The sequence below is a fragment of the Phascolarctos cinereus genome, unplaced genomic scaffold (assembly GCF_003287225.1).
Source record: "Phascolarctos cinereus isolate Bilbo 61053 unplaced genomic scaffold, phaCin_HiC Scaffold_3;HRSCAF=262, whole genome shotgun sequence".
In the NCBI taxonomy this organism is placed as follows: Eukaryota; Metazoa; Chordata; class Mammalia; order Diprotodontia; family Phascolarctidae; genus Phascolarctos; species Phascolarctos cinereus.
In genome coordinates this window covers 41,515,223-41,587,311 of record NW_027555736.1, presented here as the reverse complement: position 1 = coordinate 41,587,311, position 72,089 = coordinate 41,515,223, and positions in this window count along the sequence as shown.

Genomic DNA, 72,089 nt, shown 5'->3' with positions numbered 1-72,089 from the left:
GAAAGCAAACAAATCTAGTAGTCTCGCATACCACAAATCCAAAGACCCCAGTTCATGGTATAAGGACACACCATTCAATAAAAACTGCTAGGAAAACTGGAGAGCAGCATGGAATCAATTAGGCATAGACTAGCATCTCACTTCATTTACCAAGATAATCAACAAATAAATATTTGACTCAGATATAAAGGGTCACATTACCAGCAAATGAGAGGAATAAAGAAGGAATTATCTTTGGGATCAATGGAATAGGCAGAGAGCTCATGACCAGACAAGGGATAGAGAGGATCACAAAATAGAAAATAGAAAAATAAAATTTTATACTGTCCACATCCAAAGAAAGACCTATGGAGTTTAAATGCAGATTGAAGCATACTATTTGCTATTTTTTTCTTCTGTTTGGTTTTGTTTCCTCTTTCTGATGGTTCCTCCTATTGGTTCTAATTCTCCCTTACAACATCACTAATGTGAAAATATGTTTAGTAGGAATGTTTATGTAGAGCCTATATCAGATTTCGAGCTGTCTTGGGGAAGGAGGGAGGGAGGGGGAGAAAAATTTAAAACTCAAAAGCTTATGGAAGTGATTGCTGATAAATCAAAATAAATTAATAAAAATAAAAGAAAAAGAAAAAAAGAAAATGTTCATGATATAAAATTTTAAATATAGATTAATGGTGAAAAGATATTAACAGGCAGTTTCCAAAGAATAGCCTCTGAATAGGAAGCAATTCAGGTGAGAGCTGACAATGACTTAAAGTAGGGAGGTGTGAGTGGACAGAAGGGAGCAAATGTAAGAGTTGATGTGGAAGTATCTGCTACAAGGTTTGGTACTTGGTTGAATTGGGAGCACGGGGAAAGGCAATCGTGGGTGTCTGGGAGAATGGTAATGTCATCAACAGAAATAGGAAAGGTAGGAGGAGCAACCCCCCAAAGAACAAACCTTTTGTTTTTCTTCCTCTCCTTTCTCATCCTTGCTGTTATCATGTTTGTCCTTCATTCTCAAAGAGAACCACGACATCAGAGAGTTGATATGACTTGCAATTGACTTTGATTTGAGTGAGGGAGGGCTGTGCAAGGTTACCAGCCTCACTTTCTCCTCTGGAGTCATCTGGGACCAGTGGCCAAATATAGATCAGGATGACTGGAGTTGGCCCTCTTTATCATCCTTAACATGTTCTGAACTTAAACATTCCTGACGTGGTTCTTCCAGATCCACTCCATTCTTTTGTATTGACTCCAATTACCTTCGCCTCCATCCATCCATCCAACGTGCATTTCCTTTAAAATCTAAGTGGATCAGTGAGCTCTCTGCATACTCATGTGGGTATATTTTGACAGACCCACTTTCCTTTTTTTAAAATTTGTTTAGTATTTTATTTTTCTCCAGTTATGTGTAAAAACAATTTTTAACATTTGTTTTTGAAATTTTGAGTTCCAAATTCTCTCCCTCCCTCCCTTTCCATTCCTTGCCCCCCATTGAAAAGGCTAGCGATTAGATATAGGTTATACATGTATAGTCATGCAAAACATTTCCACAACAGTCATATTGTTTTTTTCTTTTTTTAAAATTTATTTATTTTTAGTTTTCAACATTCACTTCCACAAGATTTTGAGTTCCAAATTTTCACCCCATCTTGCCCCTCCCCAAGATGGCATGCATTCTGAATATCCCTTCCCCTAGTCTGCCCTCCCTTCTATCTCTGCCCCCTTCTCTTATTCCCTTCCCCCTCTACTTTCCTGTAGGGCAGAATAGATTTCTGTACCCCATTTCCTGTATTTCTTGTTTCCCAGTTGCATGTGAAAACATTTTTTTAATGTGTTTTTGAAACTTTGGGTTCCAAATTTTCTCCCTTCCTCCCTCCTCACCCACCCTCATTGAAAAGGCAAGCAACTCAATATAGGTTATACATGTGCAGTTATTCAAAACACTTCCATAGTACTCATGTTGTGAAAAACTAACTCTATTTCCCTTAATCCTATTCTGCCTCCCATTTATTCTATTCTTTCTTTTGACCCTGTCCCTCCTCAGAAGTATTTACTTCTGATTACCCCCTTTCCCAATCTGCCCTCCTCTCTATCATTCCCCTGATCTCTTGTCCCCTTCTCCCCCTATTTTCCCATAACAGTCATATTGTTTAAGAAAACATAGATCAAATAGAAAAACTCAAGAAAAATAAAGAAAGCAGATAAAGTATGTCTCAATCTGTATTCAGACACTGTCAATTCTTTCTCTGGAGATGGATAGCATTTTTTATCATCCTTCAGAGTTGTCTTGGATCATTGTATTAGACAACTCCACTTTCATCTAAGTAACAAATCTGCATCCCCCTAGTCCACTGTGCAAAGAACTCTTGTTAGCCAAAGGGTCTATACAAGAAATCTCCAGATTTGTCAATAATGGGCCAAATGATCAGAAATCCACCTTGCTACATATGCATTTAATTATATCATTAATTATATTCAACTGCAAATACAATTACTAATTGGTCCTAGCCCACCAGACTGAGCCTTGAAGGTAGTTAGTTACCCAATATATTGTCAGACAAGTGATCGTATTCTGCTGGCTTACTTGTTCATAAGTACTGGCTCATTAGGTTTAAAAAAAAAACTTTTTAAAAATTCTCCTGACCTTGGAGGTCAGGCTCTATTTTGCCCATAGGCCCTGAGTTGGGCATCACAGCATCAATAAATAATGTCAGGCCATGCTTGGACCTTCCTCCCTTCTTCTTTCACCCTCTGTTTACTTAGAAGAATGGTATCATTCTGAGGGCGTAATATGGGTCACAGTTTGTAAGTGGCAGAGACTGGAGGGAGCTAGAGTTGGGGGAGAGAGGGAAGGGCCTCAGGAAAAGAAAAATCCCTAGTGGAAGAGCTCAGCCACATTGTTGAGGGAACTCTAGCCATCCAAGGAGAACTCACATTCCTGGCTCCCCACTTCTTGTCTAATGGAGAAAAGACAGAATGCTCAATATTTTCCCTCTCTCAATCTGAGGAATTGCATGGCACTCTGAGTAACTCTTGGGAGTAACGTTATTGTAGCCATTATAATGAATGCTCATTTAAGGGTGTGGGGGAAAAATATTGGGAGAGTAAGAACAATGAAAGTATGTAGTAGGCACTACTTTCCTGAAAGGGAAAGGCTTGGCTTCACTCCTCTCTATCTTCGCCTTTGCTCTTCCCTCCCCTATCAAACTCCCTAGCTGATACAGTTCAGGAGCAACCTTGAATAATTTGAATGGACCCTCCCAGATGATCCCAGAGAAGGGAAGCTGGGAGATACAATACAGTAAACAATTATGAATCACCTACTATGTGCTTTGCACTAGGATACAAATAAGAAAAAGGAAGGCAGTCTCTGCCTTTAGTAGCTTATAATCTAACGGAGATGGGGACGATGCATAAGAAAAAAGTGAGGCATGCCAGAGGGTACATGGAAGAGGCGTATGATGAAGCTGATGGTGGGGTCCGAACCAAGCAGTGCACCTGATGCTAAATGAAGAGCTGGCTGAGATTGTGAGCCCTCAATAAAAGGAGGCTAGGGGAGGCATTTTGTTTCATCTTCCAGCCCTCCACTCAGAAAGGCAAAGCTGAAGTAGCAAAGAAGCAAAACTGAAGCAATCTCCAAGTTTCCTGGTGCTGAGTTTGTCCTGCGTGGCACATCACGAAGACAATGGGAGTCTGGGGGTCTGCTGAGTCTTCAAACCCCTTGAGGAAGAGGGTTAATGTAAGTGGAAAATGAGTGAGCTGAGTGGTGGGGAACAGAAGATTTGGGCTGTGGAGTCCCTTCACCCATTTAGAGATCCAGCTGGGAAATTGTGAGGGGAAAGGGAGGGGAGAGTCCGGCCTCTAGGCACATTTACACATGAACAGAAATGAGCAGAATTGTTTGCAAGGCAAAGTTTAATTATGTATTAAGAGGTAGACACAGGGGGGCCAAGGGCCTCTGCCAAAATAAGGGGACTCCCGATTATTCCCCCAAGCTACTAAAATGGCTTTTGCCTGAGAAAGGGCCAGTTGAGGGCAGTAAAAGAGAATCAATGCCTCAATAAGACCTGTGGAGCAGAAGGAATTTAGAAGAACGGTAGAGCGATGATCTACATGACGTGGATGATCAAAGGAACCACAGGGGGAACAACAAATAAGAGTTATCATGTCCACGTGTGTATGCACATATGTATATGTACACGCATGTGTATATGTATGTATGTGTGTGTTGTATGTGTAGATGTTGCCTCGCCATATAGAAATACATTCTTTGAAGGCAGCTATTACTTCAGTTTTGTCTTAATATCCCCAGCTCCTAGAATGGTGCCTGACACATGATAGGTGCTTAATAAATGTTTGTTGATTGATTGATTTCCACTACACTGGGCTGTGGATCTGTCATTGGCACATATATGGTGCTTATTGACTGATTATTTTTGACTAGGAGGTGAGGGTTGGGACAGTAAAAGGAATATAACAAAAGGACAATGAGTTCTAGTAAAATGGCTTTGAATCAAAGTTAGATCTTAAGCATATTCTAGAGGGAAGCTCTGGCAACTTCAAGCACAATGACTTGCCAGTTGTGTGATTTTTCCCGGACTTTCTCCAGGCAAAAGCTATTGACACTGACATTCCCAGTGGAGCCCTAAACTGTCAGCTATTAAGTGTTTCATGTGAAAAAACAACAACAACAAACCTCAACAGCAGCAGTGGAGTCCTGTCCTGGGGTGCTACTCACATTGCCAAGGACCGTGGACCCATTAGGCAAAACAATGCCTATAATTTTCAAGTGTTTGATGGCCATTACTTTAACTAGAAATTAATCTGTTTCCAATGATTCCCAAAGAAGAGGTGCCTAATGGGGGTGCTGAGGAGTTCAGAATGTCCTTCTAATGTTCCATGATGGTACCTTCCTGGAAAGTCTGAATCTTTTCTTTGGTATAACATCAAGCTGTCCTCTCCTTTAGTTGTTTCCTCTTTTTGATTTAGCCTGGTCATGGGCTGGGACTGTTTCTTTAAAATCTGGTTTTGGATTCAGGCATTTTGTCTAATTCTCCTTCAGATTCATCCATTGGATTAGCCCACAAGAGTTGACCGTTGAGATGGTTCTTGGAGCACTGCACTGACTGGCCCCCTAGAAGATTTATTTAATCCTCCTAGCCCTCATCTTCCCTATCTATAAAAGAAGAGAAATGAACTAGATTAGTGGTATCAAACTTAAATAGAGATGAATCTTTGCAGGGCGCATATTGATTGAGAAAACCACAAATCAACATTATCTATGTTGTACTGAATGTTCATTTATTTTGTTAAATATTTCCCAATTACATTCTAATATGATTCAGGCCGTGCTGGGTGGATTGGGGCCTACAGGCCTTGCGTTTAATATCTCTGCACTAACTGACCTCTGATGCTCCTTGCCTGTCCAAATCCATGATCCCACATCCATCTAAACAATAAATAACTGATACAACATAGGCTATAGGTCAGGATCACTCCTATCACCCAACACCAGTTAACAAAAGGCTCATGGAATTAGAATTGAAAGAGAAACTTTAGAGGTCATCTAATCCAAATCCTTCACCTTACACATGAGAAAGCCAAAGTTCAAAGGAATTCAGCATCTTTCTCAAAGCCATAGATGTAATAAGTGATTAAACCTGAATCTGAATCCAGATCCTCTGACTCTAAAATCAGTGCTCATCCTACTGTACCATATGGTCTCATAAGCATTCTTCCAACTTAGCAGAACTAAGAAGCAACCTCCATCTTGGTACTGTTGGCCATCCAAGGAACCTTCAGAAGCCAGCTTGTTGGTTGATTGCTTGATGGGAACACTATAAACTTGCTAATCTTGACAGCTGTTGTAAGAGTCAGTGATTTATCTTTCTATAGAGCAGATGGGATATCAATGCCTACACTGAAAACATCTATTCAATTGAAAACCAAGGCACTTGGTAGAATGACTTTCAATCTCTTCCTTTTGAATGAATAAGTACATTTTTTTGTTGGAAAGAAATAAAAGTGCTACTTGATAACATTTGTTCAAATGAGTCTCAGGATGTTCCGGGGCTATTTTTAGTCTCTTCTATATTTTGGGGAGGGGCAAAAATAAGGAAAGAAAGAAGTCACATGGATCAAAGAAAAGATAAATATTTTTCTGCCACAACTCTAGTTGAGTTTCTCATTACCTCTTACTTCAACAAAGGCAACAGTCTCCCAGGCTCTAGTCTCTCTCCTTTCTAATCCACCCTCTCATAGCTATGAAATAACCTTTCGAAGGCACAGGTTTGATTATGTTGCCAAAAGCATTCAGAGGCTCCCTACAGCCTTTAGAATACGTGGATAAGAAAGGTCCAAAGAAAATGCTCCATGGCTTTTGAAGAAAGAAAGGTCATTACTGATTTGGTGGCACCAAGGAAGGCTTTGTGGAGGAGTAAGTACAAGAGAAGGAGGACAAAGAAGAAAAGGAGGAGGAAAAGTAGAATGAAGAGGAGGAAGAGGATGAAGAAGAGGAGGAAGAAGAAGAAGGAGAAGGAGAAGAAGAAGGAGGAGGAGGAGGAAGAGGAAGAGAAGGAGAAGAAGTAGAAGAAGAGGAAGAAGAGGAAGAGGAGGAAAAGGAGGAGAAGGAGGAGGAGGAGGAGCTACATTTACATATGGCTTTATGGCTTGCAAAGCAATTTAAAATATTTTTTCATTTTATCATCACAACAACCCTAGAAAGTAGGTGCTATAATTATCCCCATTTTACAGATGAGAATACTGAGGCAAACAAAGGTTAAGTGACTTGCCCAGGATCATATGCTAGTAAGTTTTTGAGGCCAGGTTTGAACTCAGGTCCTACTGACTCCAGGGCCAGTACTCTATTCACTACTATCCACTTTATCCACCTAGCTTCCCAAAGATTACTAACACATCATATGATAGAGTCAGGGTCCCAAAAGATCTTAGACTAGAATATTGGGCTGAATCTAATAAGAAGAAATTGAATAAGGATAAACATGAAGTATTACACTTAAAGAAAGCCAACATATGTATATATGTTTGCGTGTGTGTGTGTGTAATAAGTTACATGTAATTTGAGAGGTAGGTCTGCAACTCAAGAGAAAGACCAAGGCTGGAGAGAAGAATTTGAGAATCATCTATTTGGAGATAATAGTTGAAACTATGGAAAGAATTGAAATCACCAATGGAGAAAGAAAATAAATAAGGGAGATAAGGGATGAAGATCAAATTTTGGAGAATACCAACGTTAAGGACTCAATAGGAGGAAGAAGAATCAGTAAAAGAGACTGAGAAGGGGTTGTTAAAGAAGTTAAAAGGAGAACCAGGGCAGTAATGATCCTGATGAAGTAAAAGATCACTTCTTTGTGTTTTCTTGTAGAACTGTATTGTACTCAATTGTTTGTGATGAGCTAGAGCAGAGATTGAAGATAAACAGGAGACTCATTGATTAACGGAGCTAGGGCCTAGAGATGATAAGGAGGAGAGAATAGGATCATGAGCAAAGGTAAAGGAATTAGCCTGATAAGAAGGAAGAACACCTCCCTCTGAGGTATAATGTTGGGAGGAACAATGGGTGAAGATATTGAGTTTTCAAGAAGAGAGAATTAGGGTTAAGAAACTCACATAGTATGTCCTCCGTTTTCTAGGTAAATAAGAAGCTAGGTCACCTCCTGTGAGCATAGGGATTGGAGGTGAAGAGTGGGGAGAGTTTAAAGAGAGAGAAAAATCAAGTTAGTTGGAGTTACTACGTGTGATTGAAGACCATAAAACATTCAACACTTCTTGTGACAGACTCCTGCTGTGCAGATGATACTGTCTGTATCTTCAAGGATATGGTGGGGCTGAGTAGCTTCAGAGGATTATCCGAAAAAAATGGAGTGTCTAAAGTCATTCTAGTGTCACATTACAATGAAAATATTTGAAAAATGGGTCACCATGCTTTTATTGCAAAAATCTAGAGACACCAATAAGGAGAAAAGACATGGAACGATGAAGTTGATGACTGGGACAAGGAGGAGGGGGATACAGTAAAAGCTCCTGGAAGAAGATGGCAATATGGCATCTCCAGAGACCAGCCTACTGAAGCAGTAGATAATTTTGCCTGGCAAGCAGTCAGGTGGCACATATTGGTCGTGTAAGAATGGAGCTGGAGTGGATGACTGTCAGAAGACATGAGCTGAGGAAAGGTGAAAAGAGAAAATTACCCCTTCCCCACATACCATCTGAGATCAAATATGCTGCATATGAAAGCTTGAGGTGGGGGTGGGCTGTTTGTCTCAGTGATAACAGAGAGAGACTGGAAAATTCAGACTCCAGTGGTTGTGACTTTCTCAAGCTGTTACATATTCTAATTCTGTCTCTTTCACATTTTCATTTCACCTAATAAATGTACTTTAATCTAGGTATGATTCTTTTAAGTCTCACAAAGTTAGGAAAGAAAGAAAGTCATATCCTGTGGTAAAGAGGATACACATGAGACAAGCAAATTATGAGTTTTGATGGGGTTAAATTATACTCCTTGATTATCAGATTATGGTATGAATTAAAAAGAATGTTTGAATGACATGGGAACCAGGCAGATCCCACCCACTCAAAGTCAATTAACCTTTGTTATTTCCTTATCTGTAAAATAAGAAGGTTGCACTTGATGGCTTTTTAGGTCCCTTGCAGCTTTAAATTTATGATCCTATGGTCCTATGCAACAGGACTTTGGATTTAGCGTCAATATCTTGTTTGTGCCTGCATAGTTACCCAGTGTGATAGCTCAAAGCTTGGAGTGCCATCTGGTGTCCTAACTGATGATAGCACTTCAAGGAGCTAGTCTAGCCAACCTTTGTCTTAATGTAAAGCAAGTGGTACTGTAGGTGGGCCCCATACACTTTAGATATATTTTTTAAATATAGTTCAATCCTTCAAGGATCAGCAACTTCATCAATACAAATTATAACTTTCTATTACTTAGGAAAAAAGTAGGACGGGTCTTCTTCATTAGAAGCCTTCAGGTGAAGACTGGATAGCTGTTGGGTATAATGCAAATGTGATTCTTGCCTGGGTACTGATTGAATTAGATAGTCTATTGATGGGACCTTCTAACTATGAGATTATTCTGTAACTCGCAGTTGAGACCACTGAGGACCAATGAAGTCAGGATATTAAAAGCTTTAGTCTAAGTGTATGAATACTCCCGTCAAACACTCAGCTCATTGTCTCAATGAGCAACCTCCCAGCCCTGTAAACACCAAGGTCTCTACACCTGTATTCTTGGGCCTCAGTCAGTCAAACCACATTCTCTGTGTCCTGATGGTCTTTGGACACGTCCCCCCCATGCATTGTCTACTTAAAAATAATATCCATCATTTATGTTATATTTTAACATTTGCAAAGTGCCTTACATGTTTCCTCAGTATAATTTAAAGGGAAGAATAAGGCTAGCAACGATGCTCTTTCAGAGAACAGGTAGTCCTTCCATGGTTAGCTGATACTTTGTTACACATATTATTATTATTCATGTATAACAGGCTTTAGGACTAAGATATCACATGTACCAGGCTTCAGAGCAGACTATTCCCAATAAATAGCTTAGGCGGGATGTATGACATGCTGTCTATCACACCAGAGATCCACATTAGCTGCTACTGTCTCGTTTCCTTCTTAATTGTCTACCAAGATTCTAAGGTAATCACAGGAGTCTAATCTAACATTTTCTCTAAACTTAATAGCTAGGACATTCTGATTAGTTGTGAGGGGGAAGGAAAAAGTTTTCCAACAGTGACTAAAAACTGTCAAGGACCTAAAAAGAACTGAGTGAACTACTTTTATGATATTGAACTTTGCAAGTGGAAGATAATGCCAGAGAACTTAGATGTTACTGAGAGCAGAGGGCAATAGCAGAAAAGGAATTAATTCACCTAGGGGTCAGGGAAGAACTGTAAACAAAACTGAAAGCCAACTCTATGGGCCTGTGCTAACTTAAACGGCTACCAGTCTGGATTTCTGCCATCATCAACCCCTACCCATTTACAACCAAGCGTCACAAAGAAATCATCATTTATCTTCTGAAGTCTGGTATTTTAATTTAACTGGAATCATTTTCTCAAAGATGACAAAAATCAGAGGACTTTTCCAAAAACAATGTAATGATAACAATGATAGTAGGATTTGTCAGAGCTCATTCTCTGCCTTGGAGAGCCACGGGGCATCTCCATGTCCCAATGAGGCTTCAGAGTGGAACATTAGTAGAGCCTAAAACTCAGCCTATACACTAATTTATTAACTAATGGCCTTTTATTAATTCAGAATGTTTTCTACCAAGAGTTACAATTTGCTATATCCCCACAGACATTTGGTAGCTGTTAACCCAAACTCATCACTGGCTTTTTCAAATATCTCTGTATCATTGTCTGAGATGCTTTCCCCTGAGGATGTATATCTAAGGAATAGTAATGATGAGGACACAGTGACCTTGCTGTTTGGGTGTCATCATAAAGGACCAGTCCAATAGAGTATAGAATATGTCATTTATTGAGCAAACTTTATTTAAGCAGAGAGTGTGTGTGTGTGTGTGTGTGTGTGTGTGTGTGTGTGTGTGAGTGTGTGTGTGGGTGGGTGTGGGTGTGTGGGTGCGTGCACAAAGCACAGGGATTGCCTCTGGGAAGAGTTGAAATATGAAAGGTCACCTACCTTCTTGGAAGCAAAGCAGGTGGGGAGAACAATCCAGAGAGAGGCAGTCACCATCCTAAAAAGGACTAATTACAGTTATCCCTTCCACATGTGTGGGTTGGGGCACAGAACCCCTGCGATCTAGAAAACCCATGTGAAAATTTTTGGCCCTCCCTTTGTACCAGAGAAGTCTGATTGTTTTCTTTTTCTTCTGTGGGGTGTTTACAGTACCTTATTGTAAAATTTGGGTTAAGTATTTGGCTCTGTGTTGTCTGCCGCATGTCATTTGCATCTTCTGCAAAACTCTCCCCAAAATTCCCATTTAATTTCTTATGCTGGCCCAAGATATATCAAAACCACAATGGGGAAAGTTGTGTGGAATGGATAACTATAAATGTTTTATTGTATGGAGGGGGCGAGGGAAGAGGACAGAAAGAAACGTAATGCTGTCTCAAAGGCATCATGATAAGCTAGAAGGACAGACCAGTCTCAAGTCAGCAGACTTGATCCGGGACTGAATCCCAGATCCATCACCTGCCAGCTCTGACACTTTCCAAAGTGACAAGCCATTTTCTCTTTCTAGGTCTTCTCATTGTCCTCACCTGTAACAGGATGGAGTGGTAATCAATGATTTCAAAGATTTCTTTCAGCTCTGATGTTCAATATTCTATGAGATAATTTCTAAGGCTCCCTTCTAAGTTCTATTGTTCTATTCTATACTAATAATGTCTGAAAATGTGGTATAGTGGTTAGAGTACTGGAATTGGAGTCAGGAATACCTGGATTTAAATCCTGCCTCAGATCCTGAGCAAGTCACATTTTGGCCTTCGGTCCAAAATGGTGGAGGGGGTTGAACTGGATGACCCCTAAGATGTCTTTCAGCTCTAAATCTCTGATCTTCTGATAAGGTTGAACAGAGACCTCTTGGATTTTGGACCCATGGTCTTTGACCACCTCCGGTCAATGTCTCATAGGGACAAGACAGTGCATTTATACAGAGTAGGCACTTAATAAATGTCTTTAGATTTGATTTAATTCACCTCATGGAACCATTTAAGTAAATGGATCCATTGGGTTTGTGGCATGAATGAATTGTGAAAATGCATTAATTAAAACATATTATGTGCCAGCCACTGTGTGAACAGTAACTAGATGGTTGCAAGCTTGAGGGACTGGAAGTGGATAGAGTGCCAGTCCTGGAGTCAAGAAGGCTCATCTTCCTGAGTTTCAATCCAGCCTCAGACACTTCCTAGCTCTGTGGTCCTGGGCAAATTATTTAATCCCAGTTGCCTCAGTTTCCTCATCTGTAAAATGGCAAACCACTCCAGTATCTTTGCCAAGAAAACCTCAAATGGGGTCATGAAGAGTTAGACATGGCTGAAATGAATGAACAACAAGCTGCTAAGTGCTTGGAATATAAATACAAACAAAACAAAACAGTCTCTGCCCTCAAATTGCTTATATTCTAGTAGAGGGAAATGACACATAGGGAAATGATGGCAAGGGAGAAATACCTCAGTTTGAAAAGTTACAGGAAAGGTGAATGAAGTCATAGAGGAGGAGACTGACCAGCCCCTGCTAGCTCCTCTTTTCTGGGATTTATTTTTAAGACATGACATTTTCTCTGCTTTGTAGATAAGCTAGAAATTCCATTCCATCTTGCTTTTGCCATATTCATTCATTCAATAAACATTTGTTAAGTGCTGACTATGTGCCAGGCACTGTGCTAAGCGCTAGGGATACAAAACAAGGCAAAAGACAGTTCCTGCCCTCAAGGAGCTTCCAATCTAATGGAGGAGACAACATGCAAACAAATATATATAAAGCAAGCTATGTACAGGATAAATGGAAATAATTAATAGAAAGAAGGCACTGCAATTAAGATGGGTTAGGGAAGACTTCCTGTAGAAGGTGGGATTTAGTTGGGACTTAAAGGAAGCCAGGGAGGTCAGTAGTCTGAGTAGAACAGGGAGAGCACTCAAGGTGTAAGAAGACTGGAAAGGTAGGAGGGGAAGAGGTTTTAAAGAGCTTTGAAGGCCAAACAGAGTGCTTTGTATCTGTTCCTGGGGGCAATAACAAGCCACTGAAGGTTATTGAGTAGGGGGAAGGGAAGAGGGACATAATATGGACTGTCTCTTGGGAAAATAACGTCAGTGGCTGAATGGAGAATGGATTTTAGTGGGGAAAGACTTGAGGCAGACTGACCCACCAGCAGGCTATTGAAATAGTCCAGACATGAGGTGATGAGGCCTGCTCCAGAGTGGTGACAGTATCAGAGGGGAGAAGGGAGAGGATCTGAGAGATACTGAAAAGGTAAAATCAACAGGCCTTGCCAACAGTTTGGATATGGGGAGGGGAAGGGTTAATGAGGAATCCAGGATGACTCCTAGGTTACAAGCCTGAGGAACTGGAAGGGTCATGTTGCCCTCTACACTAATAGGTATGGGGCGGTGGGGTGACAGGGTTGGGGGGAGGAGGTAGAGAAGATTTAGGGGAAAAGATAATGAATTCTGTTTTACACATATTGAGTTGAAGATGTCTACTGGACATCCAGTTCAAGATGTCTGAAAGGTAATTGTAGTTGTGAGATTGAAGGTCAGCAGAGAGATTAGGGTAGGAAAAGTAGATTTGAGAATCAGTAGCATAAAAATGGTCATTGAATCCATGGAAGCTGATGAGATCACCCAAATGAAGTATATAGAGGAAGAAGAGAAGAGAAGAGGGTCCAGGACAGAACCCTGAGGGCCACCTATGGTAAGAAGGCATGATCTGGAGGAAGATTCAGCAAAGGAGACAAAGAAGGAGTGGTCAAATACATGGGAGGAGAACCAGGAGCCAGTGGTGTTCTGAGAACCTAGAGAGAAGGAAGTAGCAAGGAGGAGAGGGCGATCAGTAGTGTCAGAGACTGCAGAGAGTTCAAGTAGAATGAGGAGAGAAGGGCCATTGGACTTGTCATCTAAAAGATCGTTACTAACCTTGAAGAGAGCAATGGAATGATGAGGTCAGAAAAGGCTTGTTTATTTTAGTGGAATGCGATCTTTTTGAGGGAAGAGATTGGATTAATTTTTGTCTTTGAAACCCTAGCACCTAAGGCAATGTTCTACAAATCTTTTCTCCTTTTTTTTTGGGGGGGGGTTGAGGGTGGCAGGAAGGGACTTATAATTTCATTAGTGTACAGAACTCCTGGTTAGAAAATTTATTTTTCCAATTCAAATCAGCAACTATTCTGCAATTTATACTCTTAGATGCCCTGGGGCAGCAAAAGACTAACCGGTTAGTTCAGGGTCACATGACCAGTATGCTGTCAGAGATAGGACTTGCTGATTCTGAGACCAGCTCTTTGTCTGCTAAGCCATGTAGTCTCCAGTTTGCATATGGTAGGTGCTTAATAAATGCTCATTGAATTGAATTTTCGACATTGAAAGATGGCTCCCTTAGAATGGTTCCCCTTGTTCCTTTTAATAGCTTTAATAGAACAGGGCACTTAGAAAATTGTAAGGCTAATCAATGACAACCTAGAGTATTACGTGAAACCTTGTCACCTATAATTTAACATTCAATTCTTACACTGTAGTCCCACTACTTAGTCATGAAATTTCAATGTAAATGTCTGTCTGCATGAAGATATTAAGCAGATAATCACCTGCTACTTAATTCTTGCCAATTAGCAAACTCTGCCACTTGTTACCTTGGCAGAAATTCACTTACTACCCTAAATGACAAACAGCTGATTTCTTTTGGCAGCTCCTGGTTTAGGCAAAAAACATGGGACTGCTGGAGCCGATCTCAGCCACCTCCTGGAGGCAGTTTTGGGTTCATAAGTCACCTGATGAGGTGGAAGAGTAGCCAGGAGCACACGCACACACCTCCACTCCCAGCAGTGTAGGTTTCCTCCTACTGAAACCCCCAGAACCAAATCTGACTCCCTTTCTAATATCAGAATGGGGAAGGGAACAAGCATGTATTAAATACCTACTATGTGCCAGGCACTGTGCTAAGCACTTTTTAAGTATTATCTCATTTGATCTAACAATAACCCTGAGAGATAGGTGCTGTTATCCCCATTTTATAACTTAACAAACTGCAGCATATAGAGGTTAAGCGACTTCCACAGATAGTGTCTGAGGCCAATTTGAACCCAGGTCTTCACGACTCCAGGCCTAGGGCTCTACTGTGCCACTTGTCTGTCTCATATCATAACATGTTACATTGGAATAGAGACACTGAGTATTACATCCAGACAATTTATTTAGCAATGCACGCAGTTGCAGAAACAGATCGGGTCCAAGGCTCTTGGTATGCACAAGGACCCGAACTATTGTTTTCTATGTTTATTATATAATTGAGGGGAGTAGGATGGAGATACCTGGTTTCTTATCGGTGAAGACACTGAGGTGAGGGAGGAGGTATTCTTGTGACTTTCCTGCGATCAGGCGACTTACAAGAAATTGGAACTTGACTTCACAAAATGATGAATAAAGGCAAAATGGAGTTACTCATGCTATTTTAATGTAACAAATAGCAGTAATGCTTCCCAACCTTCAAGTATGTGAAATGCTTCGACAAATATGAGTCAGTGACTTCCTGCTGCCTAAAATATTCTCCAGGCCTTTGCTTAATATTCAATTCCTATAAAGCAATCCTTCTGCTTAATAATGAAATTCTCACTTAAAAGTCCAACTGCAGGAAAACATTGAGTTGGCAAATTACCAGCTATTTAATTCTTGACAAATGGCAAGCAAATGGACCCACAGTGGATAGTGCCATAGGAAGTACTGGACCTCTGGTCTGGGGCATGAGGTTAGTCATATCCAATGGACCATGGGTGCAGGGCCAGCTAATTTACCAATGGGACAGCATGGCACCAGGGCAGTGATTACAAAGATGAGTGGATTTAAGACCACAGGGCATGAACCAAGGATACTGAGTGGTGCTCTAAATGAGCACCTAAAATTCTATTCCAACGATTACATAATTCAACATTTAACAACCATTAGGCACCCACTATTACCAGGCACTGTGCAAGGCACTGTGTGAACAAAGGCAAAAACAGTCACTGCCCCACAAGAGCTTATGCTGTATTGAATCACAGAATCTTAGAGCTGGAAGGAGCCTTAGATGCCATCCATTTCAACCCAAGCCTGGATCCCCTTCACAAAAATCCTGCACAATGATCATTCAAAATTTCCTTGAAGGTCTCTAATGGGGCCCTACCCCCTCCTGACTTAACATGTTTCCTTTCTGGAAGGAAGAAAAAAAGTAAGGAAGACAGGAAAGAATGGGGAGAGAGAGAGAGAGAGAGAAAGGAAGAAAAAAGGAAGGAAGAAAGGAAGGAAGGAAGGAAGGAAGGAAGGAAGGAAGGAAGGAAGGAAGGAAGGAAGGAAGGAAGGAAGGAAGGAAGGAAGGAAGGAAAGAAGGAAAAGGAAGGAGGGAAGTAAGGAAGGAAGGGAAGGGAGGGAGGGAGGAAAGGAAGGGAGGAAAGAAAGAAGGAAGGGAGGGAGGGAAAGAGAAAAGGAAGGAAGGAAGGGGGGAAGGAAAGTAGGAAAGGAGGGAGGGAAAGAGAAAAGGAAGGAAGGAAGGAAAGGAGGAAGGGAGGGAGGAAGGAAGGAAGGAAGGAAGGAAGGAAGGAAGGAAGGAAGGAAGGAGGGAAGAAAGGAGGGAGGGAAGAAAGGAAGGAAGGAAATGAGGGAGGAAAGACAGAAGAGGGAGAGAATACTAGGTCCCAATCCCTGTACTAAGTAAGCATTAGTGAGAAAATATAAAAGCAAGTCAGTCCCTGACTTCAAGGAGTTTGCATTCTAACGGGAGGTGGGAAGACAGCAATTAGGAGGTAGCTTGGGAAGGGAAGGGATGTCACAGGGTTTGAGAGTAGAGCCAGGAAGGTCAATCAACACACGCTTCTAAGAAGTTAAGATAGTAGTTGATTACTATTCCCAGAGCAAGAGAATGGAAAGGGGCAGAGGAACGTATGAGTGGCAGCAGGATGGATGTCCAGAAGTATAGACAATCAGATGAGATATGAAGCATGACTAGATATCATGAGCCATGTACATTTGTGCTGACTGACTCATCAGAAAGAACTACTAGGTAGCCCTGTGAATAATGCACAGGACCCAGAATCAGGAAGCCCTGAGTTCAAATCCAGCCTCAGAAACTTACTGTGTGATCCTGAGCGAATAAATCACTTAGCCACCATTGCATCAGTTTCTTCATCTGTAAAGTGGGCATAATCATAGCAACTACCTCCCAGGACTGTTGTGGGAATCAAAGGAGATGGTGTTTGTAAAGTGCCTAGCACAGGGCCTGGCACATAGGAGATCCTTCATAAATGTTTCCTTCCTGAGGTTGGCTCTAGGGGAGTGGTTTCAAAGCTAAGTAGATTAAGTCACCTAGATCATGGTCTCAGGAAGTTTTATTGTCCAAAGGGAACCGATGGTGACAAAGTGAATAGCAAGGAGCCATTATGGTCAGATGGGAATAGAATTGTTCTGCTTGGTCCCGGAGGGCTAAACTAGAAACCAACAGGTAGAAAGTTGCAAAGAGACAGATTTTAGTTTGATAATAAGAAAAACTTCCTGGTGGTTAGAGTTTTCCACAGGTGGAATAGGCTGGAGTCTTGAAACCAAGCCTCGATTGCCAGGAATGTTGGAGGGGGATTAATGATTTGACCAGGAATGAGACTAGATCATTTCTGGATTCCTGTCCAACTCTGAGATTCTCCAGTTCTGGGCCCCTTTCTCTTTCAATGGACTGTCACTAAATATTAGGTGTGATCAGAAAAAAAGATTGATGACTGACAGTTGGAATCTTGCCAAGATTTAGCCTGACCTGTAAATGTCACTCATCAGTGTGCACTCCCATCGTAGCTGTCCAGGGTGGGGCTGGCCATTGGAAGCCTTTGTAACATATGCTGGACAGATAAGCTCGGTTCCGTGATTCAGCATTGGCCTTCTCCCACCCCACCCCATCCCATCCTTTGCCATTACGTGTCATTTTCTTCTGACCCAGATGTAAAGTAAAGTGCCTACTTGCAGAGACATTTGTTTTACCCTAGTACTAACACAGGAGTTGGAGATCTGGAATCCACAGGTCTGTGAATAGGTTTCAGAGGTTCTGTGAACTCGAATAAGGGGAAAATACACCTTTATTTCAATATAACTGTTTTTCCTTGTAATCCTATGGATGTTATTTTGTGAGTTTAAAGCAATTATTCTGAGAAGGGGATCCATAGACTTCACCAGATTGCCAAAGGGATCACACTGCTCTAAGAGTAGTTAGAATAGCTACTATGATCATTATATCTGAATAATCCACCAGATGGCGCCACAAGCCATGAGCTACCAGTTGAAGTCATTGTGCAGGTGTGAGCCAGACATAATCACTATAAGTCCCAAGTCCTCTTACAATGCATGGATGGGACCTACATGGATTTCATGGCTCCAGCCTTTCTTTTTAGCCCCTTAGCTTGGGTTTCTGTATGAGGATATCAACAATACAAACAACTCAGAAATCTCTCATAGCTCAGCCCCTGACCCACTGAGGCTCAAGTCCCTTTCCCAACTTTGAGTCACTCAATTCATTCAATATAGGCTAGATGAACCCTTCACAACATTGAAGATAAAACTAACAATGTCATCTTTATAACTCCCAGTGACAGGCAATCTGCATTACTGAGCTCTGAAATCTGAATTCCTTCACCTGTTCTTCTGTGCCTGATTTTCCACAGGCATGTAGATAAGCTATAAAGGATGAGTACTCTTCAAGCTAATCAAAAAAAGTAAAGGGCATCAGGGTAATCTTTGTCCTCAGCTCACTACCTTCATCTCCCAGTTCCTGGTTAGACCTATGGCAACTTCTGCTTGCTGCGTTTGTGAGTTCTTGGGTGTTCTCACTCGCAAATAGACATAGCTCCACTGGATAAGTGGTTGCTGGGTGAACGATACCGTGGACACTTCACAGATGGTCACTGGAGGGATCTTCGGTCAGGTGTCATCTTGGCATCTCCTCCCACAGTTTTTCTACAGGTTTCTCATTCATATTCTTCTGCGTCTTTGGGTATCTTCTGGTATTGACACCATACCCAGTGAGTAGGCATTCCTTAACCAACCTGAAGGAGTGATGACCCCATTAAGCTCATAACTCCTTGCATCTCTCACAGCTTTCCAGGAGCGCACAGAGATTCTCTTTTTAGTTCTTAGCCTCATAGAACAACCTTACACACTCAATATACACTAATTCCCTGAGGCCATTCAGCCCTCTCATGTCCATCTTTTTCCCTGGCACTTCAAAATACAAAACAGCACAGGGTATAAATAGTTTGCACCCATAGTTCATGAGGGGCTACTTCAATTAGTGCTAGACAAAACCCAAGGTAGATGGCACTTGACGTAACATCTACTTTGCCAGGCATGTGCTTTATGCCCTGACTGATTTATGTCTTTTTATTTATTTCTGATTTATATAATATTGCCAAATCACCAGAGTCATGCAATAAGACACCATCAGAAAATTCTATAACACTTGCCTTTACAGAAATGCTTTATTGAAATTCTCTGGGTAGAAATAGGATTGCAATGGGAAAGATTGGCAGATTAAGGATTGCAACTTTCGCCGCTGCTAGCGAATGTAAAAAACTAGTCCACTCTGCTAGCCCACCGTGCTAGTTCCCTTTGGACAGGAGGATCAAGGCCCATAAGGCCACCATATTGAGACCCTGAGCTGTGACTTTACCTGAGGTTTCAAGGTCCTGGCATCTGGAACGTGACCTACCTTAGAAGCCCTCTAATTTAATCTCTATCTGAACAGGTATCTCCTGCATGACAGCCTTGGCAAGGGGGCATTCAACCTCTGCTAGAAGGGCTCTAGTGGGAAGGAGCCCACTGCCTCCTGGGGCAGATCATTTCCTCTTATAGTTAACCCAAATGGTTAGGAAGTTGTTCCTACACAAGGTCTGCCTTGCTGCAGCTTCTATGCATGGTCCTGGGGCCCAATTAATTCTAGTTGACTGAATGAATGACTGAGCCAAATAGAACAAGTGGAATCACTCGTCCATATGACAGCCTTTCAAATAAGCAAATACAGATATAACAGCTCCCTGAAGCAACTCTTTTCCAGGCTAAACATCTCCAGGTCCTTCCCTGATCTTTCTATGGCATGGTTTCCATGACATTTACCATCCTGTTCACCTTTCTCTGGAGTGCTTCAACTTTTCAATGTTCTTCCTAAAATATGTTGCCCAGAACCAAAGAGTTCTTGGCCTCACAGAGAGTGGGACTGCTTATATCAGGAAGTAATTGGGCCTTTTCCTATAAGTCATTTACCAGAGACAATGGAACAGACTCCAGGTCAAGTTGTAACCCTCAGTGGTGGACACAATAAACAATGCTCCCACTATCTCACAATGAATAATTAAAAAACACAAAACAAAAACAAACAAGAGCCTTTGGTACAGAGAGCTCACCGAATGCCAATGGGAGTCTTCATTCTTCTCAGGAATCAAGGCCCTGGACAAAGGTCCTATCTGTAACTACTTCCATTGTAGTAGTAGAAAGCAGTAGAAATGTATCTGAGAAAAAGGGCATGATGATCAAAGGGGAATAGCACAACATGACAGCTGAAAGGATTTTTCTTTCAAATCCAGAAAGTTGTAAAGGTGAAAATAGGCTAAGTCATGTGATTGGCTCAGAACATAATTGCATTCCTACTGCTTTTAACTGGGTGTCTTTTAGCCTCTTGGGTCCATCTGCCTTTTCATATTCTGTCTTTTCCCTCCCAAGCATGATGCCATTTTAGGTTCCTGCTGAGCCCATGGCAGAATCCCCTCAAGTTCTTAGACCCCATGCTTTCTTGCCTCTCAGACCTGGCTTGTGTCTAAGCGCAGGAGATAATAGCCCATTTTGTGTCCTTCACTAGCTGTCCATCAATACTTCTTTGTGACCTTTGAAGGATGCCAGGAAGAGCAAGCACCAGACAGGTTCTACCAAGTTAGAACAGCCTTTAGTTTGAGGCCATAGATAGACTATATGTCTGTGAACTGAGCCCAAGTTCAGAGAGGCTCCTCAGAGATGGCTTTTTCAGAAATCTTCCAAAGACATCTGTTAAATCCCTGGAGGGTGGGAGTTCCCACCCTGATGAAAACACAGATTTCTGAAATACTGAAGTATGGTGTCACTCAAGAAGATACTGAAGATCACCCTCTCAACTATCCTCCCATTCAAGTGCCATAGTGCCTAAAATTCTACCATTAGAGATTCATTCCTTTGGGTATATATCCTCTCCAGAATTTCCTTCCTCTTTCCCTTCATTTCTTTTTCTTTTCCTCCAACCATTCCTTCTTCTTTTTCTTAAAAAGAACATATATTTTGCATCTCTGACAGAACCCAACACACTGACTGCTATAGAGATAAGGAATATAGTCTCTTTCTTCCTGGAATTTAAAGTCTAATGGGAACATAATGGTTTTTTTCCCCTTAATTCTTCAACAGATGCTTGATCTCAGTGGTATGAGTGCTCCTTTCCCAGCTATCCAGCTGGCATCCTTTGCTCTTACCCTACAGTCAACTTTCTCCCTTATCTCACCATCCATTTCTTGGATGCCATCTTTTATCCTACTTCTCACGCTCAAGTCATAGTTGGTAATATGAGGGATCCTTTTTATGCCCATCATATTTCACCCCATTGCCCTTTGGATCATGCAAAAGTTTGATGCTTCAGAGACTGGGGTTCATACAATCAGGATCAAAGATACAAAGCTGGAAGGGACTGTAGAGGTTGCCTAGCCTAACCATCTCAAGTTTCCAGATGAAGAAACTGAGGCCTGGAGAGGTTAAGCAACTTGATCAAGGGCACACGGGTAGAGGAAACTGTTCTCTAGCTCAGATTTTTCCCCTGTGCTCCACTGCCTCCCACTGTGTTCCACGTTTTGTAGCCTTATATACTGCTTTTAGGAAGCTCCCATTCTAATAGAGAAGACAAAATGAAAATCACTATGGACATACAGGACCTATAGAGTGTAAATGGAAGGGAATCTCCTAAGGAAAGCATTGAGGAAAGGGGAGGGGGGAGGGTGGTCAGGCCTCCTGCAGAAGGTAGGACTGGAGCTGAGACTTGAAGGACACCTGACAAACCAGGAGGTAGAAGTGAGTAGGGAGAGCATTCCAGGTATGGGGAATAGCCAGTCAAAAGTTATAGAGTTAACACGTGCTAGGACGGCAGGGAGATCAGTGCTGGATCATGGAGTACAGAGAGGGGAGTAAGGTATAAGAAGACTGGAAAGGGAGTGAAGGGGCAGGCAATGAAGGGCTTTAAAATTCAAACAGAGAATTTTATTTTTGAACTGCAGGTAATAGAGAACCACTGGATTAAGGGGGTGGGGTACGACATGGTCAGATCTGAGCTCTGGAAAACTCAATTTCACAGCTGAGTAGAAGGTGGATTTGAATTGGGGGACACAAGGCAGGGAGACCAACCAGCCAGCTATTGAAGATGGTCCAGGTATGAGGTGATGAGGGTCTGCAGTAGGGTGGTGGCTGTCAGAAGAAAGAAGCATATATGTATAAGAGACATTGTGAAGATAGACCTGACAACAAATTGGATACTAGGACAAGCTCAAGTGTCAAGATGGTGAGCCTGCTCGACTAGGAAGATTGTGGTACTCTAAATAGGACTTCATGGGGCAGCTGGCCCTTGAAAGAGCGATATTAATCAGAATCTAAGTAAAGACCCCAAAGTGCTGGTCTTATTTGGGGAACAGTGAGTAATCCCATTTGGTTGGAGAGTATAATGAAGAGGAAGAGGAAAGAAAGGTAAGCCTGACAAGGCCAGTTGGGGCCAAACTGTGGAGGGCCTAAAGCACCAGCTGTAAAGATGGGGAGAATGCTATTGTATCCTTTTCTTGCCTTGTTCTCACAGTAATTGCTCTTCACATCTTTGTCTCTAGGGTAGAAGGAGATTTGAGAACTTCTGCTAAATTCTCCACAGTAAACCATGCTTGCGCGAGGTCACCAGTGAGTGATTCTTAGGGACATCCTGCTGCCGTCATGCATGTGCGAGATCACTCAGTTCCAGGTTTGGTTTGACTTATCTTCTCCGCTGGAGTCAAGGACATCCCATTGGCTAGCTGTTGTCAAGTCTAGGACTGGCGGCCTTAACTGGAATGCGGCCAGCAAGGACAACTCTGACTTCCACGTTTAGAAGTTAAACTTTGCAGACTAAGACCTAAGAATTGTTTCTGAGTGAGAGAGAAAGAGATTCAGTCCCTTTCTTGTCAACAACTTTGATTCATCTTCAGCTCAGAACAAATGTTTCTCAAAAGAAGGGCCCTACATGAGAAACAGATGGAAGCATGTCCTTGAATGTTCTCAAAGGCAGAGGGAGCCAGTGAGAAGGGGAGGGAGAGGGGGGAGAATAAAAGAGAGGGAGGGGGAGAGACAGAGACAGAAAGAGAGGGGAGGGGAAGAGGAAGAGGAGAGAAAGAGAAATAGAGACAGAGAGAGTGCATGCTGGGTGAGAGGGCTGAGAAAAGGCCTTGAGTTCTAGTTTTAACTGGCCCTGGCCAAGCTGATTGCCATGTGGTGCCTGAGGCTCTCTCTGTAAATGGAAACAGACCAGAGTCAGTAAAGTAGTTGGTAAAGTGTTCAGAAGCCTGGGTGCTGAAACGCCCCAGAAACCCCTGGGAAAGACCATGATGGGGAAATTTCTCTTGACTTGTGGAACCCCTTTTGTCTCTACCCTCCACTTTCCCCAGAGGGGTTCCTGGTGGGCACTGCCTGAAGTAAGAGCAGCACCCATGTAAATGATCCACCATAAACAGAATAGCAAAGAGTAAGCTATTGCTGTGAATGATACTTACGTGCTGCTCATGCAGTTCAGAAAATGCTTTCACTTTTATCCATTATCACTTGGAATCTGGAGACATAAATTCAAATCCCAGTAGCTGAGACCTTTTGTAGTTGCAGGATCCCAGGCAAGGCAGGTAGCTTCCTTGCAAGTCAATTGACCTCTCTGAACCTCAGTTTCCCCAGCTATGATGTAGAAATGATCATCTTTACACAGCCCAGTTAGAAGCTTAGTTTTTTTGAGTTGGATGGAACCTCAAAAGCCACCTAATCCTGAATTTTTACAGATGGGGAAACTGAGATCTAAAGAAGAGAAGTGCAGCAATGAGTTACTGTGAGAAAATGTCCTGCTTCTACATTTTGAGGACCTGGATTTAGATCCAGCCTGTAACACTTAACCACGTGTGTTATCTTGGGCAAGTCACTTTAAATGCCCTAGATCTCAGTTTACTCATGTGACCTTGGGCAAGTCACTTTAAATGCCCTAGATCTCAGTTTATTCGTTTGTAAAATGAGATGGTGGGATTAGATAGCCTCAGGGGTCCCTCCCAGATCTAGATGTATGATCTTAAGTCACTTGCCCAAAGCCAATAAGTAATAAGTGTCAAAGGTAGGATGTGAACCTAGGTCCTTTGGGTCCAAATCCAGTGAGTTCTCCACCATACTATAGCTGCCTTTGCAGGACTACTGTAAGGAAAATATTTTGTAAGAGAACACTTAAGGGGAAATGTGAGCACTATCTCCAAGTCATCCTAGAGGTATCATTCGGAAGAGTTAAATGTGTTCTGATTGACTTCCAAGGGTGGCATCAGGAGTAATACATGGAAGTTGAAGAGAGAAAAATTTCGGTTCAATGTAAGGGAAAATTTACTAGCAACTATCCACGGGCTTGGGAAGTAGTGAGGTCCCCGTGAGTGGAGTACTTCAAGTAAAGACTGAGTAACCACTTGTTGGGTCTGCTGTAGAGTAGAGTCTTGCTCAGGTTAACCTTGAACCAGATCAGGGGTGAGGAGCCCGGCAACATGTGGCCCTCTAGGTCCTCAAGTGCAGCCCTTTGACACACTTGAATCCTTCTGTCCAAGAGCTGTGCTTGAAGACCTGCAGGGCCACATGTGGCCTTGAGGCGGCATACTCCCCACCCCTGAACTAGATAGTCTCTGAGGTACTTTCATACACTCTGACATCCAATGATCCTGTGTAGGGAGGCAGATTTCATCTCAGTAGAATAAAGAAGTACATAACAATTCAAGATATCAAAACCAAAATGGGTTACCTTATGAGGTACTGAGGTCTCCGTCACTGTAAGTATTCCAGAAGAGACTGGATAACCATCTATCAAGGGTAGCGTGGAGGAATGGTAGAGGAGGGAGCATTCACTGACCTTTAAAGTCTTTTCCAAATGTGAGATTTTATTGGTTTTTGAAAGCTATGCCAGTAATCTACAACATTCAACCAATCTTACCAAATTACAAAGTCTTCAGAGGATGGGCGCATAGTCCATTGCTGGGTCTGTAATTGAAGACCAACCTAGCCAGGTCTGAGGGTTCTCGCCACCATCTTGCTTTTGCCTGACATTGCAAGGATACCAGTGGAGCCATTCTTTAGCTAGCCATCACTTACAAGGGACCAACCCAGCTTCTTTTTCACTCACACATTTTTTAAATGGCATCCTTTACTGCCAGTTATCTTTGGAATTCCTCATGTGTACTGTACTGTAGCCTGCTTGCACCTACCGTTTATTTCTCCACTGCCCTCTGGCTGATACTCATTTTCAACTCCTGAGAGACATTAGCATTCCATGACTCATGGCCATGCAACAACAAATGAAATCCATGTATTGCAAGTAACACAAAGAAAATACCATCCCCCTAGTGACAAGATCAGAATTTTATATCCCTTCAGTAAACCCAGTGTTACCATCACTACTCTTAAAGCGACTTTTTATTCTTCTTCTTATAAATTTAATAAACTATTCAGTAAGTAAGAGGACCATGATAAAAATTGGATTAAGGCAAACTCTGGTAAATGAGTTTCTGCAGGATATGTCTCGAGGTGACTGGGCCAGCTCACAGTCACAGAAATAGGCCTCCAAAGTCAGCTGCTGTAACTAAAGTCAAATTTTTAAAACCTGGCAGCTAGCATGCCCCCAGCAAAGGCTGTAAGTAAGGCCAGTAGATTAGCTGAGAAATGAAGAGCTTTTGGCCTACTCTCATCAGAACCAGTTCTGCTCTGTTGAAAACACCCACCAGCTTTTTGGATTTGAAGACAGATTGTGGCTTTTGGGGGCATTTTTGCCACTGAGAGCAGCTAATGAGGCCAGTATGACCTTACCTACTTCCACTCTACCCCACCCCCAAATGTAAGGACAGCTCTTAGAGTATCATACACATTCTGCCCCCCAGCTTTCAGACAGAAATAGGCAAGCTATAATAATGTTACATGCAGCTGTCCCAGCCCAATGACAAGATTTTCATCATCCATCAACATGCCATGCTCCAAGATGCTGGTTGACTGACAATGTTGCAGAATAAGCCCATGTGATAGAGAAGTCAGGGCGTAGAGTATGGAATCAAAGAACCTGGGTTCAAATCTCAGTTCTGTCTCTTTGAATCTATGTGATCTTAGGAAAATCATTTCACACCTAAGAGCTAGAAGAGACCCAAGAGGAAACCTAATCCAACTCTTTTATTTACAAATGAAAAGAATGAGGCCCAAAGTCCTGTGCATCTGACAAGAGTAAGGAGTCTAAGAATAAGAAAATAGCCAATGGCTATAGTTAATTAGGCATGCCCATGGATTTTTTTAGCCAGAAATAACCCCACCTCTCTGGTCTCCCTGATGAAACCCTGCTTTGGGAGCCCCTGCTCACCTGATTGGGCATCAGGTTGTGGAAGGGCCAACAGAGGACGGCCAAAGTATAAAGGGCCTTTGAGAAAGACCGTTTCCTTATGGCTAGGGGCATTGGACAGGTATGGTCCCTCAGGGCAGGAGAAAGTTATTCAAAGTCTGCGGAGAAATAAAGATGGGAATATAGAAACCTTATTTCACTTCAAAGCTATATATACACATGTACATATTCACATATATACATGCATCCATGTATATGTGTACATATATGCACACATATATGTATGTACACATATGCATGTACACACACACACACATATATATATATATATGTCAGTTTTGCCTGCATAGAATTAGACAGCGAACTCTGTCATAATGCTCTAACCATGTGACTTCCCTGCCTCAGAAGCCTCAGTGGTTTTCCACATCTTCTAGAAGTAAATACAAACCCCTCTGTCTTCATGAAAGCTCTTTGCAAGCTGACCCTAACCTGTCTTCCCAGACTGATTTCTTGTTACTCCCCATTACACTCCCCATCACACACACACAAGTAGGCCTACTTGTCATCTACACACCTCCATGTCTTTGGACTGGCTATTTCCCTAAGCACGGAATGCTCTCTTCCTCATCTCTGCCTCTTGGAATGATGCTGCCCATCAAGGTTCATCCCAGATCCTGATCTTGCTAGCTATTAATCCCATGCCACCACTCCTTCTGCATTGCATTTACTTAACTGTATCCTCTACTAGAATGTAAAACCTTTGAGGGCAAGGACTGTTATCCATTTTGTCTTCATGTCCCCAACATTTAATACCACTAATAATAACAATAATAATGATAATAACAACTAATGTTTATATAGTGCCTACTACGTGCTAAGCACTTTACCAATACAATCTCATTTGATCCTCACAACAACCCTGGGAGGAAGGGGCTATAATTATACCCATTTCTGCAGATGACAAAACTGAGGCAGACAGCGGTTAAGAGACTTGTCACACAATTAGTGTCTGGGGTGGGATTTGAACTCAGATTTTCCTGACTCCAGGGCCAGCACTCTATCTACTGCACCACCTAGCTGCCTTGAACATGGACCAAACTTGTGATTTCATTGGGTTAGCAGGGAATTTCCAGCATAGAATATCATAAAAAGAAAACCCACTTCATGACAATTTGAGTTGCCGGTCAGAAAAAGGCTTTATTCTATACGTTGTTACGAGTCAAGACAGGGAGAAGCATCGACTGGCACATAAAGAAGAGAATCTCTATGACACAAGCGAGCTGCTGAATATGAGCCGTTTCCTATAGGTACTTATAGAATCAGAAAACACATCTTTATACTGGACTCAGTTACTGATCTTGGGGACAGTTTGTTGTTCTTCTGGGCCAGTGTAGGGACTTGCTAATCTGCCTATCTTTTAGGCATCTTCTGTCTTTTGATTGTCTTTGCTCCAGAACTGGGGTAGGAGCAGGAAAAAGGGAGGCAGAACAGGATTAGGGAGGTGGGAAAGCTCCTAGGAAGACAAAAACCAGAATCCAAGTGATTTGAAGAAGTAGACATATACTAAGAGAAAAGAGAGGAGTTTCATAGAGGTGGCTGCTCACTTACACTAGAAACAGAGATTTATTCTTAAATGTGATCACTCATGTCAAAAAAGCAGGAAATGTCTGCAACACATTATATCACTTTACCCATGCAGATGGGCAACTATTCAGAGACTTGCACTCCTAAAGAGTTGCCTTACACGTAATAAGTGAGTAATAAATGCTTGTTTGATTGGAATGTATTACAAAATCCGTGAAACAATTTTCAGGACAATCAAAGCAATATATAGATAAATAAAAAACAATACAGTCAAACAGTGAGGCACGGTCCAGGCTTCAGAATTTGTCACTAGCTGGAGCTTTAGCTTTACCTCTTTGTGACAATAGCCCACTCACCAAGGAGTGTCTAGAAAATATGAAGAGTGTTGTCTGTAAGAGCGCCAGTCATCATTAGAGGAATAGTTTTCCCAGCAGGCTCTCATTTGGAGGCACAGGCGTCCTATTTTGACTAAGAAATGATGAAAAGCTCCCTGCCTGGCTGGCAGGGAATAAAATCAGTGGAGAACTCTACAGCCAATAAGTGAAGAAAAAACCCTAGAAATAATTTGTTTTTTGTTTTTAAAGCTGCATGGTGGAAATTAATAAAAGCATTGTGGTGGGTTGAGATTGGGAACAGATGACTTACTCCAAAGGCATTCCCAGATTTTCCTTCTGCCCCATTGCTGGCTCCCTGGGAATTTCTTAGAAAAACTTTCAACACCAAAGGAATTGAGTAGCACCCAGAATTTGAGACATTCACAAAAGAATTTCTGGTTATGAAAAAAAAAATGGAATCAGAAACTCTATTACAGTGCAATCGTTTCCAGTAAAAATAAACATTTAGAAATGAATCAGACTCACCTCCCCACCTTCAGCTCATTGACTTCCTAGATTCCTTCAAAGTATAGGTCACATAGGTCATAGATGAAAACATTAAGACCTTGGGGCCCAGGATGAACTCTGACGGGAAGGCCACTTTGATGTGAGATCTGAACCCAAGTTCTCAGAATCCAAAAATTGGGATGTTTCTACCCACCACTTATGCACTTCCATTTCAGTCAAAATGGTATGAGACGTTCCGTCTCCTGCTTGAGCTTTTGCATATGTAGCCTGCCTTCCTCCTTACCTTGGCTGCATAGCCCTTCGCTTCCTTCAAAGTAAGTCTCAACTGCCTCCACCCCTACCAGTCTTAGTTGATTCTCAGTTCTTAGCACTCTCTCTCTGATGCAATTTCTTTACATTTACTTATTTGTGTTCTTGTCACATGCCTTACAGTAAAATGCAAGTGTCTTGAGGACTGGAAATGTTTTGGGTTTCTCTTTGTAACACAAGGCACCTAGCACAATGCCTTGAATTAGCACAAGGGCTATTTAGTAAACATTTAGAGGTAGAAGATGGACTGGACCCTTGATTTCATTGATACAGGGAACTTCTAGATAAGGAAAGTCGGTGCCAATAGAGATTGGCGTGTCTGCTAGAGCTTGTTGTCTTAGGAGCTGCTTAAATCACTAGGAAGAGGAATAACTTGTCTAAGGTCAGAAAACATGTCGTAGGTGGCACTTGAACCCGAGTCTTCCTGGTTTTGACATTGGTTCTCTGTCCTCTCTTGCCTCATAATAAATACTTGTTGGATTTAATGGAAATAAATAAGGCCATGGCTGCCAGGCACCTTGAGAAGTCAACATATCAATTCTCACACCTTTCAAAAGCACTATGCAAACTCGGGCTGCATGGTACGGTGGAAGGAAGGGAAGAAAGAACAGGAGAGAGAGAAAATAAATGCTTGTTAATTGAAAAAAAATAAGAATTTTAAATTTTAAAAAAAAGTCTTACCTTGATCCTTTTAATGTATATTACAACCCCTCTTTCTCTTTTGTGGGTTGCCATGGCCAAAAAAAATCATCTCCTGGTAGCAAACCTTGTGGGAACGAACCTGTCAACATTGAGCTAAGCTGCATCTCCAGTGTCCATCCCTAGGCCAATCCTGAAAGTCTTTCCACTTACTAGGAAACGCCCAACCACTTCCCGGCTACAGTGAAGGATCAGAGGAAGACTTTGCTGGAGGATGAGAGTAAAAAACACTGGGCTAAAAACAAAGATAAAAGGCCCAATGAAAGAGCTGACCTTCAAAACTGGATGATAATTACTGACATTTTGTTATCTCTTTAAACTTCTAAAGCATTTTGCATATAGGGTCTTATTTGATCCTCACACCAATACCATAAGGTGCTATTATAATTCTCACTTTACAGGGGACAAAAGTGAAGCTCAGAATGGTTCAACGAATTGCAGAGGTGGAAGAGAGGCTTCTTCTATAGCTGGTCATTTCCTGAGGTGAGATTTGAGCCCAAATCAAAGTCTAGCCTACCCACCCCATTTCATGCTGACTCAGCAGTGTTAGAATCCGTATCCACGAAAGGAATCTTGATTTTTCTCATTTCTACTCTGAGCAGTGGCACGAAAGTGGAGAAAACAGGAAGGTGCATGGGAGATAAGGGGTTGGGCTGGATGGTCTCCAAGACCCCTTTATAGACATTTTCTGTCTATGAATCTATGAGAATTAAGTAAGAAATGAACCATCAAAAAATAAAACCTTTTAATGTCTTGACTTAAAACCAAACAAGACAGGAAATTCTCCTATTTCCAGGAATAGGATAAAACCTCATATCTTCTTGGAATACAGTTATCCATCTAAAAAGCTTAATTTCCTCCTTTCCTTTGCTGCAGTAAAGGCTACTCCAAAATCAGTGGAATGCTCAGCACTCCCCCATGTGGCTAATTTACACATTCCAAGTTTGGTCATTAGCCATAACGCCGGAGAAGTAAGGGACAAAACGAGACTGGGATGTAAAAGTTATTCGTGTTCTTCTTTTTCCACAAATAAAGCTGGTGCCAAAGGCAGCTAGGCTGCCTACCCCAAATTCTAAAATGATTTGATTGACCTCAAGGTGCCATCTTAGCTCTGGAAGATTAGGCAATAGTCTGACTCTGTTTTCCCAGTGTGACCAAGTCTTGTTTGCCCCAAGTCAGCTCAGAGACTAAAGATTTAAAGCATATGCTGAATTGTTATCGACAATAAGTTCTATTTCTTGGCATAGCCCCTGAAACAATCATTTGTCAGAAAAATCAGGTTTTTCAGTCACCTTAATGATTATTTGTCCAGTCCAAGGGATTTTTGATCAGCCTCTGAGATAACTGAAAACATTCAAAACTACTGTGTTTTTATTTAATGTTTTTCATCCACGTAGAAATTATTTGCTAGTGGGACCAGCTAACAATTATGAACATGTAGAATTTTACTCTCTGGATTTGGTTACAGCAAGAGGGGAAAACTTCCCTCTAAGGCTTTAGGAATCCCAAAATAGAAAATACCTCAATTCCCTGTCATGGTTCCTCTATCACATTGTCCAAGGCAGAGAAGGAAGCCCAGATTTTAGACAGGGGTGGGAGAGGATGTGATACAAACATTTTTCTCTTCAAAGAAGTCAGCATGCCCAGTAGCCATAGGCTTTTCAAGACTGTCTTTGTAATGTTGCTTGCCTCCAAACTGTCTTACACCCTGCTACCAACCATATATCCATCAATGCTTTGAAATTAAAAACAGAGCATCTTTAGATTAAGAGGTCAACAAAGGTCATTGGACCTCCTATGGCAAATCAAGTTCACATATGAAAATGAAGCTGATTCCTCCCTGCAGTCACAAATGGGATTGAGTTTACTTTTTCTTCTTCCTCTTCTCCAAACAGACCACGTACCTCTAGAATGTTCTCTATCCAAGAGGTCTGAGGGAGGACTGGAACATCTCTGTTACAACCTCTTGGGGTTCGTTCAAAAGACCAATTACCAATGATATCAGGTGACTTGACTACACTTTGTTTTTTGCAACCAGCCTTTATCCTAAATATTTTTTTCTCTCTCCTTCAACCTATTTAGTGAAAATGAGGTGATTTTTGTAAAGTGCTTATCACAGTAGTGGTGCATAATAGTCATTTAATAAATGCGTGTTCCCTTCCCCCTTCTTTAGCTCCTTCACTGGGGTGTTAGAGGCCTTAGCCAGTTTATACTACTGAATATAAACTACCTAGGAGAAAGGGTCTATAGACATTTAAATGGAAACATCTTGCATAATTAAGTTTATGAGCCTGGAAAATGCAGGAGAAATTCCTGTAGAAGGGAAAGGAAAGAAACAGACCTTGCCAACATGGGCCATTTTTTTTCTGCCTGATTCTGTCTTTTGGGCGCAGCAATTACTACAGTATTCATGCACTTCTTTCTGTATCAAAAAAAACAATGATGAATACTGAAGACCTTCTCAGAAAGGCCTTGAAGAACTGAGATTTTTCCCCAGTAGCTATGAGTGGAAATGACCCACCAGCCATCTATGATGGGACAAAGACCAGAAAATTAAGGCTACCATGTGAATAACTAAGGGAGAAGAAAGAGAGAAGAACAATAATCTCGAATACTCAGATATTTTGGTGACTTCTTCAATGTGAATATTTCCTCTGACAATGTAGATAGCAACCCATCCATGCCTGCCCATCTTGTAGGACTCTGGGCTATGTTTTCCCATAAGTTCACCACAGGGGTGGGGGAGAGGGTCTTCCCAACATGCTGGAAGATTTCCTCACTTTCCCTTAACATTGATCAGATGCAAATGGAGCACAAGCTCCCCATTGGTCATCTTTTCCCCCTTGCCCCATTATCAGCCATCATCTTTTTTTGCCCATGCATTTCTTTGATGGTATCCCTTTTACAGTTTCTTCTGTGTAACCCTATCTTCTGGCCCTAAACTCTTTATACCAAAATGTTATTATCGTTGTTGTTCAGTTATTTCATTCATGGCCAACTCTTTGTGACCCCATTTGGGGTTTTCTTGGCTAAGATGCTGGAGTAATTTGCCATTTCCTTCTCCAGCTTATTTTATGGATGAGGAAACTGAGGCAAACAAGGTTAAGTGACTTGCCCAAGGTGACAAAACTATTAAGTGTCTGAAGCCAGATTTCAACTCTGGAAGAGGAGTCTTCCTGACTTCAGGCCCAGCACTCTATGCACTGTGCCACCTAGCTGCCCCATGAGGAGACTGATACACAAGACCTCCAATATATCTTTTCCATCAGTCAATGAACAAGAATTTCACATAGAGTACTACATAGGCAGCTCAGGATTAACACTATACATTGGTTTCCTCAATTGTAAAGTTGGAGTAATAATAGCACCTGCTCCCAGGGTTGTTGTGGGGATCACATAAGATATTTGTAAAAGGCTTAGCCCAGTGCCTGACACATGGTAGGCACTTAATAAAAGTTTGTCCTGCCACTTCATAAAAGTTTGTCCCTTTTCCTACCCTTGAACGCAGAGGAAACAACTTATATACAATACAGTAGAATTTATTGTATGTCAAGGTCTCTTATTGACAGGGCACTAATGATGGACCCCTAAAAGACCCTGGAGTTTTCCCCGTGGCCCAAGTTCCTGGCATACTCCTGGGGTACCCAGCCCTTTCCGTTTCCTTGCATTGTGGCTTTGATCCTGCCCCAATCTTCAGTTCTCTGTTACCTCTAACCTGCCCCAGCCCTTCATTGTCTGTTACCTCTGGATCACCCCTGGCCACTTCCCACCCTTAATTCCACCTAGACCCTTTCCACGTGAGAGTAGATTTCAAAAGGTTAAGCACAAGCATAGGTACCATGCTGTGGCCTAAAATATTTATGAGGAAGTCCCCTGAGAAAAGATGGAGAACTCTAAAGAATGAAATTCTGAAGAAACAAAGAGAAGTAATTCCAGTGAGGAAGAAAAAGCAGGAATTGTTCAAAGAGACCTATATGGGTACACAGGGAATTCATTGTAGATTTTTTTTTTAAGATGTGCAAGTAAGATAGAGGGAAGAGAAGATAACAGAGCAAATACAAAACCATGACCTCATCCCTTAAGAATGTCAGAAATGCTAAAACTCAAAATGAACTGGGGCTTTGTAGAGAAGTTAAGAGTGACCAAAGAGAGGAGGGTTAAGTGACATTTGGGAAAAGAGGAAAATTAAGGAAGAAAACTCTGTCAAGATGAAAGAGAGCTGAATTAGAAGAATCAGAACATTAAAAGAGAGGTGAAATTCAGGATATGCAGGGAGATAAGAAGAAATCTCTTAGCAACTCTGAAGTTCAAAACATCAGGCCTGATGAACTAAAGACCAAGGTACTAAAAGAGTTTGGCAGATATGATTGCTAACCCCCTGGCCGAGATCTTTTAAAGACTGGCATGCAAGACAGATACCATAAGATTGGAGAAGGGCAAACTAACTATGTTCTGATTTTCAAAAAAAGGAAAATAACCAGAGTCTGCAAACTACAGACCAGCACATGTGACCTCCGTTCCAGGAAGAATTCTAAAGCATATTTAAAGGATGATTAGTGAACATCTGAAAAAATGAAGCAATAATATCAGAGTCAGAAAGATTTCATCCTGAATAACCTCATTTCCTCTTTAATAGATTTTCTAGAGTAGCAGATCAAAGGAATACTATACATCTAGCTTACCTAGAAAAGGTCTTTTATATTGTCCTCATAGAAAAAATGTAGGTTAGATAGTAGTCTAGAGCAGAGGTAGGGAATCTGCCACATGTGGCCTTCTAGGTCCTTGGGTGCAGCCTTTTGGCTGAGTCCAAGTTTTACAGAACAAATCCTTCTATTTGTTCTGTGAAGTTTGGAGCCAGTCAAAGGGCTGCACTTGATGACCTAGAGGGCCACATGTGGCCTCAAGGCTGCAGGTTCCCCACCCCAGTATAGAGGGGTGGATTAAGAATTAGACCCAGAGGTCTACGGTGGAGTACCTCAATGGTCTGTTTTTGATCCTGTCATTTTTTTAAACTTTTTTTGTTAATGACTTGCTGAATATCGGGAGGGTGGTATGTCTATCCTCTTTTTCTTCCCTTTCTTCACTTCTTCAACAGATGACAGAAGGGAATGCAAAGAAGATGCTGCATCCCTAGAAATGCAGATGATTTTCGAGCCTCACACTGGGTGCTGTTAACTAGTGATTTGGGAAATTGGAGCAAGCAGCACAAAAGATGTCTGGAGGAAGGGTGAAGAGTAAGAATGGAACAGGGGAAGATTAAGGAAGGTACTCTCCTTTGATGTGGACTACAGTGGAGAGGGACAAGGGAGGAGGAAGGAGGGTAGAAAGAAAGTGAACCTTCTTTCTAGTAGCTTCCTATCTCAATTCATTCCTATTTCAATGCATTATGTATGCATTATGTATCAATTGTGTACATGCTTCTGAAGAATTGCAAATACTGTTAGTGCTCTAGAGCAAAGCCCCAGCTGCCCACCCTAGTTCCATCTCTGCTTGGTAACAGTCCTAAGGGAAGGGACGTTGAAGGGGGAGCTGTGGCAATGGGAAGTTGAGCCATCCAGAACAGACTTTTAAAAATCAAAAATCACAATTTTACCTCCCCTTGCCCTGAGAAGGGATCCCAAATAGGTATGAGCCCAAGCAGCGATGCTTAGCCCTTTTGTGTACACAATTTCCTCAGTGTGGGAAATCTCTTTCACTAATGCAGATTGCAACCTGTCTATAACTTAGTAAAGTCTGAGAGAATTGCCTGTGGCTCGACTGCCTATGGTGAAACAGCTGGTAAGTGTCAGAAGGGTCTGGTCTTTCTCACACCTAGTCCAGTGCTCAATCCACAACGCCATGTTGCATCTGTTAGATCCTCCCAATGCCTCCTTTAGTGTATTGGTAGAACTGAAGTTCCTTGAGGGTAGAGATGCCTTCGTCTTTGTCTTTGTATCTCCATCAATCAATAATCAAACAATTATTAAGCACTTATTATGTGCCAAGCTCTGTGCTATAAGAATGAAACAGTTATTATTTACAATGAGCTTATATTCCAATGGGGTAGTCGATAAGTTCATGTATAAGTATATACAGCACAAATACAAAGCAAACAATTAAAAATAATAAAAAGTCGTTAAATATTCGATTGTTTGGGAGAGAGGGCACTAACAGTTGTAGGGATCAGGGAAGACTAATTACTATGTACCAGGCACTGTGCCCAAATGCCATCTTCTGCATGAAGTCAATCAGATTTTATTAAATGCTTACTATGTGCTAGGCACAGTGCTGAGAGACAGGAATACAAAGGAAGCAAAAAACAGCCCTGACCTCAAGGAGCTCACATTCTAATGGAGGACCCAACATGTAAATAACTAGGTTCATATTCTATCTATCCACCTACCTACATCTATCTAATCTACTCATCTATCCATTCATCTATCTATCTATCTATCTATCATCTGTCTGTCTACCTACCTACCTATCCATCCATCCATCTAATCTACCTATCCATCCATCTGTCTATTCTATTCTATCATCTATCTACCCATCCATCTATTCTATCTACCTACCTACCTATCCATCCATCTATTCTATCTATCCATCCAGCTTATCTACCTCTCTATTCATCCATCTAATCTGTCTATCTATATCTATCCATCCATCTATCCATATATTTACATATATATGTTTCTAGATATCTGTGTAAACTGATATCTAGAGATAAAGAAAAAAAGATAGAGACATACAGAAAGTATAGAAAAGTAATGTGATATAAAGTAATATGAAAGAGGAGATGTTAAAAGCTGGGGGGAGGGGAGGAGATGGGGCAGGCAGGACAAGTCTCCCACAGAAGGTGGGTTTTGAGCTGCATCTCAAAAGAAGCCAGGATAACTAAGAGGCAGAAGTGGGGGAAGCAAAGCATTCTAGGCATAGGGGACAAAGGCATGGAGTTGGGGTGATGGAGTGTCCTACTAGCAAATGGGCCAGTCGATGTTTCTGGATCATAGAGTGTATCAAAAGGAATAAGCCTGAGAAGACTGGAAAGGAAGGAAGGGGACACTTGATGAGAGGCATTTAATAAATATATGCTGATTGATTGATTGATGAGGAAAGGAACAGTTCACTAAGTGTTCATTTGTCTATGGACAGATCCTTCCTTCATCCTAGAAGCAAAGTTGCCTGCTCTTCCCACTTCAGGAGGCCTTTTATGGGGAAAAGGGCCATTTTTTTTCATCACTATTAATTAAAGTATCCTGGATTTTGGTGTAATCCTAAATGATGAGGCCACTGAGCTGAGATGGTCAAGTTACATTTTTACTTCCCAAAGGGGGTTTCTACTACCACCGAGGCCTTGTCCAGTTCCCTCTGTGTTTCTCATCTCTGGGCTTTTGACTTTGTTTCATTTTCAGGTCATTTTTGCTTACCTTTTGTGCCAGGTTCCTTAATCTGTCCCTTTCTACCAGCTAGCCTAGATAGGATTCTGTGGCCCACTATTGAACCTGCCAACATATTCTTACAAAGGCTAGTTGGAGCCCAATAACGGGAAACTTTGGGGCCATGTGCTGGCAATCCCATTGCTGCAGCCTGGGTAACAGGAGCCGCAGGAGATGTTAGTGTTGTTTTTGCTGCTTCATACTTACTGACTGCTGACAGGGGGCTGGGTCCAGAACTAAAGGGGAGGCAAAGGTCTAGTCCCTGCTGAGTGGGCTCTAAGATGGGGGAGAGTTTCACACACCCTGGGCTTCTCCACAGCTCCCCATTTCAGTCTTCTAAATTCTTCAGCTATTTCAGATTATCTTAGCGTTAGAGCTCACAGGTACATTACCTTCAGGAGACAGACAGACAGAGACAAACAGACACAGAGAGGGGGGAGGAGAAAGGGAGGGGAAGGAAGAGAGAGAGAGAGAGAGAGAGAGAGAGAGAGAGAAGAGAGAGAGAGAGAGAGAGAGAGAGAATCTGTCCCTGAGCACATTTATAAAATAGGTAATATCTTCTGTGCCTCCATTTCTGGGGTATGCTAATAAATGTTTGACAATTAACTCTTAAAAAACAATTAAATGGACACACACTTCTAATTAATACGAATTAACATTTTCTCCCTCATTTTCTTAAGTCTAGTCCAGGAATGGGAAACCTACAACCTCGAGGCCACATATAGCCCTCTACGTGCTTCTAGACAATGGAACAAAAGAGTAAATCAAGCCTGATTTATACCATTTACCACTTTCCAAGGTATCAACACTCGCACGAAAATTCAACAATCAGCTCTTGCAAGCCAACATGAGCTGGCCCAATCACATACCTTTGTATTCTTTTTTCTGCACCCTTTCCTGTATTTCAGAAGCCCTACATCCTCAAAGAGGAAGCTAGGGGGCTGATTGAATAGAGCTCTGGGCCTGGAGTCAGAAAGACCTGAGTTGAAATCCAGTCTCAGACAATTACTGGCTGTGTGACCCTGGGCAAGTCACTTACCCCTGTTTGCCTCAACTTCCTCATCTGTCAAATGAGCTGGAGAAGGAAATGACAAACCACTCCAGTATCTTTATGGTTAGGAAGTAATTTGTACCTTAGTGTGAATATAAACAGATGTCAGTCTCCTTTAGATAGCTCGACTTTGTCTCTAACTATGAAAGGAATACCTATCCACTTTTATGGGAATTTCAAGCACTACTGAAGATATTAGGGAGGCTCTTTAGGAAGGACAGGGGCAGGGTCTTCCTGGGTCTTTCCAGGTTATCCAGGGTCTTTCCATATACAATTTAAAAAGAATACTGATGATGATGATGATAGATAGATAGATAGATAGATAGCACTAATATTGTGCTTTAAAGTTTGCAAAGTTACATATATATGCATATGTATGTACATATGTATGTATGTATATACCCATATCTATCTATCTAATCCCATTTGATCTACAGAACAACCTGTGAGGTAGGTACTATTATTATCCCCACTTTACAGATGAGGAAATGGAGGCCAAGAGAGGTTAAGTAATTTACTGATGGTGACACAAGTATCAGAGGCAGGTTTCAAACTCAGCTCTTCCTGACGACAGCACAGCAGTCTATCCATTGCCTTCCCTACCAGCCTCTAAACTGGATAAGTTGGAGACTGTCCTAATGAGGGCAACCAGGATGAAGCTGTGCTCCGAGGCCATGCCACATTAGGATTGGTTTGAGGAACTGTGAATATTGAGGCAAAAAAAAAGAAGACTCATGGGGAAAGATAGGGCATGGGTCTTCAAGGAATCAGACTTGTCCTGTTTGGTCTCAGAGGGCAGAATCAGGAGAGGAATTTGCAGAAAGACACGCTGAGTCCTGATGTCAAGAAAGACTCTTCAGTGTTGGAGCTGTCCAGAAGTGGAATGGGTTACGTTGGGAGGCAGTGGGCTCCCTCTCATTGGAAGACCTTTGAGCAGAGGCTGTGTGACCCCTTGTGATAGCAGGGATTCCTTTCAGTTACAGGCTGGATTTGACAGGCATTGAAGTTGTTTCTGTCTCTTAAAATTCTGTGACTCTTATCCTGAAATCCCAACTGTGAGGCAATCGACCAGACACAAAGAGTGATTTCTAGGTTCCCCCACTGGCTAGTTTGGAGGGGATTGTGGGAGATCTATAATGGACCAAGTTGGTAGTTTGTAACAGATGTGGGAGATCAGCCTCTTACATCAGCTCTCTAAGGATCTGAACTGGGGAGAGGGGGTGCTGTGGAAGCCCCCTTTGGGCTGAGCTTTACCAGACTTCACTTTGGTGACATAATTGCTTCTCTGAAAATATAAATTTTATGTTCATGTTAATGCTTCTGACCATTCCTGGCAAGAAATGCTGAGCTAGCTCCATGAACTCTGTCCTAATAATAGCTTAAGTATCTAAGATTCAGAGTTTTTAAAAACATATTCAAATTGTTAGTCTCATTGCATCATGCAACAATTATGTCACATAGAGAGTGAAAGAATTATTACCCTATTTAGCAACATAAAGCCTAAGGCTCAGAGTTTATTATTGTTTAGTTGTTTCAGGCATGTCTGATTCTCTGCGACCCCATTTGGGGTTTTCTTGGCAGAGATACTGGAGTGGTTTAACACCTTCTCTGGCTCATTTTACAGATGAGCAAACTGAGTCAACTGGGGTGAAGTGTCTTGCCCAGGGTCACACAGCCAGTAAGTGTCTGAGGCCAGATTTGAACTCAGGTCTTCCCGACTCGGGTCTGGCATTCTATCCACGGAGCCATCTAACTGCCCATGGCTCTATTTTTCTTCTTTTAATCATAGAATCTTAGAGTTGGAAGGGATCTCTGAAACTGTCTAGTTAGAGATTCTAGACCCAGAACTGAAAAGGATGTCATAAGTAATCTAGTCCAACTCTCTCCTTTTATAGATGAAGCAAATGAGGCCCAGAGAGGTTAAGTGACTTGTCCAAGGTCACACAGGTCAAAAGTGTCATGGGCAGAATTTGAACCCAGCTTCTCTGACTCAAGAGCCACTAATTTTTTTTCTACTTTAACACACTCCCCAACTTTTACCTGAATAAGAATCTTTTCTATAACATCCTTGACAAATGGTCAACATCTTCCTCTTAAAGCCCTTCAATGACAAAGAATAAGTCACTTCCCAAAGCAATTTCCTTTCCTTTTAGAGAACTCTAAATATTAGGAAATATTACACCAGGCATAAATCTCCCTCTCTGGGACTCGTAGCTGTTACTCAATCTAATCTTTCTTCTGCTTTATGTATCCCGAACTTTTATCACATAAATCATGGTCTAGTCATATCTCCACTGCCTTTATTTGTGTAATTAATACTTAGAGATCAAGAACATGACTTTACATTTATGCCTATTAAATTTCATAGTATTAGATTTGGCCCAATATTCTAGACTGTTGAGAACGTTTTGGACCCTGATTCTGTTATCAAACGTGTAAGAAATCCCCAAGTTTATAGCCTCTTCAGATTGGATGAGCATGTAATACATCTCTTTATCCAAGTCATTAAAGAGAACAAGGAAAGTTCTCTGGGCCATCCCACCAGAAACCATACCCCCGGGTGATACTGACCCATTAATGACTCTCTTTGGATTGGGTCATTAAAACAGCTCCAAATTTGCCTGTATAATCTTCCAGCCTAAATACTATACATATTAGCTATATATTCTGTCTGTAAGAACAGCATGATATATGTTGTCAAATACTTTCCTTTACTCCAAGTGTCCTAGGAACTTGCATTCAACTGATCTAACAATCTAGCTACCCTATCAGAAAAGATGATGTGGTTGTTTTGGGACTGGCCTGTTCTTGAAATCATGCTAGTTCTTTTTGATCTTACTGAGTTATTATTGTTCACAGAGAACTCCTTTTATGATTTATTATAAAATTTTTCTAGCAATCAAGACTAAGATCCTTGGCCTATAGGTTGAAGTCTTCAGCCACCTTCTTTCTTCTGAAAATAAGGACATTTCCCTTGCTCTAAGGCCTGTGTCCACTGTCATTCTCCACAGTTTTCCACAGATTACAGTCACATGGACCATTTCTTTCATGACTTCGGGGCATAGTTTGTTGAGGTCTGGTGACTTGATCTCATTGAGGTTATCTAGATACTCATTTTCAAATTCTTCACTTATCCTAGGTTTTATTCCCTAATTACCAGGAAGCTATTCAGGGTCTCACAACTTGTAAATGGCAGAGCTGGGACTCAAAGTCAGGCGCCAGAATCGCAAATCGAAACAAGACAATGGCATTTATTAAACATTTACAATGTGCCAGGTACTGTGCTAAACACTGGGACTATATATACAAGCAAAAATAAAGACAGTCCCTGCCCTCAAGGAGTTTGCATTCTAAGAGAGAAAGACAAGACATTCCCTAAAATAGAGATTCTGAAAAGAGGAAGAGAAGGGGGGGAGAAGGAGGAGAAGGAGAGGGAGAGGGAGAAGATGGGGAGGGGAGGAGGAGACAAAGACAGAGACAGAGGAGAATGAAGAGGATGAAGAAGACAGAGAAAATGAAGAAGTGTCTGCTACGTGCCAGGCACCGCACAAGGGATATAAGTACAAAGAATGAAACTATCCCAATTCTTAATGAGCTTACATGTTCACCTAGTTCAAACCATACCTGAACAACAATCCTTTCTTTAGTATTCTTGCCAAGTGGTCATCCACCTTCGCTTAAAGACCCCTAATGAGTAAGAGAGGGAGGAAATAAGCATTTACATAGTGTCTACTATGTCAGGTACTGTGTTAAGCATTTTTTTTCTCATAAATTTTATTTCATTTGATCCTCACAACAACCCTGCAAGGCAGGTGTTATTATGATCTCTATTTTTACCAACGAGGAAACTGAGACAAACAGAGGTTAAGTGACTTGCTCAGGGTCACACAGCCAATAAGTGTATGAGGTCAGATTTTGCCTCAGGTCTTCCTGATTCCACACCAGTACTCTATCCAGTGTACTACCAGCTGCCCCAAGGCAGCACATTTCACTTTTAGCCAAAATATTCTTACACCAAGTCAAGATCTGCTTCTCTGTAATTCCTACCCATTCCTGTTATCCTTACCATACCTGAGCAAGAATCCCCTCTATAATGTACCTGACAATAGTTTGTCCAGTCTTTGCTTGGAGATCTCCACGGAAGGGAATCCCATCACTCCCTGTTCCATTTTGGGATGGCTCTGCATCTTTGTGACTTCCACCTATTGCTTCCACTGACCCTCATGTAGTGGGATCTCAAGGCTCTTGACCTTAGGTCATCCATGTCTTTCCTAGAATGTGGCACCCAAAACTGAACATGATATTCCAGGTGTTGTTGAACCAGGGCAGAGTACATGCAGAGGAAGGCAACCAGGATGGTGAGAAGTCCAGAAATCAAGCAATGTAGGATTGAAGGACTATGGGGTCATTTAACTTGGAGGAGAAAAGGAAACTTGGTAACTGTCTTCAAGTATTCAGGTATGGTTTGAAAAAACGGTCATGTGGAAAGGGGATTGGGCTCATTCTGTTTAGCCCCAGACAGCCGAACCAGGAGCAAAGAGTGGAAGTTATAGAGAAGTCAATTGAATTTTTGTGTGAAGAAAAGCTTCCCATCTGGTCCAGCATGAAATAAACTGCTTGGAGAGTTAGTGGGCTCCCCCTCACTTGTGGAGCATGGTGGAGAGAGGATTCCTGTACAAGTCCAACTTGGCCTTAATGGTTTCTGAGGTCCCTTCCAACTCAGCGATTGTCTGAAGCAATCTTCAGTGTGTAAGGTCTTCATTTTCATAGTAAAAATAGAAAAGGAAGGCAATGATAGAATTTTTAGAGAAACTTGGGAGTGGGAAGGAGAAGAAAAGGAGTGATCCATCAGTCACTCTTTATTTCTAAATGACAAAACCTAATGCAGTTTGTTGACTAATAAGACAGTCATGCCCTTACCCTCCCCTGCCCAAATAGTCCATTGTTCAGTGTTGTTTTGCCTATAGGGAAGGACCCTCAGCTGTCACGTTATGGGGGAAAAAAACACAACAGAGGCAGCCCTGCCACTCAGGAGAGCATTACAACCTCTGTAGGAACTTTGGAAATTCTTGCTGTGTCTAATAATGAGCCATAGATGAACTACTTGTTTCAGCTGCCTAGGGTGACAGTTTGGCATTTCTGAAATTGCAAGATAAACAAATTTGGTAAAAAAAAAATTCGATAGCTATGTGTCAATATTGTCTGTAATGAGGCTGAGCAACTTGGAGGGAGGCACAATAGACTCAGGGGTGGATTGGCTCTTTGAAATAATTTGTAGACATTTTTATGATTGTGATATACAAGACCCACATATGTATTTTTATATATATTTTTTAACATCCATTTTTTAAAAAAAGATGAGTTTCAAATTCTCTTCCTCTCTCCCACCCATTGAGAAGGCAAGCAATCTGATATCAATTATACATGAAGTCATGCAAAAACACATTTCCATATTAGCCATGTTGCAAAAAAAAACAATAAAAAGCAAGAAACATAAATTGAAAAAAGTTTGCTTCAATCTGCATTCAGAGTTCATCAGTTCTCTCTCAGGAGTTGGATACCATTTTTCACGATGGGTCCTTTGGAATTGTTTTGACCCACACATATTCTTGCTAGTCATGTGATCTCATGTAAATCAGTGTGCCTTCTGACCTTTTCAACTTCATCTGGAAAATGAGGATAACAATAACTACAATACCTACATCACAGGGCCATTGTATGATTCAGATCAAAGCCTTGAATGCCAAAATGTCTTATAAATTCATATCAGCTAATGTTATTCTAATCATGGAAGCCAGGCCTTCTATCTCTGCCACTCCCCGGCTGTGTGATTTGGGATATAACCTGACCTATCTGAGCCTTGGTTTCCTTTGCTGTAAAATGGGAGTGATAATACTTATACTAGCTACCTATGGATAGGGCGGTTATGAAGATAAGGTGAGACAGTTAATGCTCATCAAGGTCTATACTACATAAACTATATTATACTATATATATAATATAATTATTATATAGTATAATAAAGTAATATATAGTATTATATATAGTATAATAAAGTTATATATATATATATATAGTATAAAAATATATAGTATAATAAAGTAATCATTATCCTGACAGACGAAGAGGACAAATTTTAGAATCTGAGCTGAAAAAACCAAATGTGTTGGGTAGTGGGTATGATGACTTCTCTCCTTTAGCAATTTCCTTCCCTTTTACAAAGAACTAAACCTCCCAAAGACATAGCTTGACAAAATAGTTAAAGTGCTGGGCTTGGAGTCAGAGAGGCCTGGATTCAAATTCCGCTTCTGATACTTATTAGCTAGGTGACCTGGTGCTAGTTATTAAATGTTTACACATCTCAGGCAACAATGTAGCACATATTTCAGGAGGTGGGGGTTGGAGAAAACTGCAATTGGAATCCATAGATCTGGGTTCGATTCTCAGTTCCTCTACTTACCGTATACACGATCCTAAGTCATTTAATCTGTCTTGGCTTCAATTTCCTCACTTGTAAAATGAGGGGTGGGGGTGGACTAAGTGACCTTTGAAGATCTTTCCACTAACCCTATGAATCTCTAGAAAGATTTCCTTTTGCTGACAAAATCACAGACCCTTCGTGTATTTGAATAATCTCTAAGGATTACCTTGGTATTTCCAAAAGTATGTGAGCTCCCTAAGGATAGGGACTATTTTTATCTTTGTATTTCTATCTCTTCCCTATGTGGCTGCGACATAGAAAGCATGCAATAACCATTTGTTGAATTGAATTGAATCTCTTGAGTTTTTGGAAGTTCTAGGGCTATTCAGGGTCCCAGGTGCTCAGTTAATCAAATTAATGACAATAGGAAAGGGCAAAAAGTAATCACTAGGAAAAGAAATGAAGAGGATGGGCAGGGAGATAGCCTCTAAACTCAAAGCCCTCTTGGCTAAGCTGGCTGAGTACTAAAGGTCTCTGGGAACCCTCTGGGCTGAGCTTCCTGCCCCATGTGCCATTAACTGTAACTGTTTCCAACTGAAACCATCTAATTCTCATCCATTGTGCCTCTCTGTCTGTTGTCCAATGGCCAATCTGTCATTGGGCCCAGCTGACAGGCCAGAACACGTCTGGGTCACAGAGCTGCCTGGCACCAGAGGTAATAGGTGTTTTTGTAAGAGGCTCTGGCCCTGTATCATTGAGTGGGATAAAGCTGAAATCGGTCCGGATGATGACAGGTCCATTGCCAGTGACAATGGAGCCTGAATTGACTGGGCCTCTCTGAGGGCTCTGAGGTGGGTAATTAAGAAGCTGCTAAGGACATAGGAGACACTTGATGACAGGCTACGGGCGAACTGAACCCAGGCCCAAGGGAGCCGCTACCCAATCCTGGGGAAGTCTGAGCTACCCAATCAGGAAAAGAGCTTTCCAGGCAGCCCAGACACCTGGTACCTAAGGACACAAATGCTCTTGCCTCCAGCAGATACGATCAGGACCCTAGCTTCACTCCCAGCCTTCTGGGAAAGCCATTCTGGAGGCTAGGACCTGTCTCACAAATTGTCTGTCAGATGAGATAATCACCCAAGTAATTAACAGGCTTTCCCTCCAAGCTGGGGCCTTCAGTCTCCGATCTAAAAGGGCATTTAGGTTTCTTTTTCAAAACAGCAGCAGTTTCTCTGGTCCTCATCAGCCCCCTGACATAAGGATGAAACTGAGGAGTTTCTTTCTTTCTTGTTCTCCATATGGAATGGTCTCAGTGAATCATCTATCTACTTCTTTCCCTTTGTGGATAAATGGAGAGATGTCTTCTTGCCATGTGGAACTGTCAGCTTAATGGGTTTTTACAATTTCTAAAGCACTTTTAGGTTTATAAAACATCAACAACCCTTTGAAGCAGCACAATGATCAAGATTTCCATTTGAGGGATGAGAAAACTGATAGAGGCAGGTAGCAAGGGGCAGAGCCTGCTTCTTTGAACCCACATCTCTTCTGGCTACAAGTCTGGTCTTCTTTCCACACGTGGTGCTTCCTCTGTACTAACACCAATGATTAAAAAAAAAAAACAAGGATGAGGATAAACTTAAGAATAAAATAAAATGTTTAGTTCCTGGACCACCAACTTAGCTTCATGCAGGCAAAAAAAAAAAAAAAGGCTATATCATGACCAGCCTTATACACTTCACCAATCTGGGCTATTAATCATCAATGATTCAACCTGGGCAGGACCACAGAGGCTATTTATTATAACCCTCTCATTTTATAGAAAAGGGAACTACGGCCCAGAGAAGTTAATCATCAATAAGCATTTATTAAGCACATGATTATTCGGTATGTCGGTGATACAAAGGCAAAAGTATGATACATTGAGATATGGTTTTATTTATTATTTATCTATTTATTTATTATTCATTATTTATTTATTTAATATGTATTATATACAGATACATTATACACTATATACATATATATATGTACGTGTATACGTATGTGCGTATATGTATATTGAGAAAGAGAAAGAGTACTAGCATTTATATAGCACCTACTATGTTCCAGGCACTGTACCAAGCATTTTACAAATATTAGCTCATTTTATTTGTGTTTACATATATATATATATATATATATATATATATATATATACATACATACAAATGTATATATATATATATATATATATATGTTATGAATATATAGATATATAGTGACAAGAATGACTCTCATGATTTGATCAATATAGGAAAATCCAGGAGAGGAAAGTCCCTCCATTAATGCAGGTCAGCACTTTTTCTGGAACTTACCGTTTTAGACAGTTGGCTAGTGAGAGGTTCAGTGATCTGCCCAGGGACACACAGCTTGTAGATGTCAACAGTAAGATTCTATCTCAAGCCTTTCAGGTTGTGAGACCAGCTCTCCATCTGAAGGCACTAGCAGAAGGTGGATTAGATAGCACTTGAGATGAGCCTTTTAAGAAAACAGATTCTAAGGACTGGAGGTGAGAGTACATTCCAGGCATGAAGGATAGCCAGTGACTTAACCAAAGTCACACACATAGGCAAGTAAGAGGCAGGATTCGAACTGAAACCCAAAGTGAGAAACTGGTAAAAGAACACTCAACATCCTCAATGAGTTCAAAGCCCCAAGCCCAAGCTCATCCCGTCAGAGGATGGAGAAAGAACTAGAGCATGTGACTGATGAGCTGTGATTGGTGATCTCTGGGAAAATGTGGCAAACAGGACAGACAGGTGTTAGTCTGATTTTCAACAAAGGGAAGAAAGTGAAATATGCAAACTGTAGCACATTGAGTTTGACTTCTGTTCCTTGAAAAGAAAAATTAGAATGTGTTATTAAAAGGATACTTAGTGAAAATTTAGTCAAAGAAATGGATATTGCAAAGAGCTTGAACAATGGGTTATGCCAGATTAATCTCATTTCCTTCGTTGGAAAGGTTTCTAGACGGAGACGCCAAAGGAAAACCATCAACATGGCCTGCCTAGATTTCAACAAGACATTTGGCCAAGTCCTTTATTCTATTCTTGTAGGAAAGTTGGATAGAGGTGGGCCAGATCAGTGAAGTCAAACTCAAATAGAAATGAATACCTGTAGATGGCATGTTGACTTAGAAAACTTCAAATTAACATTATCTATGCTGTGTTGTATTTTTATTTATTTTGTTAAACATTTTCTGAATATATTCTACTATGGGTCAGGTTGCATTCCAGAGTTTTGCTGGCCATGTGGTTGCTAGTTTGACGCCTCTGATAATAGATGATAATAAAATCAGGCAGATTGGTTGAATGATCCAGTGGAGATCAGTCATTAATAGTCCATTTTAGCCCGGAGTGAATTCCTGGTAGAGTGCCCCAGGTATCTCTTCTTGGCTTTGTGATGTTTAGCACTTTTATTAATAACTTAGATGAAGGCATCAATGGCATACTACTCAGTTTGCTTGAATCTGGGAGGGATAGCTAACATACAAAAATATCTTAACAAGCTAGAAAGGAGAGAACAGAGCTTAGATAACATTTAATAGGGAAAAATGTGACATCCTACCCTTGGGTTCAAAAAGCTAACCTTACAAGTACAGAATTGGGAAAGGTGCCATTAAACAATAGTTCCTATGAAAAAGATCTGGCAGTGAATCAAAAGTTCATTATGGGTCAAAGGGTGACATGTTAGCCAAAAGCAAACAAAAAAAGCCACTTGCATCATTTTAGAGAGCACTGAAAGAATAATGACCAAAACAATGGAGATGATGGTGCTACTGCACTATAAAGATGGAGGTGATGGTCCTGCTACATTATAACAATGGAGGTGATGGTCTTGCTATATTATGTCATGATCTGACCTGAAGTATTGTGGTCGATTTTGGGTGCCATATTCTGATAATAACATTTAATTTTCTATTAAGGTGCCCGGGTTAGCAAAAGTACTCAGATTCAGGCTATGTGAAGAGGGGTTTGAAGGAACGTTGGAGAAGTTTATGAAGGAACTGGGGATATTTAGTGTAAAGAAGACAAGACTTCAGGAAAATGTGATAGGGACTGCCATACATTTGAAGAAGGATTAGACTCATTCATTCTGCTTGGCTTTGGAGGGCACATGGTAACTGGGAATATTATGTGGGGATTGTGACTAGTCAGATTTTGGCTAAGCTTAAGCAAAACATTTCTAACAGTTATTGCTATCCAAAATTAGGCTTGGTCCCCTCAGCATATGTTCACCATCACTAGAGATCTTCCAGTGAAAAAGATTACCATTTATGGTGGATATTTCAATGAATGTTCCTGCTCAGTTATGTAACTGAAACTTAGACAGCCTCTGTGGTCTCTTCCAATTCTTAGACCTTATTAATTTTCTGAATTGAATGTAAAAAGACTATTGTTTTATTCCCCATCTAATTCAGGGATCCCTAATGTTTTTATGAAGAGGAATAAATTCATTTCCCAGAACCTTGGAGATCACACCAGAGCTTGGGAGCAGGAAATATGTACCAACAGGAAAGTCTCTGGGTAGAGTAAGAGAAGTTGCCACAGAAAAATGTGCACCCCTTCCTGTGGGGAATCGAAACAAACTTCTACAGGTACCTATAGAGGGTGCCCCATTTCTACCAACAGGCTTAGAGATTGAGCAGCATGGATTTTATATCTGCAGATAGAGCCTGATCTACTCTTTGGAAACACTTGTCCACAATCATCAGGAGTGATCCTGATTGTGGAAGTTTATGTAGGCCAGTGGAAGTCCTATATTTGAACCAATGAACCTTTCAGCTCTTCTCAGAGGCATTGAAGCATAGATTTAGACATTGAGGAGAATAGCGAACACTATTCTTCATCAACATTTCACACAGGTGTTCTTCAACCTACAGGAATGCTTTTTGCCCCTCTCCTAACTCACCACTGAAGCACTGAAGATAATATCAACTGTTCCCCTGGATGAGTCCAGTCAATTCCAGAAAGACCCTGGTTCAAGTCTCACTTCTGACATGTACTGAGTGTGTGACCCTGAGGGTCACAAATCCTTGAGGATTCACATTCCCAGCCCAACAAGAACTAAGGAGGGTAGAAAGGATGGCAGACCAAGTGAAGGCTTGAACCATTAATGATCGCTCACCTTGGGCTTCCTTCAGGTTTAGTGAATGTTAGGACCAGAAGGAGGCTTTAGGAAGATGGGATCCAATCCCTTCATTTATTCAGCTATTCATCACCCCTCATTCTTGTTCTTTTACTCATGCTCTTCGTGGTACCTAGAATCCACCCTCCTCCCTTCTTTCTAACTCTATTACTTTTTGAAATTTTTCTTTCACTTCAGTCAGCCAGCCAAAGAACACTTATTAAGGACTTACCGTATTCCAGACTGTGCTTAGCTCTGGAGAGACAAAGAAAAGCCCATTTCCTCCATGAAGCTTTCTTTGATCTCCCAGCTAGCAGTAAACTCTCCCACCTCCATTTTCTCATTACACTTTGCAAGGACTTCTCCTTCATACTTAAATGCACTATTATAAAAATTACTTTTATCCTATTATCACATCATCAGCATCTAGAGGTCAAAGAGGGTATCTGATTTCATCTTTGAATTCCCACCTAGCACAAGGCCCTGAACATAATGACAATGACTGATACAGGAAACATAGGACCACAGATCTGGAAAGTGACCTTAGAGGTCATCTATTCCAACTTTTTCACTTGACAAATAAAAAAACTGAGATCCAGGAAGGTTGAGTCATTTGCCTAAGATCACAGTGATAATAGGGAGGAGAGTTGGGATTTGAACCCAGTTCCTCTGACTTCGTAGCCAGTGCTTTTATTTTATATAATATTTATATGACCCAGTATCATTGACGTCACCATATCTACAAGAGGCAGTGTAGCATGGTGGACAGAGAACCTGCCTCAGAGCCAGGAAGGACTGGTTCATGTTCTTCCTCTGGTACATATTGGCTTTGGGTCCCTAAGCCGATCACTTTGCTTCTGAGTGCCTGAGACAGTTTTCTAGGACTATAAGCTTCCCTGTAATTGGTTTCAAACCACAAAAAACAATGCAATTTTGCCTTTTCCTTCTATTTTGCCTACCATAGTTTCAGGAATTCTAATATCTCCTTCTATTATAAAGTTATGATCCATATTCATGTCATTCAATTGCATCAAATAGTTGTTTTAATGGAATAACAACCCTCTACTTTTTTGCACTAGCAGAGCTTCCATCTAAAGAATCCTTCCTTTTGTCCATTTGGTTAGGGCTCTTTAAAAAAATAATACAACTTGTTAATATGCTACACAGAAGAGCATTGCATCTATATGCTATGATAAGTAAGCACAGACTCACAAAATAGCAGTGTGTCAAGACTCTTGACTAGCTGGTATTGCAGTGTTACATTCATTAAATTTCAGTTTGCACTAAATATAACCTGTTATTTTATAATTTGCACTAAATTAAATTTTGCGTCATTTGAACTCACATTAAGTGTAACCTAGCTGAATTTCTAAAGTCAATATCTTACGTTATATATAATGAGAATGAAATAGAGTCTTTTCCAGTAAGATCAGGGATAAAGAAAGGATGTCCATCGCCACAACTACTATTTGATATAGTGCTAGAAATGCTAGCTACAGCAAAAAAGACCATAGAGCAAAAAGGAAATTGAGATAATAACCTGAGCAAAGAATGAACAAAATTATTACTTTAGCAGATAATAAAGCAGTGTACTTTAATACCCCAGAGAATCAACTAAAATTAATTGACATAATATCAGTGAAGTCTTAGTATATAAAACCTGCCCAAATTATTAGTATTCCTACATATTACCAACCAAACACAGGAAGAAGAGATAGAAATGGAAGTTCCCATTAAAACAATTGAAGAATGTATAAAATACTTGGAAGCCTACCTACAAAATTATACACAGAAACTACATGATTATAATTACAAAAAAAAAATGCTTAAGGAAACATAGACCGAAATAATTGGAGCAATAGTGGTTGCTCATGCATGAGACAAACCATTATATTAAAATAGTTTATTCAGTACCCTACCAATCAAACTATCAAAAGATTAATTCTAGAACTAGAAAAAGCAATAATAAAATTCATCCAGAGGAACAAAAGGCCAAGAACCTCCATGGAAAATAAAGGGGCCTAGTAGTACCATATTTCAAATTATACTACAAAAAAGCAATCATTAAAATAATTTGGTATTGGTTTAAAAAAAAATAGAGACGTTGATCAGGAGAATATATTCGGCATACAACAGAAGAAATGAATCAAGTAGGCTAGTGCTCCACAAACCCAGAGAGGCTTGGATACTAGAGGAAGGACTCATTATTCAGTAAAAACCACTAGGAAACTGGAAAGTAATCTAACAGAAATTAAGTGTAGACCAAAACTTTACACCATATGCCAAAATAAGCTCCAAGTGGAAACGGCATAACATAAACGATCACTTTACAAAACAAAAAGCCTATCAAGAAAAAGCTACAGACTTACAATGCCAAAGAAATGGAACAAGCATCATGGCAGGAACTGGGTGAAAAACACTGGAAACAGTTTTTTCCATTACACATGAAACAGTCACAAAAATTCATTACATTCTAGTCACAAAATTCATAGATAAAATAATAAAGGCATAAATTTCAAAGATTATATTTATAGATCATAATACAATAAAAACACCAATCAACCACAACAGAAATAGCAATGCAGGTCTATAGTTAACATAGAAATTACCCATTGGCTAATCCCTAGTCAGGTTGAAGAACAAATTATAGGCAAAATATCAAATTGCATTAACCTCATGTATTAATTAAATTGATTATTTAATTGCTATATAAATATTATATCAAAATAATAAATCATATCATCTGTTAAAATTATATTAATATGTCCATGGATAGGGAAAATAATTTTTAAATATAAACATTCTATATTATCAAAAACTAAAAAGTACAGGAATGAAAAGAGTTTTCTTTTACCTAATAGAAAAATTCTTATGAAATCCAGAGGTTACATTACACATAATAGAAAAATATTAAAAGAGATGTTCCCATTTTTTTATGGCAGCAAAGATCATTTAAAATGGCAAAACTCAACATTGGTGGAGCTTCATTATTGGGCCCCTTTTCATTCTCTTGGTGAAGCTGGGAAATGATGTAGTCATTTGGAAAGCAATATGACAGGATATACTAAGACTCATAAAATCATTCGTGCTTTTTTGGCCTGAAGATATTCTAGGATTCTAAGGATATAATTGAAAGGGAAGCAAAAAACTGGAAACAATCAGGGAATTACTGAACAAACAGTGGTAAGTAAATTTGGTGGCATGTTACTGTACCTTAAGACGCCTAGCTCGGTGAAGTGTTTGAGAAAACCACACAGTCTCTCTGTGCCTCATCGTCCTCTCCTGTAAAATGAGGGTGACCTCTAAGATCTATTTGAATTCTACATTTGTGAGTGCAAGGGCCTGGAGAAAGCAATGATTTGGAAGGATATAAAAGGAAATTACTTGAGCACCATAGCTGCTAGGTTGTGTGATGCAAGGAGAGCTGGACATGTTCAGGAAACCTCGAGTTCACATCTGACCTTAGATACTTGCTAGCTACATAACCCTGAGCATGTCCTTTAACTTTTCTCAGCCTCAGTTTCCTCATCTGTAAAATGGGGATAATAATAGCTTCCACCTCCCAGGGTTGCTGTAAGGGTCAAATGAAATAATATTTGAAGAGCATTTAGCAAATCTTAAAGTGCTATATAAATGTTAGATATCATCATTATTATTAATAAATACTTATTGACTTGATTATATTATATTATTATTGTTCTTATCAAATAAGATAATGTGTATAAAGTAGGTTATAAACTTTAAATCATCATCTATTTCAGTTATTTATTATTGTTATCATCATTCTTATATTTTTTTTAATTAAACTAGAAAAGCAGCATGGCATAGTAACTAGAGGACTATCTTTGGCGTCCAGAAGACCTGAGATTCAAGTCCCTACTCTGATATAGACTGGCTGGGTGAACTTGGACAAGTCACTTAACCTCTCGTTGCCCTAGGCAACTCTCTAAGATGAGTTCTTAACTTTTTTACTCCAATGTCATGGCCCCCTTGAGCAGTCTGGTGAAGCCTATGAATTCTGTCTAAGAATTGTATTTAAATGCATAAACTACATAGAATTACAAAGGAAACCAAAGGCTGGTGGAAATTAAGATGGAATTGTTTTCCATCCAAGTTCATGGATCTCTTGGAATCTACTCATAGACCCTTTGGGGTTAAGAATTTCTTCTCTAAAACAATAGTTTATAAAGGAGTCTTTCCATCTGCTTTAGGAAAGAAGTATCCAGACAGGGAATTCCTTTCACTAATGAAGTCACAAGTTGAGACCAAAAAAATTAAAAAATCAAGAAGACAGAAAGAATGGCTGGTCTGCATCAAAGGGAATTTCAATACCAGGAGGTGTACACACACACACACACACACACACACACACACACACACACACACACACACACACATCAATAAAAATCACACATCTAGAACAACAAAGGTATTTTGCTACTAAAATATTTCAAGTACTGTAATTTTGCCAATGGATACTTCTCCATAAGTACAAATCACAGCGCCTCCATCATAGAGTAAGTGGTCTTGAAGCATGGCTATGGTCTAAGTTTCATCCCTGTGAGGCCATAATGGTGTTAAAACTCTCCAAACAGATACTTGGACAATACACACAGTCCATCACCAGGTTGGTCTAGCCCTACCCAAGGCCTGTTCCTCTCTAATTCAGGCCTCAGGAATTCAGGGCCTTCTCCACACCAGGACTGGGCATCAAAGGGCTTTAGTAGAAGAATAATACTAGCCATATTTCTAGCCATAACAACACCCGCAAGATTGGGATGGGGTTTAGCAAGAAATATTCAGGTTAAAAGGGAAAAAATACAATGGAAAGAGTACTGGCTCTGGAGTTAAGTAATCAACAAGGATTTTTCAAGCGTTTAACGTGTCCCAGGCACTAAACTAACCCATCCAAGTAAAAATTGTCACTGCCTTCGAGGAGCTGATGGTATAATGAGCGTCAGGGGACATGGTTTCAAATCCCACCCATGGAATTCTCTATGTGTGACTTTGGTTTAACCTTTCTAGACCTCAGTTTCCTTAACCATAAGCTGAGGAGTTTGGACCAGATGGGTCCCACAGATAGTTAGTTAATACTAACTCTACCTCACTGCCTTTAAAATATCTAATTTAGAACTAAAACAATAAAGAAGGGAAGAGAAGAAAAGGAAAAGGGAAAGGGAAAAGAGGAAGGGAAAGGGAGAGGAAAGGGAAAGAGAAAAGGGAAAGGGGAGGGAGGGGAGGGGAGAGGAGACTTGTTAGACTTCACAAGATCATCTCCAAGGCCCTTAAAATTCTAGTGCTCTATTCTAAAATTCTGTCAAAGTGGGATCTCATTCTTGCAACATGGGAAACATGGGAAGTTGCTTCATTTGGAGCATCAACGGCAATTGTTGGGTTGTTGTTTTTTGGTTTTTTTAAGTACCTCTGAAATCTGCCTCCAGAGTGACTCAATACACCATATTAGAATTTCACCAATTTTCCAACTGTTTTGGGTTCAACCAAACTAAAAATGCATTTTTCCCCTTGGGACTTTTCCCCTTAACTTATCCCACCACCACCATGTGTTTGCAAGAGGAAATCAGTTTCATCTGTTTCTTATTAATTTTTCACTTAACTTGTCCCAGCGTCATTGGCTTGGAGTCCTGTGATGTCCCAGGCACCTGGGGAGTCCTTCCCAAACATTTTTTTCAGAGAAACAGGAAGTCCTTTGGTGTCTGAAGTCAATAATAGTGTCTGGAGTCCCTAAACAAGACTGGAGAGGGGGGAGTTTGGAAGCAGAGAAGACTATTAGAAGGCTATTATATTGGAACATGCAAATGAAGAGAAGTGGACAGGAGATCTTGTGAAAGTAGAGTCAACAAGACTTGGAAACTGATTGCAAATGGGAAGTGAGGCAGAGTGAATAAGAAGCAAACAGAAGCCTACAAAGGATTTTGTATTTTCCCGTGACTATAATTAGTGAGCTAGGCCTTGGCATTCTGATTGCAAAAGCTAAGGATAAAAAGGAAAATTAATTGACTGCAGAAAAGTTCCCATTCCCTGTGGCCTTTCTGCTCTGCTATGAGAAGCTTTTCGATGGTCTCCATCTGGCTCGTTCAGTATGGGCCAATGGAATACTTGAAACATTGGTTGGAATGATCAGGTCTTCCCCCACCCTTGTCCCGGGTTTTCAGACTGGGTTTGTGGCCAAAGAGAAATGGATCAGGAAATGAGAGCTGACAGAGGCAACCCTCTTACAATTGGGCTCTCAGGGAAAAAAATGTGGAAAAGATTTCTGCCCACCTCCCCAGGGAACAAGCAGAAGATGTCAGCCTGACATGAAGGAACTTTTAAAGAGATCACTTGGCCTTGGGCAAAAGAGTCTAGTCCTAAAGAGATGATCTGGCCTTCCTTGAGTACAATTCTTACATGTAACCCATGAGGAGAGGCTAGTATGTAATCCCCACATGGCTTCTTTTTAAAATTTGCTAATTCAGTATAATTCAGTTCTGAGAAATTTTCTAGTGGGATAGAATCAGGTTATTCTCTCTCTCTCTCTCTCTCTCTCTCTCTCTCTCTCTCTCTCTCTCTCTCTCTCTCTCTCTCTCTCTCTCTCTCTCTCTCTCTCTCTCTCTCATAGAAGGAAGGCTTGTCCTGTATCCAGAGAAAACCCTAGCAACCTGGAATGCTTAAGGTAGTAGTGAGTTCCTACTAACCAGAGGTATTTAAGTAGAACCTGGATGTATGCTTGTTAGGGACACTATAGTTGGGAGTGCATGATTTAGACTGGATGACCTCATATTTCCTTTCCAATTCTAAGATGGGTTACAAGGCATCTATCCAACCATACCTATTCACTGACTGGGAGCCAGAACAACACCTGGCCTCAAGTCTTACTGGCCCAGTAATCTTGGGCAAATTACTTCATTTTAATGAAATTCAGCTTGCTCCTCTGTAGAATGGGAATAATAATATACAACATACCCTGATAGGATTGTTGTGAGTACCAAATGAGACCATGTATATACAGAGTGTCCCAAAAGCTTTAGTCCAATCAGAAGTGAGTAAAGCTCCTGTATGAAGTATTCTTATCGTTACCAAAGAGAGCTGTTTTTAGCATTCTCTCTGAGTGGTGAGAAGTCTATAGCACTACCAATATTCTTCCTGGAATGGCATATGGCTGTGCATCATGGAACACCACAACCTCCAAAAAAGTAAAAACTGCCGGTGACCTAAATGCCAATATTGCGGGTGTCAATAAGCCAAAGCATGTCAGCAACTATGACTTGAGCATAAGGAGCAGCATAAAAGAATCATTTAGGAAGCCCATGGTCAGAAAGTGAGATGGGCCAGTTATGTAGCAAGAAGAAGGAACAGACAATACAGAAAGAGCATAAGTATTGCATTGGTACCAATACCGTCCAAAGGACTCAAGGTAAAACCTGATAGGTGATGAACAGAGAATACAGACTCTGTGTGTGTGCATGTGTATGTGTCTGTCTGTCTGTCTGTCTGTCTCTCTCTCTCTCTCTCTCTCTCTCTCTCTCTCTCTCTCTCTCTCTCCTCTCTCTCTCTCCCCCACCCCCCATTTAAAACCCTGGGCAATGTGGCTCCATCCTGTCATTTCATATTTATTCTGTTTTCCCCCTTTACACCCTTGACATTTCAGCCAAACTGAGTCCACTTGTTGTACCATAGTTTGGCATTCTATCATTATCTGCCAAGCCGTGGCACAGGTGGCTCCACTCCCTCCTTTGGCTTTCTTCAAAGTTTGTCTCAAGTTCTGCCTCTTACATCAACCCTGTCCTGACAACATCCCCACTCAATTACCTCTTATTTACTTATCTGCATACAATACCATATTATACATAGCAAGAATATAAAGGTTTATCAAGAGAGTGAAAACTCAAGAGGTACTTTGGAGAGCTTTATTTCCCAAGGAATTAGTTTGAATCCAAGGTAGAATTGGGTCCAGCTTAGCTGCTGACTACATCTACTCAATATTTCAATACTTCAAGTACCTGTATAATACTCCTCCCTTCCATCAACACCCTTTCCAACTTAACAGTCTCAGAGAACTGCTGTGGCAGAAAAACTCAGCAGCCATTGGCCAGCCTGTGGATGAGCCTCTCCCAGTTCAGCTAAACTGGTCCTGAGACAAGAGGCATATCCTTCCATTTGGCCAAACTACAGGCATCTGCTCAAAAACAAAGATATTTATCAATCTTCTTGCAAGTGTTTTTTGGATACTCATGATGTGTTTGATGTGGTATTTGTTATAAGTGCACAGAAGTATCAGACAAGTCCCTAACCTCAAGGAACTTACAGTTCACTTGGAAAAAGAAGATGAACACACATGGCACAACCACAGCCAGGACAAGATAGGGTATAAATAGAGTTGGTAGACTAGATGTGCTAAGAGAGTTCAGAGAAGATTGACAAAGACAGATACAGTCAGGGAAGGCTTCATGGAAGGGGTGAGACCCGAACTGTGCCTTAAAAGTTGGGTAGCCCCCCAAACCCTGTAAAAATATCTCTAAATATGCCCCCTGTAACCCTGTAAAAATACTTCCAAATACCTGTAAAAAATGGCTCTAAACAAAAAAAAAAGTTGTGTAGGATTTGGATAGATAAAAGAGTCAGGAACACATACTCTGGACAGAAAAAACAATACAAACAAAGGCATAGAAGGGAGGAATAAGCATAGTAGAGAGAATAAATGGTTGGAAGGTTGGGGACAACATGAAATAGAATGGGATCTAAGAGTTGGGGTCAGACTCTAGAAAGCCTTGAAAGGTAAGTATTAGAGTTTACCTATGATGCATAGGAAATAGGGAGAAATTTGAGGTATCAGAATACGCAAGTGGTCCTTAATTCCCTTAAAAAACCTTATTCAGAATGTTTATGGCTGTAAATACAATGGGAGAAACACTGCAGATGAATCCAATATGCTGCACATCCTCAATGTTAAGCAAGAAGAGAGGGTGAGTTCAGCATCAGAGTTTATCAGGAATTGCTGGGCAGGGGTGGATGAGGAGAGGTCCAGATGTGGATTCTCTTCTCACATATGTCCTGTTGGTTACTGTGGGAATCTTCACTCTGAAGCCCTTGGCTTAGGGTCCCAAGAGACTATCAAGCTAACCCAGGCAGAGAGAAGGTATAGGGCTAAAGCAAGACCTGGTAGGAAATGAGCAGGCTTGGGCTCTCTAAGAATACTTAGCATTTGGGGGTTCAAATTTCTTTGCCCTGGGCCAACTTGACTTCCTGTTCCCAAGATAAGGAAGAGGACTGGACAAAAGGCTCATTCCAAAGGCTTCCAGGGATTCTGGGACATCAAACAGCTGTTCCCAAACAACACTGAGATGATTTAAGTGTAAATGAATCAGAAACACATGGATTACATTTCCCTTCAAAAAACACCCAGGGGATGAAAAAAAAATGAAAAGGGAAAAAATGCCTGAGGAAAGAAATTCCTTTTGCGTTTTGATGACCTCAATACTATTGAAAATCATTTGAGATGTTTGAAAAAAATAAAAAAAGCGCAGGCCCATATGGTGCCATCCATGGGCGGGCTCAGGGCAGAGGAAAGGAAGGAGGATCAGTGCTCTAGGTGTCCTGGACCGCCTCTTAAGAACGGACTACTCCCCCTTAACCTTCTATCCCCCAACCTCCTTTCTGCTTTCCTCGCCTCTTTTCCATCACAAAAAACAGAAGTGGCAGGTGAACAGGGCAAGGAGTGGTGGTGGTTGGAATTAGGGAAAGGGAAACTTATGGGTTATTTTTTCCCCACCCTGGATTCTCAGGTTATATTTTTGAACTCTTCCCTTGACCCTTTGGCTATCTAACAACTAGGGGCCTCTCAAAATTAAGCAGCCCAAAGATTTCTTTTCTTGAGGACCTAGATGGACTTGTGATTTCATCAATATAGATAATTCCTAATGAGTAATCTCACCACCAAGGCAGATTGGCACCTACTTGGCCCCTGGCATTCTAAAAGGGATTGCCTGGAACACAGAGAAGATAAGAGACTTTCCCAGGTTCACAGAGCCACAATGTATCAGATGCAGGACTCAGACCCAGGTCTTTCTGGCTCTGAAGTCAGCTCTCTACCCATAACAAAAATTATGACAATTGTAGTAATTGTGTTTATATAGTGCTTTAAGTTTTGTAAAGAGCTTTACAAATATTATCTCATCTCATCCTCACAAAAAACCCTGTGAGGCAGGTGTTATTATTATCCCCATTTTAGAGATGAGGAAACTGAAGCAGACAGAGATTAAGTAAATTGCCTGGGGTCAGACAACGAGTAGATGTCTGAGGCCAAATTTGAACACAGGTCTCTACTGACTCCAGATCCAATAATCTATCCACTGTGCTAGATGCTGGAGGTACATATAGAAAAAAAAAATGAGACAAATAGGGGTATTTTCACTCTTTAACTGGAGAGAGAACACAACAGAAAGAAACAGAAAGTCCTTTCAATCTGCCCTCAGCTGAACTAAGTTGAGTGAATGGTAAGGCCAGGAGGTCCTTAGATTACTTATGTAGTTAAGAGAACAGTGCCAGAAGACTGCAGGGCATGGAGGCTGAGCAGATGGAAGGGTCTGCTGGTCCACCTCATCAGGAGTGAAGCAGTTGCTTTCCTTCCCATTTAAACCCTGTGAGGTGCTGAGCAGCTCAGACAAGGCTAGGGGGATAGAGTGTCCTTGACAGAGTCAGCTCTTAGGGGGTGAGATGGACAGGGATTGGGACAGGATGGCTTGTCTTTTTTTTTTTTTTAAGTTGAACTTACTAATGCTAACAGTTGCCTTACTTGCCTGCGTCTGTTTCTGAATTTGCTTCTACTCTATTCTGTGCATTTTCATTTGCTGGGGATATAAAGAAAGAGAAACCCAGTCCCTGCCCTTGGAGAGATCAGTCTAATGCGGAAGACACAAGCAAACAACTATGCCCATAAAATTCATGTGTGCACATGTATGATACATCAGAGCTCATCTGAGACGGAAGGCACTCACATCAAGAAGGACCAGGAAAGGCTTCTTGTGGAAAGTGGGATTTCAGCTGAGACTTGAAGGAAGCCATGGAAGCCAGGAGGCAGAGTTGAAGAAGAAGAGCATCTTAGGTATGGCGGACAGCCAAGGAAAATGTGCAGTCAGGAGGAGTGTCTTGGGTGAGGAACAGCAGAAATACCACAGTCACTGGATCACAGAGTACATGGACATTGGAAAATTAAGAAGCCAAGCCATAAAGGGCTTTAAAAAACAATCAGAGGATTTTGTATTTGAATCCTAAAGACAATAGGAAACCACAGGAATTCAGTGAATTGGGTAGTAAAATAGTTAAACCTTTCTTTTCTTTTTTTTTGCATTACTTTAATGAAATAACTTCCTACACACACACAAAACAAACAAACCAAAAAACGAAAAACATAAATCTCTCCCTTATGACAAGTAAATCTAGTCAAGCAAAACAAATTCACACATAGGTAGTATCTGAAAATGTATTTCTGATTCTGAACCTCCAGGCCACTACATGTCTGCTAAGAGGAGAGAAGCATCCTTCACCTTCAGGAGTCTGGAATCACAATTGGTTATTGTACTGATTTGAGTTCTGAGGTCTTCCATTTTCCGTTACATTGTTTTAGTAATTGTATAAGTTGTTCTCCTGATTCTGTTTACTCAAACCACCAGTTGTTACTTTTGGGGTCCTATCAGCAGAGCCTGAGGAGCTGGGTTCAAATTCAGCCTCTGACACTTACCTGGATCGCTTGCTTAGCCTCCACAGGCCTCAGAGGCCTGATCTGTAAAATGAGAATATTGGGCTAGAATGCCTCTAAAGTATCCTCCATCCTGAGATCTATAATCCTAGCCCATATTTTTTTTTACCATGTCCAGAAGAATAACATGGGAGACTTTGTGAAATAGGATGGTGTCTTGGAGGGGCAACATCATATAGTGACTAGAAAGGCAGCCCTGGATTCAGGAAGAACTAGGTTCAAATACTGGCTGTGTGATCCTGGGCAAGTCACTTAATCCCAAGCCTCAGATTCCTCATCTGTTAAATGGGTGTAATACGTACATACCTCACAGAGGATCAAATGCGAGCATGTCTACTAACATGCTTTGCAAAACTTAATGCTCCCTAAAAGTGCTTGCTATTATTATTATTACTATTATTAATCATTATTGTTATTACCTTCCTGAAAACCAGATGCTCTATGCCTATGGTACGATCTACCAACCTGGAAAACTTGCCCCAAAATCAAATTAAGTAAGTCTGGCATGAATTGTTGGTTAAGCCAGACCAGTCCTTTGTGATCATGGGAGATGGAACCTCACAGTTTGTTCAAGAAGACACTGGGCAATCATTTGTTAGCAATGTTAAAGAATTAGTTATGTCATCAGGCAAGGAGCTAGAATAAATGATCTCAAAGGCCTCTTTCTGGCAGTGAGTTTTCTTTTAAGGCCCCAGAATTAGGTCCTTGAAGAGGCTTTGGGGTAGAAGGTCATCTAAATTTCAAGCACCAAGATGTTGTTATCCAACAAGTCAGAATATGGGTCATGTGCGTGCGCACTCACACACACACACACACACACACTAGCTGACAATAACTTTTTTTTTCCAGCATAGTTAGCTCTGCTGCAGTGACATGGAAGTAAATTCAGTCTTTTTTGAAGAAAATATGAATATGCAGTAGAGACAAGACTGGAGCTTATTTGACTTTAAGTGTGTTGATTTCCACCTGCTGTATATGACTACCACCCAATCTTCCGGCGTCCTGCTTGTTTCACATATGTGGAGAGTTCAGGCTCTGTTCATGATTATCGTCCTTCCACTTCCATTCCAAAATTTCTAATTCATCTTTGCTGTGACCAGAGAAAAGACTGGAAGGCAGAGAATTTATTTGGAATTCCCTTCATGCCTAATGAGGAGGCACATTCCAGCTCAAAAGCTTTATTCTAACAGAGAAACTCGATGTCCATAAAACAAGTCATTGAGGAAGCCTTGGTAGGTTAATGACAGCTTTATTAATAAAAATCATTCTCACCAATGCCAGTAGCACTCCTTGGCCTTTTTATAGCCAGTCAAAAGCATGTGCTTAAGGTTTAACTATAGGGATCAGGGGACAGCTAAGGGAAAAAAAAGGGAAGGAAAAAGGGAAGGAAAAAGGGAAGGAGAAAGGAAAGGAGAAAGGAAAGGAGAAAGGAAAGGAGAAAGGAAAGGAAAGGAAGCAGATGTTACGGAAAGAGCACATCAATTTATAAGCTTTGAGGATGTTTTATTTCAGTTGATAAAGTGCATGGTACCACATAAGTTGGTCCTAGCCTTCACAGAGGCCACATAGTGCCGTCTCATGGGCTCTAATCCTCAGCTATTTCATTTGTTAGTGACCAGTTAGTAAAGAGCAACTTTGCTTCAGCCCTAACAGACCTAAACAATTTTGCCCATTCCAAACTATTTCACATTTCTAGGTCATCATTAATCAGGGCCAACATAATTTTCTCAATGTTTTCTTCACATCCAAGATCAAGAACATTTCATTGTATTCTCAGCATGATACCAATTTTGTGAGCTTGAAATTCCATTTATTCTAATTTCTCAGTTGAGATCCCATTGTGACATTTACTCAAAATATTTCCCTCAGTAAGTTGAACTGGAGTCATTTAAAGGCCTTCAAATGGCCTTCTCTTATTTTCACTATTGGACTTCACCTAACACAGAGAGCTTGATTCTCAGGATTGTGTATGGCTTCTGTAACTTGTCTCATCCACTGACCATCAGGGTCCTTCACCTTCTGGTGCAGGTGCCCTAGAGAATAGGGAAGGGATTGTGGATGCTGTCACAAAGTCACATAGCCCACACCCTTGGGCCCAAGATGTTGAGTAGCTCTCTGCAAAAGGCTGTGCCCAAAGTTTCCTCTGGGATCCATCCAATATAGAGTAAAAAGGGGCATGCAGGGACAACCACCTACTAGCAATGAATTAATCTATTAACAAATCCCATGAGTAACCAAGAGGCTAATGAACTGCTGTCATGACCCCACATTAGCTCCACCAATGACTTCTTTCAGGGGGTCACATATCTCACAACACGGAGGCCTCTTCTGACCTCCTGAAGCTACTTGATCTGTTTTCATCAAATCTTGCGATCCCGTCAGTGGAGAAATTCCCTCCAACAATTTTGGCCACTCCTTTGCAATTTAGACTCTTAGAGAGCTACCTGGGCCACTAAAAGATCAAGTGACTTTCTCATGATCATATAGCTAATATATGTCCTAGGCATAATTTGAACCCAAGTCATGATGATTCCGAGGTCTGCCTTATAACCACTATATATATAAAACATTGCAGCTCACCTGGAACTCTACAACATATACTTGAAAAAATAAAATAAAAGGTGTTGGGTCATAGGCCCTCTCCTCAACCTTAAGTCTTCCCTTCAGTAGAATCCAAAGATCACCACCAGCCCAATTCAAGGGCCATTTCTATACTACACAAGGATATGAAAACTGGAAATTCCAAAGATGGAATGTCAAGGGGCAGCTAGGTGGCGCAGTGGATAGAGCACCGGCCTTAGAGTCAGGAGGACCTGAGTTCAAATCCAGACCTCAGACACATAACACTCACTAGCTGTGTGACCTTGGGCAAGTCACTTAACCCCAACTGCCTCACCAAAAAAAAAAAAGAAAGAAAAAAAAGATGGAATGTCATGTGCAAGGAATAGCAAGAACCATAGACTGTAGCATGCATGGGAGGGAGTAAAATATAACAAGGCTGGAAAAGCAGGGAAGAGCCAGGTTGGGAAGGTTTTTAAATGCCATCAACTTTTACCATCCTCTATGCAATCTTAGGCTTCATTAAGAGAGACACAGCTTCTAGGAATTAGGAGGTGGCTACCATATTGTGTTCTGCCATGGTGTATCAGGGCAGTTAAATGCCCCAATGGATAGAACACTGTACTGGGAGTCAGAAAGATTTGAGTTCAAATCTAGCCTCAGACTCTTACTAGCTGTACAGCCCTGAGCAAGCCACTTCATCCATCTGCCTCAATTTCCTCAATTTTAAAATAGGGATAATAATAGGACCTACTTCCTAGGTTTGTTGTGAAGATAAAATTAGCTAATGTTATCGACAAGCTTTGCAAACCTTTAAGTGCTATATAAATACTATTATTATCTGGCACTTCAGTTTCAGAATTATAAAGAAATAAGATGCTCATAGGCTCTCTGACAGTTAACCAAAGGAATTTTACATAACAATGAAAGGGAAAAGATATTCAGCAAGGACACAGCCTATATTCATTGGAATGGAGTTGCCCAGCCTCTATGTTGGCCCTGATGGCATGCCAGTCAAGCTTGAAAGAGAGCCACTCTTACTCACAGGCTGCCTTTTGCCCTTGGGCCACCAGAAATTTACATCAGCAGCCTGAGCCTTAGTCCCTTGAGCAAATGGAATCTTGAAAGGTGGTTTTAATACTTTTTAAGGAAAAACTCGTCTGGTCTACATGATAGGTATTTCTCTTCCCCTACAGGGTCAGAACACATCTAGAGTACCGTCATCACTCCTGGGCACAATTTAGGAAAGACAATGGTAAGTCAAGGAGCCTCCAGAGGAGGGCACCATGATGGTGAAAGGACCTTGCGTCTATGTCATATGTGGATCCATTGATGAGACCAGTGATTTTTACCTAGAGAAAAGAAGATTGCTGGGGAATGCGATATAGCTGCCTTTAAGAATTTGAAGGGATGTCATATGGAAGAAAGATTCAACTTGTTCTGCTCAGCCTCAGAAGGCAGAAGTAGGGGCAATGGGTAGAAGATACAAAGAGGCAAATCTAGGCCTACCTATCAGGGAGAAACTTCCTAATAATTAGAGGTATCTTGGAGGGGTTGCCTCAGGAAGTAGGGAGCTCCCCTTTACCAGAGATATGCAAGCAAAAACTGGAGGATTTCTTATGGGATGTTGCAAAAGGGAACTTGGTTCACGCATGGGTTGGACTTGATGACCTCTGAGATCCCTCCACCTTGGAAACTCTATGGTTTTTCTCTTTGTCTTTCAATTGTGAAGTTTCTCTTGTGTTCTATCACCCTTCTTATGGTTACTTCAGACATCTTTCATTCTAATCACCAAGAAAACAGCAGTTTCCCCTGGCCTCTCTGAGTAAAAGTATTGACTAAAAATGCAAACCCAGCTGAGGCCAAAGTCAGGAAAAATAACATTCCTTTGGGGATTTCACTTAAATAATCCTTAAGGTCCCTTCCACCTCTGAATTCTATAACACAGTGCATAATAAAACCTGTTCTTCCAATAGTATTATTATTACTAATAATAATAGTGCTAAAAGTAACAACACCTCAATGTATGTAATACTCTAAAGTTTATGAAATATTTTGCACACAACAACCTTATAAAGTAGAATGTACAAGTACTATTATACCCATTTTAGAGATAAGGAAAGTGAGGCTCACTAAAGAGACATATCCAGGGTAATCAGGGTTTTGCCCCAGGACACCAAAATTTAGAGGACACATACTACTTTATAAGGTAAAAATATCGACATTGAGCACCTAGTTAACAAGAATAATCAGTTAAAATAGAAAGCTACCAGGTAGCGGCCTTCCTTCCTGACACCCTATGGGCGACACTCCAGATGCGCTTCCCCCTGGCATGGCCCTGCACAGCTTCTTCACTTGGTAGAAAATTAAGAGCAGTGGTAAGGTTGTGAGGTGAGGAGAACCTCTTTGTTGGGTTGGTCCTTAATTCTCTGAGTCCTCTGCCTGAGAGGCATTGATATATGGGGGTCTCTGCAATTTACCACTTCGACGTAGTGGAAAGACAGGAGGCCTGTTTCTAGCCCTAGTTCAACACAGAAAAAAGAATTTGTCTTAATATGGACAGATATGAAGTAGCATCTTCCCCGAGAGCAATGTAGGAGGAAGAATGTTGAGTTTAGAGTGAGATCCCAATCCCAGCTTTATGACTCACAACCTGTGGGACCTTGGACAAGTCACTTCTGGGCTTCAACTTTCTCATTTGTAAAATGTGAAGGTCAGATGCAGTGATTTCAAGAATTCCTTCTAGCTATAAATCTATCATCTTACTATGTTTATATGTGTCTGTTGGATGAAAAGGGCAGTGCTTCACTGACGTCTCATTACACGACCTCTGAGGTCTCTTCCAACTCTAAGATCCTATGAATTTCCACAACCAACTGAGAGACATTAGATAAATTACTTCACATTTCTATGCCTCTATGCCTCAGTTTCCTCAACTATCAACAGGGGATGAGCAAAACTTAGGACTTTATTAGTGCCTGTGACCTCCCAGGAGTGTCAAGCTTAATGTTAACATGAGTTTAAAGCAAAAAAATTAGACATGTTCTCTGCATGGAAGGTATTAGCATTCTAGAGTTCAAGGAAGTGGAGGGTAAGTATTTGTGTTTTTTTTCTAGAGACATTTTAATTCACTTAACACATACTCCAACAAACAACTGGATGCTTATGAATTCTATCAGGGATGGAATGCTGGTTAAGGAGCTGAGTACCAAGAGAGCAAGAGGTGGGCTGCTGAAATACCACCCGTGGGCTTGGGGCCACTCCAGAGCTAGCCTTTACTCATCCTAAAGCTGTAAGATTTTATGCTCTGATGGGAGCGGAGAAAACAAGCCAGAAGCCTGCAGCAGAATCAGACTTGATTCTGGCCCTGAGAGTGTCCAAATAGTAATCTTGGGCCAAAAGAGAAACTCATGCAGTCATAGAATGTGTGTCTATGCCTCTAAGCCTCTGCACATGCTTTATGTTTCTTGGTATGTGTGTGTGTGTGTGTGTGTGTGTGTGTGTGTGTGTGTGTGTGCGTGTGCGTGTGTGCATATCATAGACTGATGGGGACCTCTTTCTGCCCACAGCAACCCCTGTGCCTGTGTGAGTCACTGGTCAACCCTCCAGCTTCACACCCAGATCTTGGACACACAGTCTACCTATCAGGGAACCCATAAGCACAGAGGGATGATGAGTAAACAGAGACTTTAGCTCAGATTTTTAAGGCAACATAAGGAGCTGCAGGAGGCCCTCAGCTGGGGACTCCTATTGGTAGGATTTTTTTTTTTAGACTAGCATTAGTAAAAGGAAACGAAACCCCCCAAAATGTCTTTTTTTTTTTTTTACTGGCTTCAGCAAGGCCAGCCTGCGGTCACGGGAAGCTTCCTATGGACATTAGAACAAGGACCCTTGCTCAGCCCACAACAGGGTCGCTCCTTCTGGCTAGTAGGAAGCACAGATGTGGAAACTTCTGAACTGTGCTAAGTCTGGGATCTTACTGGCCCTTCCCTACATAGACTAGAACTAGTGAGAACCAGTGGATTCCTCTTCCCCACAGCACCATGGTAAAGACGAACGACTTTAAGGAATTGGGACCTCTGATCACTTTAACGACTAGCCACAGTTCCAAGAGACAATGATGAAACATGCTACCCATCTTCTCATGAAGAGGAAAGAACTTAGAGTGAGAAAGGAGACAGAATTCTTCGGACATGGCCAACACAGAGGTTTGTTTTGCTAGATTATACAAATCTGTAACTGGGGTTTTGTTTTTCTTTTGTTCTCAATTTAGGAAAGAGTTTAGGGTGGGAGGGAAAGAAGGCAAATGGTTGATGATTGAATGGCTAAACAAATCATGGCACTTTAAATGTAAAGGAGTACAGTGAATTCCACTGGGAATGCAGTGGGATAGTACTGTACGAAATGATGAATGTGAAGACTACACGGAAGAACGGGAAGACCTCTATGAACAGATACCAAATGAAGTAAGCAGAAGCAGGAAAACAATATATACAATGCCTACAGCAAAGTAAATGAAAGGAAGAATAACAAAAGTCAAAATTGAATGCAGCATAATTATAACAACCACATTTGGCCTCAAATCAAAAAAATGACTATATATAAATATATGACTATGATGGTGGAACAGAGAACATACCAACAGACTTAATTCATGTGTAGGCTGTTTCGCTGAACTTTTTTTTTCTTTTATTCTTTATTACAAAAGATGGCTCTCTGGGGGGTAGACAGATAAATAGATGATGGATGGATGGATAACACATCAACTGGGTTTTTATGAGAATAGATGGATTCTGAAGTCCCTTCCAAATCTGAAACTCTGTGCTTCTATGAAATCTTAAGGCCCAGACAGAACCTCAAAATCATAGATTATTTGAGCTGGAAGAGGTCTTGGAGAACATTTAATCCAACCTTTTCATCTTACAAATGAGGAAACTGAGTCTCAGAGAGGCTAAGTGATGGGGCCAAGGTCACATAGAAATGTCATAGAATCACAGGATAATTATCCCTTCATTTTACAGATTAGGAAACTGGGGGAAGTAAACTTACCCAAGTTTACAGAGATAGAAGCCCTAGTTCTGGTGCTGGTGCCCATTGTTATTTATACTATAACAGGATTTAGTGGCTTATTGAGTTCAAAATATCCCAGAGGTCTCTTTTGAAAGAACAGTGGTTTGTCAGATGGGAAATGAGGACTGTCCATGACAGAAGAATACAAGAAGGGGTGAATGGAGGACTAGAGATTGACTCATGGTTTGCAAACAAGAAGATCATAGGAGCCAGCTGTCATGCCAGCAGCTTCAACCCTCAAGTTCTACATTAAGAGTCAATTCTTCTGGATAAATCAACATCTCAGAATCATGCTGAGTAAACAGAGGGAATGAAAGGTCTTGAAAACACAAGGCTCAGACAGACCCAACAAAGCTTCCTCACACTACCAGAGAAGCCTCATTCCCTCCCACTGTGGACTGAAGGCACAGGAAGTACAAAAGGACATATTGTCAGGCATCGTGCCCTTCTCAGGCTTCATTTACTTTGCTCCAGTAAGGGAAAGAGGCCATTTGGTCCCATGCCACACTGTCAGGGGGTCTCCCAGTCAGGAAACAGGGCATCCTCCAGGCCACAGGAGCCCTGGAATTGAAAATCAGAGGAGTGGAAGGCGGGGGGTAGGGGCCAGTTTCTTTGCCAAAGTGGGGGTCTATGGACACAGAATATTGTATATTCTCTCAGACTCAGTTGATGTATTGCTAGGTCTTGCAGAACTGCTTTTTTCTTTCTTTTAAAAAAAATTATTACAAGGGTTAGGTCATTGAGCAGGGGGAAAGGGGAAAGTTAGAATCAGAAATGAAGATGATATAAAAACAAACACTATCAGTACGTATTTTTAAAAGAAAATTTTGGAAAGCTGACAGAGGGAAGCCCTTGTTTCCATAGCTATAGTACTAGACATGTGGTTGTCTTTTTTCCAATTCAATTCATTGGATCATAAGATGCAGAGCTGGCCAGGAACTTAGCATCATGTAGTCATCTTCATCACCATCATCATAGATCTTGAGTTGGCATGGACCTTAGAGGTTATCTAGAAACAACCCCTTCATTTTACAGATGAGGAAACTAAGGCTCAAGGATGTTAACACAGGTAGCAAGGGGCAGAAACAAGATTTGAACCCTGGGCCTCTGACTCCAAATCCAATACTTTTGCCAGTACAGCATGCTACCTGCAAGCCTTCATTTTACAGATAAAGAAACTGAGGCCCACTGAGAAGAATCCACTTGCCTAAAATCTCCTGCTACTGTGACAGAGCTGAGATTCAAACCTAGGTCCCCTGACTCCAATTCCAAATCTCTTTCCCTGATTACCCATCCCCCCCCCGAAGAGCCATTTAAATTCATCAAATATTTATCAAATGCCAGCTCTGAACAAGAAGGAAGTGAGGCAAATGAAAGACAAGGTTTAAAATCAGGAAGACCTGGGTTCAGGAAGATGCTGACATGTACTCAGTATGTACCTATGGACAAGGCAATTAAATGCTCAGTGACCCAGGCAACATCTAAAACTATGACAGAGACAAATGAACAATCCACAGGGACAGCTAGGTGGCACAGTGGATAGAGCACCAGGCCTGGAGTCAAGAAGACTCATCTTCCTGACTTCAAATCTGGTCTTGAACAGTTACTAGCTGTGTGACCCTGGGCAAGTCACTTAACCACATTTGCCTCAGTTTCCTCATCTGTAAAATGAGCTGAAGAAGGAAATGCCAAACCTTTCCAGTATCTTTGCCAAGAAAGCCCCAAATGGAGTCATGGAGAGTGGGACACGACTTACAACACCCATGGGCAAGCCAATCAAGCTCTCGGTGATGTCAACAACATATCCAAGACCAAGCTAGAGACGAGTAACCAGTCCACAGCACTGAAAAGAGTTCCCTACATCTGTAAAATCCCCAACAGTCATCCAGATCCCCAGCACCACCACCAGCAAGAAAAAAAGTGAACACCACGGAGAGTGCTGAGGATGCTAGGATAAAGAATGCCACAGGCCTTTGTTGTTGTTCAACCGTGTCCCACGTGGTCCTTCCCTACCCTCGAAGAATCCCAAGGGATTTTGAGGAGTCATCACGTCCCTCCCTCTGCTTCCAAAAAACACTGAAAACGTACTAGAAAAAATAATGTCAAAGACCATCAAGTCCAACCTTTCCATTTACAGATGCAGAAATTGAGACCCAATGAGATTAAGTGACTTGCCCGAGGTAAGTGGCAGTGGTGGGTTTTGAACCCAGGTCCTGTCCCCCCAGATGGCATGCTCATTCCACATATCATTCCTCCAGCCACTCAAGTTTTATTTGCACTAATCAGAAGAGAAGAAATCACTTGGAATGGAGGAGAATCTCTGAGTGCTTGGAGTCTCTTCCAACTCTGAGATTCTGGGGTTCTCCAAAATGGGCACCAAACACACTCTTTAACCTGATTTAACATTTCTCAGAGGCTGTGTTGGCTCTGGACCCTTCTCTGAGTGTTCAGTGATTCCCAAGCCCAGCCTCCCTGCCAGGGCAAAGGGAAACAGAAGACATGGGCATTGTGGGAAGAAACAAATGATGTTTATTTAAACCCCTCTGCGCTCCTTTCTACTTGCCAAGCTACAGTGCGATCCCAGGGAGGAGAGGCTCCTTTCACAGCAGCCAAGTAGTGTATGTCCTCCCATGAGCTCCTGGGCTCCCAACAGAGAGCAGCACAGGATGGTGGGATTGAAATCCTCACAACACTTACAGGATTTCAGAGGGAGGAGGAGGGGAAGGGTCTGAGACAGAACTGATGAAGAAAACCACACATATAGCTCTGAAATGCCAAGTACTGTTTATTTTTAAATTTTTTTAAACATTTTTCTTTAAAGTTTTGAGTTCTAAATTCTATCCCTCCCTCCCTCTCTCCTCCTCTCCCTCCTCCCTGAGCAATC